This window comes from Crinia signifera, chromosome 4, assembly GCF_055691185.1.
Source record: "Crinia signifera chromosome 4, ASM5569118v1, whole genome shotgun sequence".
NCBI classification, from domain to species: domain Eukaryota; kingdom Metazoa; phylum Chordata; class Amphibia; order Anura; family Myobatrachidae; genus Crinia; species Crinia signifera.
The window spans coordinates 53,203,302-53,275,390 of NC_139220.1; the positions used below are offsets into that span (position 1 = coordinate 53,203,302).

At 45.4% G+C, this 72,089-nt stretch overlaps 1 protein-coding gene across 1 annotated transcript; it reads right to left on the reverse strand.

The window, feature by feature from the left end:
* Positions 1–6,493: 6,493 nt before the first annotated feature.
* Positions 6,494–58,516, reverse strand: GABRP (gamma-aminobutyric acid type A receptor subunit pi). The gene is made up of 9 exons (XM_083180114.1): positions 58,404–58,516; positions 45,211–45,308; positions 32,883–32,950; positions 25,194–25,411; positions 23,188–23,270; positions 15,624–15,761; positions 11,102–11,254; positions 10,764–10,960; positions 6,494–6,790 (listed from the first exon to the last, which is right to left on the reverse strand). The coding sequence occupies exons 1-9, from the start codon at positions 58,406–58,408 to the stop codon at positions 6,494–6,496; spliced, it is 1,257 nt and encodes a 418-aa protein (XP_083036240.1). The 5' UTR covers positions 58,409–58,516.
* Between the last annotated feature and the right edge of the window lie 13,573 nt (positions 58,517–72,089).

The window sequence follows — 72,089 nt, forward strand, 5'->3', positions numbered from 1 at the left end:
TCGAGAGAGTGTGTACGGTGGTACAATCTTTGCGATTGTTTGGACGGAAGTAGATCAAAAGTCACAAGTAAAATTGTATAGGTGTGTGCGCGCATATCAGCTGTGTTTGTGGACGGTTGATCGCGTGTATGGTCGATCGTACGCTCGAAAGAAAAAAGAGATTGTATAGATGTGTACCCAGCTTAAAATGTGAGTGGTGTTTACTAGGGACCCCTACAAGGAGATTTAGAATTTGCTACACCCTGCTGTGTTGTCACCACATTTCTTTAGAAGGGTTCTACTCAGGGGCAGGCTGGGCTGGGGGGCAGGATGCCACATGCCCCCCGGGCCGGTATGTAGTGGCTGGTTCTGGGCCGGCTGTGTGCATTGCCCTGCTGCCGCAGTCGTCTTCTGGTCCTGCTGCCGCACACAGGCCTCCATGTATGAAGGCGGCCCCTCCAAAAATGGCCGCCGCCTTGGAGGAGACAGACACTAGAGGTACTGCTGTACCTCTAGTGTCTGTCAGAGGATGACAGTGTGGCCAGCGTTACCCGGAAGTGCGGCTTTGGGTAGCACTGGCGCGCTGTTTAAAAGGAACCCCTAGGCAACGAGCATTTACCCAGGGCTGCTGAGAGGGGGGGGCGGGTACAGTTTGCCTGTGGAGGCCGCCGGCAGGAGCGCAGGTGGCCCTGCACCAGGCAGTTACCAGGAACTGTTACTGCCAGGGGAAGCCTGGGACCGGATCATGGATGTGCATGTAGTGAGGGGTCCCTGGAGCAGTAATGAACAAACAGTGGCACTCCACGGGTTAAAGCAGGCAAATATATGTTTATTGGGCATTACTGTGTGTGGCATTATGATTAATGGGCATTACGTTGTTGGCATTATGTATAATGGGCATTACGGTGTGTGGCAATATGTGTAATGGACATTGTGGTGTTGGCATTATGTGTAATGGCCATTGTTTAATTGGCATTACGGTGTGTGGCATTATGTTTAATTGGCATTACAGTGTGTGGCAATATGTGTAATGGGCATAGCAGTGTTGGCATTATGTGTAATGGACATTGTTTAATGGGCATTACGGTGTTGGTTTTATGTGGAATGGGCATTACGGTGTGTGGCATTATGTGTAATGGGCATTACAGTGTAAAATTTTGCAGCGCGCCCTCGGCACGCGCTGTCCCTATTTCGGGTGTGTGTGGTGGGGAATGATTGTTTATTACTGCATGTAGTATGGGGAGAGGGTAGGGTGGTGAAACAATGGTGATGGTGGTGGGCCACTTGCTTGGGTTGGCCCCAAGGCTGAAAGGTGCCAGCAAGCCCCTGGTTCTAATGAGGAGTGACCAGGTATCATGACCCTTTTTTCGATTGTGATAAACAATAGAAGCTCTTTGCCACTTTGTACATGGGCCACCTGGATTCCAATTAGACACATAGGGGGAAATTTACTAAAGGAAATTTGTAAAAAAAAATAGGTATATTTGTAACTTAGAAATACACTTATTTTTGACATTTTCTCATATTGGCCCTTATTCAGATCTGATTGCAGTTCAAATTTGTTCTCAAAATGGGCAAAACCATGTGCACTGCAGGTGGGGCAGATGTAACATGTATAGAGAGAGTTCGATTTGGGGGAGTTTTTTTGTTTCTGTGCAGGGTAAATACTGGCTGCATTATTTTTACACTGCAATTTAGATTTCAGTTTCAACACACCCCACCCACATTTTACTCTCTCTGCACATGTTACAGCTGCCCCACCTGCAGTGCAGCATGGTTTTGCCCATTTTGAGAACAAATTAGTACTGCGGTCAGATCTGAATAAGGGCCATTCTCCAATCTCTGACATCAAAATTAAGGGTACTTGTTTCCTAGCACGGCCACAACGATCATGATCGCGGTCATCGGGGGTAAAATCGGGGCCATCGCAGGCATCGCATGCACTAAAAAATCGGGTGCGATGGGCCAGACGCGATGCCCGCGATTTCCCCATAGAGAACAATGTTAAATGCCTCAATTTACCCGCGATGACCACAATTTCCCATAGGAAACAATGTGAAATGGATCAATTTACCCAAATTATCATAGGGAACAATGGTAAATGTCCCAAAAACACCCCTGAACATTAAAATGTCCCCCCAAAAGTACTATACGCCACCCCGCGATCAACGTGAACCTGAAGCGTGGCGAGCGCAGCGAGCCCGCGAGGGGCGGCGGTACGCGTCCTCCGACCTTTTCATAACCTCACTATCCACGTCGGCGTGGAGTTGAGAATAGAATAGTGTGGCGAGCGCAGCGAGCCACCGAGCCCGAAGCGTGGCGAGCGCAGCGAGCCCCGCGAGGGGGCGCGGATACCTTCACAGTTATACGCGTCCCCTCGCGGGCTTCCCAGGTGTCCATGGCGACGCGGACACCTGTGAAGGCCGCGAAGGGACGCGTTTACCTGTGAATCTATCCGCGTCCCCTCGCGGGGCACGCTGCGCTCGCCACGCTTCGGGCTCGGTGGCTCGCTGCGCTCGCCACACTATTCTATTCTCAACTCCATGCCGACGTGGATAGTGGGGGTATGAAAAGGTCGGAGGACGCGTACCGCCGCCCCTCGCGGGCTCGCTGCGCTCGCCACGCTTCGGGTTCACGTTGATCGCGGGGTGGCGTAAACTACTTTTGGGGGGACATTTCAGGGTTTTTTTGGGGGGTTTCTGGCCCATTTACCATTCTTCCCTATGATGATTTGGGTAGATTGACCCATTTAACATTGTTTCCTATGGGAAATCGCGGTCATCGCGGGTAAAGTTACCCATTTAACATTGTTCCCTATGGGGAAATCGCGGCCATCGCGTGTGGACCATTTAAGCATTTTTAGCCGCACATGACGCGACCGACCCGATTTTCACTGTTTTTAGTGCATTTCAATGGAAAAAATCGGGGGCATCGCGTCGGTCGCGTCGCAGGCCCCTAAAAATTACCCCCGATGGCCGCGATTGTGGCCGTGCTAGGAAACAAGTACCAAATTAAGTCTTGAAAGTTAATTGTTGCAGCACAATAATTCAATAATTTTCCCTGCCGTTTACTTTTCCCTTCCTTCCATTTGTTCAGAGAATGGAATTTTGTTCAGGCTTTGGAATTTGTGACTTAACGGGATACTGTCATTTCGTCATCAGCATGTTGGTCGACAGTCATTAGGTCGACACCATTAGGTCATGCATTTAGGTTGCCATGAGTCTAGGTCGACATGCAGGAAGGTCGACACGAGTCTAGGTCAACACAGGTTAAGTCGACATGCTCATTAGGTCGACATGGGTTAGGTCGGCAGTCAAAAGGTCGACATAGGTTTTTCACATTTTTTTGAGCCGAAATGTGCCGACCGGTGGTATTTTATGCCCTACCATCCACTTAGGCATGGGGGGGAGAATATAATAGTGTGCTGAGCGTAGTGCGGCACCGTGCCCGAAGCATGGCAAGCGCAGCATGCCATACGAGGGGACACAGTGCTACGTCCATATCAACTGTGTCAACATTCACGACAAAAAATGTGAAAAACCCCATGTAGACATTTTGACTGTTGACCCACCCATGTCGACCTAGACTAATGTCAACCTTCCTGAATGGTGACCTAGACTCATGTCAACCTTCCTGCATGGTGACCTAGACTCATGTCAACCTAAATGCATGTCGACCTAATGACTGTCGCCGAACATGCTGGTGACCTAATGATCCATACCTGATTTATCAAATGTTGGAGAGAAAAAGAAGTGGAGAAAGATAAAGAGGTACTTGTGTAGTTTCACGGAGCCAGTAAATCGCATAGGATTTGCATAGGATATCGCATTCGATTCGATGTGCGATGCGATTTATTACTTGTTCATACCCCCACTATCCACTACGGCATGGAGTTGATTTTATATAGGGGCGAGTGAAGCGTGCCCTCTTGAGGGGACATGGATTACTTGACATGTATTCACCGAGCCCAAAGCGTGGAGAGCGTAGCGAGCCCCGCAAGGGAACACGGATTACTTGACATGAATTCACTGAGTCCAAAGCATGGTGAGCGGCCGTGGAATACATGTCAATTAATCCGTGTCCGCTCGCCACGCTTTGGGCTCGGTGGCTCGCTGCGCTCGCCACACTATATAAAATCAACTCCATGCCGTAGTGGATAGTGGGGGTATGAACAGGTAATAAATGGCATCGCACATCGAATCGCATGCTATATCGCATGCGATTTACTGGCACCATGAAACTATACAAGTAGCGATAAAGAACTGTGAAGATCCGGTGTTCCAAATCACTCAGACACAGTGGTTTATTGAACAGAATGGGTGATAAGAGATCAGCATACTCCAATAACACAATCCAAACTGACATTTTCCAGAACAATGTCATAGCAGAATATCACTCCTTAAGGGCCCTACACACGGAGAGATTTGTGCCAGAGATTCATAACGGAGATTCAGAATGAGAGATTTCCCTTAAACTGAATCTCTCAGATAATGAGCCAACACAGAGCGATTTGTGCCAGAGATTCATAATAAGAGATTCAGCATGAGAGATTTCAAATCTCTCACAGAAATCTCTCACAGAAAGTTTTGGCGACTTCAGAGGAATAAAAAAAGTCTTCAAATTTAAATAATGGGTTGGAAAAGAGCCTGGTGGAGTGTCAATTTCTTTATCTATTATAGAAAAATAATTAAATAATGTAAAAAAAATGGCGTGGGGTCCCCCCCCCCCACAAGCATGACTGGCCCCGGGTTCTTGGAGTGGTCCTAGTTCCCAAAATACGGAGGACAAAGTGAGTGGGGGTCCCCCATATTTTGGGGACCAGCACCAGGCTCCACTAGCAAGGGGTGTAATGCCATAGCCAGGGGACGCGCTGGACTGGGTCCCGTGGCCAAACTATTACGCACCCTAACTAGTCAGCCCAGGCTGGGAGTTTTTGGGTAGGTGGGGACCCCCTCCAAATAAAGGGGTACCCCAGGCACCCGAGGCCTGGGCTGATGCCCGGGGCTATCCCCTGCACCCCTGGGAGGTGGGTGCAGGGTTGATAGCTTGTTTAAACAGTAATATTGTCTTTCACAGTAGAACTACAGGTCCCAGCAAGCCTGCCCCACATGCTGGTACTTGGGAGAACCACAGGTACCAGCAAGGGGACATTAAAGGCCTGCCGGTACCTATAGCCCCCCTGTAAAGGAAATATTCAAATAAAAGCACAAACACAGGTTTTTTAATATTTTATTAAACTGCATCTTGTCTTCACCCAGGGGTGAAGACAAGAGTCTTCGACCTGTCAGCAACCTTTTAAGCTCTTTTGCATGGCCACTGCTTCCCAGGGCTTCAGCCTCTTCGTCTGTGTTCTTCACCTGGGGGCGACAGCCTTTTCAGCTCTTAGGAAGTGCCGTGAGTGGGGGAGGGGGGGTCAGAAATTCTGCGAGAGGGGGAGGTGGGGTCCGGGTGCCGCGAGTGGGGGAGGAAGGGGGGTTGGAAGTTCCGCAAGTGGGGGAGTGGGGGTCGGAAGTGCAGCCAGTGGAGAAGGGGGCTCGGAATTGCTGCAAGTGGGGGAGGGCGGCCGGAATTGCTGCGAGTGGGGGTGCCACATCACCTGCTCAGAGGCCCTGCTCATATTACAAACATTATCACTTAGAAGGGCCAAAATGAGCGAAATTATTTAAAATATCGCTTAATGTGTATGGGGCTTAAGTCTCATGGTGGTTTTGGTCTTGCTACTAGGGCATGTATCACTTCCTATATACTGTATTGCACAGTCAGTGTTTGATATCCCACCAGGGACCCACGTTCTCTATATATTTTTTCAACTACTTTTTTGCAATAGCAACAGCATTGTCTCAACTTTGACCGGATCTTCATCTCTCTTAAGCTGATTCTGCTTAAAAAGATCAGGGTCCTTAGGAAGGGGTTCCATTAATGCCGGGTCACCCTTTACTCCAGGCTCCATAATGACAATGACCTATGCAATTGCAGAATTTCTGACACTGCAAGTACAAATTATTGATACACTTAAATGCAACAATTCTTATAGACAAATTAAACAGGATTATTATTATTATTATCATCATCATCATCATCATCATCATCATCATCATCATCATCACCAATATAATTATTTTTATAAACATAGCATTTTCTGAGGTTTATTGGAATTTACACCAGTCTTCAAACCTCAATTTAATTGCCTGCTTTATTGGAAAAGTTTGGTTAGAAGAAAAAATGTTGGGTTCGATATATTTGCATGCACTGTCTGTGTCTCAAATTAATTCCTAGCTTTTATACAAGTATCTTGAAGCAAAATTCAAGCAATCCTTCATGCTAAATAAAAATGCAAAATACAAATTATTTTCTTTTTTTTAAATTTATTTAAAAACCAAAATGTTTCTGTTAAATTAACATGTTAGTAGAAAAAAATACTTTGTATACTATAAAAATGAACATAGTTTAGTCCGTGTATCTGTAGAGACCTCATGATTTTCAAATATAGCAAACAAAAAAAAAAACAGGTTAATTAAAAGTAGAGGTAATAAACCCAGTAGAATAAATTAATGATCAGAAATATTAGAGGAAAAACAATTCTTGAATAACGGTCAATGTTTTCAGGATTTCTTACTGTAAATAAATCCACAAATTTGTCAAATTTTTCTCTAATTTTTAACCAAAATCTAAATTTGATGTTATTTGTTTTGAATGTTTGGTTATCAGTCTCTTCTACAAAGTTTTCTATTTGACTTTCTTTTCTGATCAGTTCTTTTGAAGCATCATTGATAGGGATTACAACATTTTCTTCTTGTACTTCAGGTAGATTCTAAAATAAAGCAAAAGGTTATATAAAATGACATATAATAGAGATGTGAGTTGGATACTTCAATCAGATAAACATAGCTTACTTAATTTACTAAATTAGTTTCATAGTTTTTCTCTGTCTAGGACTACAATAATAGCAAGTTTGAACCGACAAAAAATTAAGCAGTAAGCCTAAATGGGCAAATACAGCCCGAACTGCAAGAGGTGTGACCATATACAGTGAGGTGTCCATTACTCGAATATGGAACATACTGTAAGGTCATCTCAATGAATTTCGACATACATTGGGTCAACCACTGAAGATCGATAAGGCTTCAGTTGAACCCTGAAATAGGTGGACATGGCTAAGATCGACAGGGTCAGAAGGTCAACACAAGCATTAGGTCGACAACAGGAAGTTCAACAGTCAAAAAAGTCGACACAAGTTTTTCACGTTTATGTCCCGAATGACGACACTGTCACTGACTTTGCCATGCTTCAGGCACGGTGCCTCTCTGCACACCATTATATTCTCATACCACGCGGTACGGGATGGTAATGTATGAAAAACCGCCTATCGGCTGTGAATTATTATATGAAATATGTGTGCTTAACTACATATATTACAGTAGGCTCTTGTATTGTAAGTAGTAGTGAGTTGATTAATTAATTTCTCAATCCATTTTGAATACTAATAAACTCAGTAAATTTCCCCATTTTTTGCTTGGTTACAGTAAGACATTCACTGTCATGTGACTTTGCAATAACTATACATTTGTAAAAAAAAAAAATGTACTACACGTAGCACTCCTTGGCAGTGTGCCAATGTCCCAACACCATTACTAAAATGAAACTTCTGTATCATGTTTTTGACTACTATTTTGAAAATGTAACCTTCTGTATTATGGGGATGCAACCTGTAAAGCTCCTTGAGCCCTATTTGGAGAAAGAATATTATACAATATAAATAAATGTAATTACTATATTATTATTATTATTAATAATAATAATAATAATAATAATAATAATAATAATAATAATAATATTATTATTATTATATCAGTGTTGCTGTATTGAGCATGTTTAACTTATTATTTTATTTTTATTTTACACTCCTTTTCTCGTTAAGCAAACGATATGGAGAACAGATGGTTTATATGTAAGCACAGTACTGTATGTAGCATTTGGATTTAAAAGCCATATTTACATACTGTATAGGTGTGTTGCAATGCAGATCATAGGTGCCGATTCTTTGGTGCTCAAGGGCCCGAGCACCCACGGAAATTGATGAGCACCCACGGGCCTGAGTCGCGCTGCTGGGCCGCCATATTAACTTGCTAATTTGCAGCTGCAGCACCCGCATCGCCAGCCCTGCCGCCAGTATGCCGGGAAGAGTGTATTCCATCCACTCTTTAGTGACCCGGCGGCATTCCTGTGCATGGGGGTACTTACGGTTACCATAGAGAAACAGCTGCAGGTCTACAAGTTATGTGTAAAAATGGGAAGACTGTTGCCTTAATTTGAATATTGGAGACAACTGTGCTGCGTTCTGGTATAATTTTGTGGCCACGCCCCTTCCCCTTGAAGCCACTCCCCTATATTTTTGGCTTGAGCACCCACCAGCAAAAACATAAATCGGCACCTATGATGCAGATTCAATTCTGTAGGATAAAGTCTCTAAAGCTGGCCATACACTAGAACAACCTGCATATGACCTGAGCATATGCAAGTCATATTGAATAAGCGATCATACAGCTGTAGCACCGATCATCATTGCAGGGGCTGGCGGGGGATTGTCCACACGCTAGCCCCCACCAGCCATTAGAATGGGACATTCGTGCACGAGACTCGCATGCGTCTCCATACAGCGGAGCTGCCCCAGGTCCCTGCCGCCTCGCACCGTGTAGTACACACGCCAGAATGGGGCGTGTGCACTCCATTCTCAGCAATGGACACTCGAGCATATGAGACGCTCGCATGTCCATGTCTTGTCCTGGTCTGCCATATTGCCATCCAGAAACCTGCGGATGGCGGTCTGGCGGAAACAGTGAGAGCGGCCCCATCTGTAAAGTCCATTAAGTATCAGAAGTAAAATGGGTATACCTGTACATGACACAAATGTAAAGTGGAATAGGGCTGAGCTGTATGTATGTCAAGATGTGTTCATCTGTGCAGCACATGCGTTTGCTTATTACTAGTTGATCACTGTATAATTGCACCTGCCCTTTACTGGGTCCAAAATCTACACCTCCTATTAGAGAAATCTATACATTTTCCTGCTGTATTTATGACATACTGTACAGATGGAGCAGCTCTCATTTGAGCTGCTCCTGGCAATAGAATCGCCATCCGCTGCCGTTGGCCATCCGACAGAAGGGGGCGCGCACAGGAGATGCTTGCATGCCCCGTTCTGTCATAGCCCGCCGCCATTTATAGTGTGATCAGCACAGCTTCAGTGTTTCCAATGTTCTTTATTTACTATAACAAAGGAGGAAACACAGAAATCCGTCATTATCAGCTTCTTTCCCGAGCCATTCCAACTGCTTGGCCTGTGGATGTATGTAGGACATTGTGTGCTTGTGATTGTATCACTTTCCCAATGTATGGTAAGGGTCCCTCAAGGGCCCTAACTTGTGCTATAATCAGGTAATATTACAAATGTCAATAGTTTTAAACTATGTTCATTCTCCTGAAACTTCTATGAGACCTCAAAGTTTAGGGGATAGTCTTGTACCTCCTAGGAAGGTGGGGAAACTCCACCGCATGCTGCCAGCCAACCACATGTGGCCGGAACATGGATAATGATGATGATGTGATTCGCTATGTATCATAGCGGCCCTGGTACCAGTGTCACGAGGCTGGTGGCACAATCAAAGGTGATGCAGCAATGATGCAAATCCATCCAACACAAGTGGTAAGGGTTTGTGTTATGTGTGTATTTTATACTAGGCATTATTTTGTGCCAGTTAGATTCATTAGGGTAAATTTACTTAGATGGGAGTTCTATTGTGTTGCCCATAGCAACTAATCAGATTATGGGCCAGATTCACTAAGCTTCAAAAGTTATAAAATGGAGAGTGATAAACAGCCAGCCAATCAGCTCCTACCTGCCATGTCACAGACTGTTTGAAAAATGTCAGACAGGAGCTGATTGGCTGGCTGATTAACACTCTCCATGTTATCACTTTTGAAGCTTAGAGAATCTGGCCCTATATCTTTTATATTCAAGAAGGAGCTAAATAAATAAGTAAGTAGAATCTGATTGGTTGCAAGGTTCAACATCCATCTTCAATAGAACTCCCATTTTAGCAAATTGACCCCCTTATGTGACTTGAGTAGCATTTATGCAGTACACTAAAACTTCAATGTTGCCCTCACATAGAAGAAATTGAACTTACAGTACATGGTAAAGGTACATACTTCAGCTAAATTGTGCTACTAGTCTACAAAGGTTGAGGGCCAGATGCACTAAGCTTCAAAAGTGATAAAATGGAGAGTGATAACCAACCAACCAATCAGCTCCTACCTCACATTTTTCAAATGCAGTCTGTGACATGTCAGGTAGGAGCTGATTGGCTGGCTGTTTATCAATCTCCATGTTATTGCTCCATGTTGAAGCTTAGTGCATCTGGCCCTGAGTCTACATGTCCAAAAAAACAATATCTGAAATACAGTAATCTGAAAACCCAAAAAGTAAACCTTTGATGGCTCAATGTACACATATTTTATTTTGTTTACAAACTAATTAAAAATGTTGGCTATGTGTGTATGGGGGATTTATAACATAACTGCATTTTCTTTTTTAGATCTAGCTCCCTTCAAAGATATCTCATTGCAAGAAAAAATTCAAAAATATGGAAACATTCAACATACTGTATTTCTGGTCCCAATCGGATGTGTGAGATTTATCCTGTAGTACATCATATATTTCTACTGCAGCTACCATTAATATATGTGACTAGATTATCTACAATGTAAGTCCACCTTTATCTTACCTTTTTTACACTTGCGTTTCTAATGCTGTGTTGTTCAGTGCAATAATGAGAAATTGCATATTCCAATAATGCGCCAAAAATAAAACTGAAGCAGATTCCAAGGTAAACATCAATGGCTTTTATAATACAGTTGGCTGTAGGAAAACTTGACCGAGAACCCATCAAAATTGTGGTCATGGCTAGAACAGTTGTGACTCCTGTATTGAAATAGCAAAGATGCGTGCTCAATAATGAAAGATATTTTTGAATGTTGAAGCATGATATGTTTAATGTAAGACGTACTGAAATAGATGCACAGAGTTATAATATGTTGACATGCACTGTGATTTTAGACTTACCAAAGCATGTCCTGGCAGGAACAGAAGTTCTGGAAATCCAAAAAGATATCCAAGATAGGACAACCAATAATGACGATGGAATATAGGTTTCCAAAATGAAGTAGATAATGTTTCTTTTGAGCACAAAGTATAAAATAAGCCTTGGGTAAATACCTTAGGAAAGAAAACTTTGTTGGTCATAAATGGTTTACATCTTTGACACAAGTGTGACGTAAGTGTGGCGTTTGCCCACCAGGTGTGTACAGTATGTATGCTATGCTACTGTTGAGTAGTCAAACACGATTTTCCCCAATTTGCTAAAATCTCCAGCCGGCCCCCAAATCACATACAGAAATGTATCTTATAGTGAAGCCATCACTCAATACGAAATCACATTATGATATACTATAATGTATGTTAAAATGCTTAAACTTTTAATACTTTTAATCAACATGAAATTTCAGCATGCAATATTCACTATATAACTTTTTAAAACTTACGGATTGTTACAAGTGCATTTTATTGGGGAGAATTGGCAGTGTAATGGTTAGCATTATTGTCTCACAGCGCTGAAGTCATGGGTCGATTCCCACCATGGCCCTAACTGTGCGGAGTTTGTATATTCTCCCCGTGCTTGGGCGAGTTTCCTCTGGGTACTCTGACTTCCTCTCACAATCCAAAAATGGGTGTAGATTGTTAGATAGACAGTGTCTAGATAGACAGTCAATTGGTTGACCCCAAAAGGTTGACATGCAATAGGTCGACAGGGTGAAAGTGTTGACAGAATCAAAAGTCTGTCGTTGAAAAGGTGAAAGGGTCAAAAGGTCAACATGAAAAAGGTAGACACGTGCAAGGATCAACATGAGTTTTTACATTTGTTAGGTGTCAATATTGACAACTGTCGACATGGACCTCCAATTAGTGTCATGCATGCCCTCACATGGGGCCTTATTTTGGTTCATTCTTTCTGACAAAATCCTTCTTAGATGGACAAAACCATGTGCACTGCAGGGGGGGCAGATGTAACATGTGCAGAGATAATTAGATTTGGGTGAGTAATTTTGTTTCTGTGCAGGGAAAATACTGACTGCTTTATTTTTACACTGCAATATAGATCTCACTTTGAAGTAAAACCCCACCCAAATCTAACTCTCTCTGCACATGTTACATCTGCCCCACCTGCAGTGCACATGGTTTTGCCCATCTAAGAAGGATTTTGTCAGAAAGAATGAACCAAAATAAGGCCCATGGTGCACTTTGCTCACCTTGCTCAACTATGCCGACATAGATGGTGAAGTAAGAACAAGCCATTTAAAAAAATAAATCATGAAAAACACTTGTTGACCTTGTAAAGTTTCTACTTTTTCATATTGATTTTTGACCCTGTCGACTTTTTGCCCATGTCGACATATTGTATGTCAACCTTTTTCATATCAACCTGTTTACCTTGTCAACCTTTTGACCATGTCGTTGCATGTCGACCTTTTGGGGTACACCTATTGTCTGCCTATCTAGACATTGTGGGCGAAATTTAATAGGGGTCAATTTTTTTTTTGCGATTTTTTTCGCAAAAACTGCCGTTTTCGGACATTTTCCGAAAATCGCATATTTTCTAGGGTGCGATTTTCGGGAAAAAAATCGCATTTTTTCCCGCTATTTCGCACATTATAAAGGTGAGATTTTTAGGTAAACTAAAAATCGCATCCAGATGTTTTCCCATTAAAAAGTATACAAATCATCTATTTAATGGGATGCGAGTTTTAGTAAAGGTTACTAAAACTCGCAATAAATAGACCAAGTTCTGACTGGCGAATTTGTCAGAAACATGCACAGATTATTGAGATCTGTGCATAGTTCTGGTGTAAAAAAAGAGATAAAACCAAAAAGTGAAAAAAAAAAAACAGCGTGGGGTCCCCCCTCCAGAGCATAACCAGCCCCGGGCTCAAAGAGCCGGTCCTGGTTTCATAAAATCACGGGGCAGAACAAATAGAGTTCCCCTGGATTTTACAAAACCAGCACCAGGCTCAAGGGCTGGTCCTGGTTCCCAAAATACGGGGGACAAAATGAGTAGGGGTCCACCGTATTTCAAGAACCAGCACCGGGCCCAACCAGCCAGCAGGGTAATGCCACAGCCAGGGGGAGACTTTTTTATACAAGTCTCCCCGGCCAAAGCATTCATCCCCCTGACCGGTCAGCATGGGTAGGGGTCCTGGGGAAGTGGGGACACACCAAAGAAGGGGTCCCCCCCCCTCCAGAACTTACCTGCCCATGCTGAAGCCCAGGGCTGTCCTCGATGCCCCTGGATGGTGGGCATCGAGCTGATATTTGGTGTAAAAAATAGATTAAAAACTATTGTCTTATACCGTGGAACTATGAGTCCCAGCAAGCCTCCCCCGCGTGCTGGGACTTGGAGAACCACAAGTCCCAGCATGCGGGGCATTAAAGGGCCCGCTGGCACTTGTAGTTCCACAGTAAAAGAAATAGTTAAATAAACACACTGACACCCAGTAAAAATAAAACTTTAATACATACAAAGCCCACACATACTGATACTTACCTATCTTGAGCCCGTCCGTAGGTCCCTGGGTCCGGTCCAGGGGCTTGGTTCCGGGGCTGGTCCGGGGCTCCAGGGCTGAAGAGTCCAGGGTCCTGGATCCGAAGAAATCCATAGGCGACCTGTGGAGGGAAATCCTACTCACCCAGTTTCTCTGGAGAACATCCCGGCATCTTCTCCATCTTCTTCATCTTCTCCGTCTCCGCCGCTGGTACCCGATGGACTTTGAGAGGCGCAGAGATGTTTCATCTTCAGCGCCTCTCATCTGAATGATTCTATTGGCGGCCAATAGAATAATTTGGATGAGAGGCGCTGAAGATGAAACATCTCCGCGCCTTTCATTCCAAGTGTGTACCGGCGGCGGAGACGGCGGAGACGGAGAAGAAGAAGAAAATGGAGAAGATGTCTGGATGTTCTCCAGAGGACCTTGGTGAGTAGGATTTCCCTCCACAGGTCCCCCATGGATTTCTTCGGATCCAGGACCCCAGACTCTTCAGCCCTGGAGCCCCGGACCAGCCCCAGAACCAAGCCCCCGGACCGGACCCAGGGACCTACCGAAGGGCTCAACATAGGTAAGTATCAGTATGTCTTTTTTATATGTAATAAAGTTTTATTTTTACTGGGTGTCAGTGTGTTTATTTAACTATTTATTTTACTGTGGAACTACAAGTGCCAGCGGGCCCTTTAATGCCACCGCAAGCTGGGACTTGTGGTTCTCCAAGTCCCAGCATGTGGGGGAGGCTTGCTGGGACTCAAAGTTCCACGGTATAAGACAATAGTTTTTCATCTATTTTTTACACCAAATATCAGCTCGATGCGCACCGCCCAGGGGCATCGAGGACAGCCCCGGGCTTCAGCATGGGCATTTAAGTTCTGGAGGGAGGGACCCCTTCTTTGGGGGGTCCCCACTTCCCCAGGACCCCTGCCCCTGCTGACCGGCCAGGGGGATGAATGCTTTGTCCTGGGGGACTTGTATAAAAAGTCTCCCCCCGGCTGTGGCATTACCCTGCTGGCTGGTTGGGCCCGGTGCTGGTTCTTGAAATACGGGGGACCCCTACTCATTTTGTCCCGCGTATTTTGGGAACCAGGACCGGCCCTTGAGCCTGGTGCTGGTTTTGTAAAATCCAGGGGAACTCTATTTGTTCTGCCCCGTGATTTTATGAAACCACGACCGCTCTTTGTGCCCGGGGCTGGTTATGATCTGGAGGGGGGACCCCACGCAGTTTTTTTCACTTTTTGGTTAAACCAAAATCGCACATTTCTGAAAATGTGCCGATTTTCATGACTGAAAATCGCACATTTTCATGACTTAAAAATTGCTCTATATCGCATTTTATAGCACTATTTTGCCGCAAATTCGCATCTCATTAAATATGCGAAAATCGGCCCAATAATGCGATTTTAAAAAATGCGATTTTGAGCGATTTTTAAACATGCCTAAAAATCGCCCCCTATTAAATTTCACCCTGTAGACCTATCATCCTGAACCATCCAAAAATATACTGGTAGGTTAATTGGCTCCCAACAAAATTAAGCCTAGCGTGAATATGTGTGTGTATGTACATGTGGTAGGGAAAATAGATGGCAAGCTCCACTGGGTCAAGAACTGATGTGAATGGGCAAATACTCTCTGTAAAGCAATGCAAAATATAATAATAATAATAATAATAATAATAATAATAATTAAAAAATAATTTAACTGTATGTAATAATATAAAGTCTATGAGGAAGATGAAAAATGTATTGTAAGGTGAACGATGTGCTGCACGCTTTCCATTTTCCTGCTATGAAGCAGCATTTCATCTCTTGCTCAATTCTATTTCATTAGTTGGGATATGTCTCCACCTGCTGTCCTTATTCTTTTGTTAAACTGCATGTACTTTATGCATTGTCTCACACAATGATAATATTATATGCATTAGACCTATAAACTTAATATGATGTATATGTAATATGTAAATAACAAAAGATACAGTTAATCAGCATTACCAGTTTCATCCATTCCAGTGGTGACTGTAGTATAATATTTCTCAACTGTGTATTGAGCAAGTTGCAAAGTATTGATGCCACGTACTGAATCATTTCCTCTCATCCAGGTATATCTGAGATCCCTAGCAGTATAGCCCCCTAGAAAAAAAAAAAGTGTTGCATCATGATTATATGCAGTATACTATAATATATATATATATATATATTTATTTATATAGCAAGGTGCGTGTTAAACTGGCACTCCCCCAGCTGGTCAGGGACCCAGGTGCCTTCCGGAACAGTTGTGCAGGAGTAGGCAAAGAAGCAGACAGCGGCACTCTGGGAATTTTCAAAAACGTATATTAGTGCAAAAATAGCATACCAACGTTTCGGGGCATAAGGTACCCCTTTGTCAAGGTGTTCACCTTGACAAAGGAGTACCTTATGCCCCGAAACGTTGGTATGCTATTTTTGCACTGATATACGTTTTTGATAATTCCCAGAGTGCCGCTGTCTGCTTCTTTGCCTACTCCTATATATATATATATATATATATATATATATATATATATATATATATATATATATATACAGTTACTATGCAGATAACTTACAGGTCCGGACAAGCACTATAATAGAACGGAAGTGTTAAGAGGCATACACACTGAGCAATTCTGGCTATGGACTATGCAATTTCCCCTTAAAGTTCAGAGATGATTTTAGCAAAATTAAATTGCGATTTTGACTAAGGGGCCAACTTTTTGCAGCCCAGAGATCAATTAGCCCCCTTTCCGACAGAGTCAAATCTCTACCCTGTCCACAGCTGCGAATGGCATCACAGTCGTGTGAAGAGGGGGAAATGCTTTCAAAATCATTTACCATCGAATGAATCTCCCCCCCGGCTGAAGTGCCAAGTAAGGCAAGACTAAAGCTGGCCATACATCTACAGATCGATTGTCAGATTGGGCTGGTTAGAACAAAAACCGGGTAATGGATGAGAGTAAATGACAGTTGACCATTTGCCTTGAAATGCTGGAAAACTGCCATTACCAGGTTTTTGTTCCAACCAGCCTAATCTGACAATCGATCTGTAGATGTATGGCCACCTTAAAGCTGGCCATACATCTACAGATTTATTGTCAGATCTGGCTGGTTGGAACTAAAACCTGGCAATAGCTAAATGACAATTTGTCAGTTTCAAACATTTTTAAGCAAATGGTCAGCTGCCATTTGCTCTCATCCATTACCAGGTTTTTGTTCCAACCAGCCAGATCGGACAATAAATCTGTAGATGTATGCTGTCGGGAGATCGGGCCGTTCGTCACTGTCTCTCCCTCCAAAATGCCGGTATCTGCTTGAGTACAAACGGCAGCAGCCTGTCAATCATCTTGTGAACATTACTGGCTTTGTTTGTAGGTGTCTTTGCGCATGCACACTGTGTACCAAATACATTACAAATGACATAGTCAAAATTACCTTTTCTGCAAAGTTCATTTTACCTTGAGATTCCAACCTCATGGAGCCAACAGAGCCGAATTTCCCATTAGGCACGTGAGGCACCGGCCTAGGGGCGGCACATGTTTGGGGGCGGCACTTGGATGCCTGTGATGGTACTGTCTGCCCAAAATGTACCAATAACTGCAAAATATCCACTGTACTGTACTATATTCCATCTTAAATAGAGTGTAAATGGATAGGGCATGCAGATACTGCCCCTATAAACTGTCCTACTTAGTAAACATTATTGTTGTGCCTAGGGGCGCCCTCATCCCTAAATCCGCCCCTGGGAGCCAAGCAGGGGAAATCGCAAGCAGGAATCGCAAGCAGGGGAAAAACTGTGAGATTTTGTCTAACTTTTCAATCATGGAAAAGAGAAAACTATCTCTAGGCACTGTCTAAGATGCTGCTCTAGAGGGGAGTGTGTGAAGAAACAAAACAAGAAATTGTGGGAGAGCAGCGCTGGGTTTCACTGAAAACATGAAACTTACGCAAATATATTATAAACATATTTAATGTATAAAAAATATACATAAATAATTTTAGCTCAAATAGACACATATAAAATTACATAAAAAAATTGGGATGCGGTTAATTTCCCGGCGGTCGGGATCCCGGCGGTCGGAATCCCGACACTGGAATCCCGACCGCCGAAATCCCGAAACTTTCTCCCTCCGTGGGTGTCCACGACACCCATAGAGGGAGAATAAAATAGCGTGCCGAGCGTAGCGAGGCACCGGGCCCGCTGCGTGGCGAGCGCAGCGAGCCCGCAAGGGGGGGCGATCCATGTCCCCTCCTTGTCGGGATTTCGGCGATCGGGATTCCAGTGTCGGGATTCCGACCGCCGGGATCCCGACCGCCGGGATCCCGACCGCCGGGAAATCGTATCGGATCCAAAAAAATTATGCAAGGTCAATATTGGTTCTAGTAGTGTATCCACTACACTTGTAGTTATCCCTATGGAGAAATGGAGCACAATCTCATTAAAGACCAGAATGTCACTGCTCCTTTGTTCTGGACCAGCAGCTACACCATTGTGGACCTGGACCCTGCCATCTCTGTTGTCTGCCTTGCGAATTGCTATTTGCTTGCACACAGATTATTCCAGATGGATTTGAAAATGACCTTCAGGGTAACTATTACACCCCAAGCTGGGCATTATACCGGAACTGTTTTGTTCACCAAGCACATGCATATTATTTATTATTATTTATTAACAGTTTCTTATATAGCGCAGCAGATTCCATTGCCCTTTACAATAGGAGACAGTGATACCACAAACTGGCTATTTACAGACAGTCAAAGGTATGAGGGCCCTGCTCACAAGCTTACAATCTATAGGGAAATGTGCATTGATACACAAGGACAGATATTCTTTATTGCATGAATTCCACCAGAATGCAAAGGTTCCTGGTGTGCTGTATGATACAGTGACCCAGCAGATTGGCCAGGGATCAGGAGGATGGAAAATGTGAAAAAGAAAGAGAGAGGATATGTGTGGCCTGCATAGTGGGGATGTGATTGGATAGGAATGGTGTATAAAGGTAAGTGATTGGTTCTGGAATTTGATAAGCTTGCCTGAAGAGATGAGTTTTTAGAGAACGCTTATAGGTTTGGAGACTGGAGGAGAGTCTTATTGTGCTTGGGATGGCATTCCACAGGGGTGGGTGCAGCCCGAAGAAAATCCTGCAATCGGGAATGGGAGCAAGTAATGAGTGTGGATGACAGACATATATCTTGTAAAGAGCGTGGAGGTTGGGTTGGATGATATTTTAGGATAAGAGAAGAGATATATGTTGGTGTAGTTTGGTTTATGGCTTTGTGTGTAAGTAAAAGCATTTTATATTGAATATGGTATAATACAGGTAACCAAAGCATATGTGTCTATCTTGATTCATCATTATTTTGGCCTTAAATAAGACTGTGCTCCATTTCTCCATGTAAAAGACACATCAGAACTAATATTGAACATTTGTTTTATGTCATTTTATATATGTCTATTGGAGCTCGAATAATTTATGTATATTTTTTATACATTAAATATTGTTTATAATATATGTGTAAGTTTAACCCCTTCCCGACGAGGCCTTTTTTGTTAATTTTTTTTTTTTCCTCCTAGCGTTCAAATAAGCGTAACTTTTTTAATTTTCCGGCTATATAGACACATGAGGGCTTTTTTTTTGCGGGACAAGTTGTACTTTTTAATGGTACCATTTACTATACCGTATAATATTCTGGGGAATCAGGAAATAATTCAATGTGGGGTAAAAAAGAAAAAAAACGCAATTCCACAATTTTGCGCTGGTTACGGTTTTTTTGGAGTTCATAGTTCGTTTAAAATGATGGGTTATCTTTATTCTATGGGTCGTTACGATTCCGGTGATACCAAACTTATATAGTTTTCGTTATGTTTTACCACTAAAAAAAAAATAGAAACTTTTACGGTTTTTCTAATTTGCGTCGCGTCGCCATGTTCTGCGGCTTATAACTTTTTTATTTTTCCACCTACGGACCTGGGTGAGGGCTCATTTTTTGCGGGCTGAAGTGTACTTTTTAATTAATACCATTATGGGATATGGGCGACTTTCTGATCTCTTTTAGTTATTTTTTTTTGGGTAGGCGATGCGACCAAAAAACTTTTACGCCTTTAACCGTGCGGGATAACTAATGTTATATTTTAATAGATCGGACTTTTAGGAACGCGGCGATACCAAATATGTTTATTTTTTTTATTTTTTATTTATTTTTATTTGTGAAATGGGGAAAGGGCGGTGATTTGAACTTTTAATATTTTTTTATTTTTTTTTATTTTTAAACTTATTTTTTTTTTTTTTTTTACTTTTACTACAAGGCCCCCTAGTGTACTTGACCACTAGGGGGTGCGATCGCCTGTACTAGGTTCAGCCATAGAGCTCTATGGCTGAACATAGTGATTTTCAGCACTTCCTATTACATCCTGCCTCAGGCAGGATGTAATAGGAATGCTGACACGGCCAGCACAGGGGTCTACATTAGACCCCTGGCTGCCATGGCAACCGATCGGCACCCTCCGATCTCGCCGCGGGGGGCCCCGATCGGCGCCGGAGGGGGGCGCCCCCCCTCCGATCAGCTATTTAAGCACTGCGGGCGCTTTGCCCGCGGTGCTTAAAGGGTTAAACGGCCACGATCGGCGAACTCGCCGCTCGTGGCCATGAGAGCAGGTACCTGGCTGTAATATACAGCCATTACCTGCTCTCTTTCAAACCAGCTCACTCCGTGAGCTGGCTTGATTCCCCCGCAACCGACATATGACGTAAATGTACGTCATATGTCGGGAAGGGGTTAATGTTTTCAGTGAAACCCAGCGCTGCTCTCCCCCAATTTCTAACTTTACATTTCAAAATGACTTGTCAAAATTGTTAGCCAAAATCTCACCATGTGTAGGCACCGTAAGAAGTCTATGTAGTAGGTTCCAATTATAAGGAACCAACATATTTTTGGTGAGTTTGTCACTAAATTTGAAGTGGCAATATGTTATAAATCTGGTTTTGGCTTATCATTTCTGGAAATCCAAATCCACATGTATTTTGTGGATCTGATTTGAACCAAAATGAAGTCTGGATCTTCCAAGGAGATCCAATCTGAACCAAGTCTTGGTTTGAACCTTTCTGCGGCTAGGAATTCAGATTTTAAATCTAAATTTCATGTGTTTATAGTTTTTTTTTTTTTTTTACTGAACCAAAACCTAAATCCAAACCAAAACACTTAAGGGTGGTTTTGTCAAAATACAATGATGAATTAGAAACAATACCAAAACACATGGGTCTGCCACATTTCAACTAATTGCATTAGTGGCAAACTTGCTGAAAAAAACACATTGGTTCCTTAAAATTGTAATTTATTACATAACCCAGTAGAAGGATGGGACTTGTACAATCGGATCAAAATTGTGCTTTGAATCTCTTGGTTTTTTCCCCCAGATGATATATTATAGTATATAGTATATAGCCATATTGCATTGTTTAGTATACAAATGATTGGTTATACTGTATAGTTAACATATGTTTAATACTCAAAGTGATACACTACCAAATCAGAGGCAACTTTTAAAACTTTTTTGTACTAATGTAATCTGTTCTTCAAACAAAAGAACAGGAAAATAAATCTTAAAAATGTCTTCCTGTCATTAATATACTGTAGTCTTTAAAATGCTTGCAGTTTCAAACAACCACCTGAGCCTTCTCTTTCCTTCTTCTCTATTAAGGTCCACCAATCCATATTTCTGACATCATGTCACTGTCTCCTACAAGACCCCTGACAAAACTTCTCACTGACTAGATAACTTGCCTCACTTTCTCTACCCTGACCTTCCATCCTTTATACCTAAGGATCCTTTAATACTTGAATATATCAATTGACAATCCCACACCTGCTGCCCTGAGACTACTCTTTTTGTTGGACCTTCTCTACCTCCCACCTCTCTCCCATACCAACAATCAAATCATGGATCTAGTTCGCTCCCATCTCTCTCTGACTTAATTGTCTGACTTAATTACCTCTGCTGCTCTCTGCCCATCATTTTCTTTACTTTAGCCTTTCTTCCACCAATCCATCCCTCTCTCAAGGTGCAACCTTGATGCCATTAAACCTGCTTTTTTTCTCCACCTCATTGGACTCTTCCCTTTCTCCAATTTCCACCATCTGCTCACCAGTCCAGGATGTGCCCATCTACTACCTCTACCATTCAATCCATGGACCTTGCTGTTTCCCTCAGTCTATAAGTTACTTCAGAAATAGGTATGCAGTTAGAATGTCACTGATAAGAATGTCAATGTTAGAAGGGTCATATTCATGATGTCGACATGGTTAAATGTTGACATCATTAATATTGAAACCTGACAGAATTTAGACATAGGAAATGTCAACATTTGAAAACAATGGCATTGGTATTTCCATCATGGTAAGGGTCGGGATTAGGGTTACAGATAGGGTTAGTGTTAGGGTTACCATTAAGGTTAGGGATAGAATAAAATAAAAAAATAGATTGTCTTTTTGTTCTTTCTTGACACTCAACGTCAGCCTCTTCCCTCTGCAACCTGCTTCACTGACTCCTTATACCTCTTATAGTCCAGATCAAACTTCTCACCTTTATATACTGTATAAAACAATAACTCTCCTATTACTAAATATCCATCTAATTTTTGTCCACATTCACTGTTCATCAGCTAATTTCCACCCTGGTTACCTCTTCTCACACCTGCCTCCAAGACTTCTCCAGCTGTAGATTTAACTCTGTCACAAGTCAGATTTTACACCAGTCTCAATAGCTTTGAATGGGTACTCAAAACACACATTTGCATTACAACCTACTTATCTCCTAATATCCACTTGATTCTCTGTTCTTGACCCTCTCTTCTCCTTAGTTGACCTGCCAACACTTCACCCTTACTCCCCTTGTATGTAACCTATCAGAGGCAGGGAATTCTGTCCTCTTGTTCTTCCCTTAGCACTATCTATGCTACTTGTGATCTTTGTTTTTTGTCTTCATGTGCATTTAATTAATCTAATATTCACCCTCACCCTGCGTTCAGGCTCATTGAGTGGCCAACATATTTCCCTCTGTGTGACTTATGCTGGCCATACATCAGAAAGATCGATCTTAAGATCGATTGCGCTCATGATTGTTTCCAATTTCCCTTCAATACCCTGGCAGTCCTTGGTGGTTTTTGGACACACAATGTGCACACAATCTGCATACAATCCATCTTACAATCAATTGAGATTGTATGATTGGGTGCAATATCTTTCTGATGTATGGCCACCTTTACTACCATTTGCTCTACAAGATTATGAGTTATCTTACCCTCTCTACATGTCCTTATCCTACCTGTACTGTATGTTATTCCTAAATATATCAGTTTATACTATATGTCTTTTTTTTTTCTTCTGTAAAGTGATAATGGGCCCAGCTATTGTGGTGTTTCTTTTAAAAAACAATGATTCATTTGGTAATAGGAATAAGTTTCTCTTAAATATTTCAAATTTCCCCTTGATCTATACAGTAGCTCTGTAATAACGTAATAGCACATACATTGAATTATTTACTTACAGCTCTCAAACTGTAGTTTGCAGGTCTGTCTGTCCATGGGATACTTTGTCAGATCCATATTGCAAGCCACTGTGGTAGTGATTCTAAACAGAAGATGTATATTCATTTGTAGTATGAGAATTAGTGATGAAGTAAGTAATGTGACTGTGGGAACAACTGCTAGTAATGCTATGATAGCATGAGCCTAGCCAGAACATTATGGCCCCCATAAAAACATTGGATGGCCCATAGCAGTGCTCCAGTTCATTTTATAAATGATAGTGGTTCCCTAGTTTATGTTGTGTCCTATTTTTTGATTATACCATAAAGTGAACCCAGTTTATTGTATGCCATATTATAGTTCCCCAAGTAAACAATGTCACATTGTACTGCTGCCAGTACACATGCTATACAGTGCTTAGCGTGCAATTAAGGGGACCTAGTAGACAACTTTATGCCCTTGTTGCACTTGAATCAGATGCTAAAGGCCCCTAAGCCTCTGAGCCCCATAGCTCCTTATTCATATTACACCACATTATATTGCCCCTTATTCACAATTCGACATCCATAAGTGTACTTTATACATGCCCCACTGCACTTTAGTTCTCCTTATCACATAATGCCACACACTGGTGCTCCCAATGCTGCTGTCTTAGTTGTATGAGCTGCATGCCCCAGCAATTCTAAATGCCCTAGGCATTTGCCTAGTTTGCCTATACCTAGGGCTGGCTCTGACCTGTACCAATCCTCACTGTAAAACTATACACATGAACTACACATGCATGGACAGGCAGGTATGTCATTCCTACAAGGCACTGCCCCTTTTTCAGGTGCATGCAAACATCCTGACCCAACTTCATGAAAATCAAGATCAAGTGAGTATTTAGCTGATATCTCTGATACTTGCTTTACTCTCTCTATTTAAGATTGCCAAGGTAGTCCCTGTAGAATCTACGGGACTGATCTGGCCAATTCATTAACTTTTTAGAACCTGACTCCAGATAGATAATATCAAGTCTTGATGATATTAGCCACGGTAGTCTGTAAATAACAATATCACTGTTTTATTTTTGGAGAGGAATCATTTGGACCCCTCTCCCATAATGGCCACTTGCACAGTAGCGCTTCCGGGTCAGATCCTGGAAAAAAAGATAATTTTACTCTTTACAGATGGAGTGTCTCTCATTCAGCGCCAGAGATCTGCTGGCGATGGCCCTCAGAAAGGCGCTCCATCTGACTGGGAAACGCAAGCGTTTCACATGTATGTGCATCCCAGTTTTTCGACGACGGGGGAAGAATCCCTGCCTGTCTCTGCTTCAGGGAGATGGGCAGTGTTAGAGGGGGAGCGGGGGCTGTGGACACCAATGGGGGAGTGGCGCAGAGGCAGCGAAGGTGGCAGTGGGCTCCGTCGGGAGGAGATGTGCAAGCATCAGGCGGTTGGCGATCCGACCGCCAAACCCCTTCTGGATGACGCCGGCTACATCTGTATATTTAAATCAATAAGAAGTGCTTGTTACAGTAGCAGTTTTTTTTTGTGAGCATTGACAAGTATGCCTGTGCGACATCATTTGCTCAACCATACCCATCTTATTAGTCTAAACCAATGGTTCCCAAAATTTTTCAATAACGGCACCCTTAAGTATCAGAATATTTTTCACGGCACCCCTAGGCCAAAAGTTGGTTACTAATTTCATGAAAAAATATTAAGTAAGTTGTGATTTAAATGTTTTCCTTAGGTCCAGTTATGTGGTGAGAAACATGATTCACTTCTGTTTACCCACATATTCTTAATTGGAAGCCACAAGCACTGATTTTGCCTTTTTCATTGGCCATAAATAATTTGAATTGGTTCTAGACCACCAACCTGAGGCACCCCTGCAAGTGCTCCGAGGCACCCCAGGGAGCCTAGGCGCACAGTTTGGGAACCACTGGTCTAAACAAATAATGTGATCCATAAAAAGTTAAATAATGTTTGCATATCCTTGGAAGAATAAGTCTCCATATTTTAATATTTCTGTTTATGATACCTGAGGGCATACAGTACGGTTCCGTTGGAATATAGACGAACAAGTCGGTTGTCCACGGTGACATCATGTAAGAAGGATCTCTTGGAATCCACAATGTATGTGTCTGGGACCCACAACAATTGTACAAGCCTGGGATCCAATGTAATGCTTTTATTGCCTACAAACATCAGGCGTTCATCTATCCAGCGCTGGCGCAAAAATATGGTGGCTGTGTAATCCTGTTAATAGAAATAATAAACGGCTTTGTTGATATTAAAGATCATTGAGACATTACATTTTTCTCTAGACTATGGAAATAGCATGACATTGTCCATTACAATTCGAGTGTGGTATGAATTGTTGATTTCAAGATACTGGCATTTATTATGACATCTGTCATTGTTGACATTGTGAATATACTGATGTGTCCTTTTCTGTTGTTGATGCGCTGCATATGCATTGTGGTAACACTATATCGCAGAATCCAGTGCTAAGTCTGTGTCTACTACATGTAAATGGAATTTATAGTGGATACATGCGTGTGCTCACTAGAGCTGTACCGCGACACATATGCCGAGATGGCAACAACAGAAGAGGACACATCTATATACCTTGTGTACACATATCTTAATTTTGAGTGAATAAAAGAAAGATAAAGTATAACCAAGGGAAACAGCTATTGCAGGCTGACTCATACATAGATTCAACTATTTTGGGGAGATGTTTCAAGCCTTGGAAAGAGATAAAATGGAGATTTTTTTCCCCTCCTAAAAAATCAGCCTCTAATTGTCATCTACAGTATCTAGCAGTGTGCGGTCAATGCACTAAGGGGCAGATTTATCAAGCTTGGAGAACAGATAAACTGGAGATAAAGTGGAGAAAAGGTAAAAGGAGATAAAGCACAGCCAATCAGCTGTGTTTGAAAAAGGCAGTTGGGAGTTGATTGGCTGGTGCTTTATCTCCTTTTACTTTTTCTCTGCTTTAGCTCCAGTTTATCTCTTCTCCAAGCTTGATAAATCTGCCCCTCTGACTTAAAGGGAGGTAAAATGGATGGACAAAAATGTCAGGAGTCGGCTGGTACTTTATCTTTGTCCACTTTATCTGTCAGAAATGTTTAAGCTGATTACACACTGGAGCAATATGTTCTGGGCCAATATGTCAGCCCAACGGGTCGCCAATTCAGAACCCAGGTACACATGTAACGTTGTAATGAAGCAGAGGCATATCTATTCGTAGGCCCCATAGCAAAAGTTTGTAAGGGCCCCCTATTTAGCAACTGATAAATGTATCTAAAACATATTACTTAGACAGCAAACATAGGCCCCCTTCAGTTCTAGGCCCCATAGCAGTTGCACCCCTTTCACCTACGGTAGTTACGCCCTTGTAATGAAGGTAGAACTAACATATTGCTCCTTCCTTCATTACAATGCCGTGGTTGCTAGTGTTATCTCTAGGTTGGGTGTGCAGCACATCCAACTTAGCAGTGTTTCTATAGATCACAGACACCCACAAATTATTGGTACACACTGAGTGATCAGGTCAATATGTCATTTCGAATCTGGCCAAAATTACTTTTTGGTCCACTATCACACTAGTCTGCACCCGACATTAATACGGTACATAGATCCTGCAGTCTTTGAAATGACAGTGGCTCATTTCTTGACTCAGTATGGCACTTGGTGAGATAACAGCTAGTAGATGACACACTGTTAAGGCCCCCATACATTAGGCCGACTTGTCCTAGGGACAAGTCGGACCCAATTTACCTGCGAGCCGCCCGGCAGCTCCCCGGGAGGCTCACATACAATTTGGCACTTGATGTGCTATTTTTACATGGGATAAATCGCATGCGATTTATCCCATGTAAAAAAAACCCCGGGGAGCTGCAGGGCGGTGAGCAGTAGTGGGGGCGGGCAGCGGCAGTAGTGGGGACGGGCAGCAGTGGTGGGGGCGGGCAGCGGCGGTAGTGGGGGGCGGGCAGCGGCGGCGGTGGGGGGGGGTGGTCAGCGGCAGCGGGGACGGGCGGCGTTTGCGGTGAGCGCAGTGTACTTACACATTGGCTGAGAGCTCTCCGGCCAATCAGAGAGCGGCCGGTCATTTGACAAGTATTTTAAAAATATAATAGCCGCCACTGCGCGTCCCGTCCCCGCCGCTGCTGCTATGTGTAAGTACACTGCACACGCCGCCCGTCCCCACCGCCGCTGCCCGCCCCCACCACCGCTGCCGCTGGCCGCCCCCACTACTCCCCCGGTGTCTGTATGCATATGCCTGTCAGGTGGCAGGCATATGCATACAGGGAGGTCGGACGTGATCGTATGTACAGACCGTCCGACCTCCCTGATCCGGTCCGATGCGCACGGGACCGCGCATCGGTTCGGATCAAATGTCACATACCTACGATTTTGGGCCGATTTCATCCGATTATCGGCACAAAGTGCCGAAATCGGATGAAATCGTCCCAAAATCGCATAGTGTATGGGGGCCTTTAGTTTTTCCTCACACACCAATGTTTACATTAGTTAACTCGTTTAAGAACATGTATGAATATAATTATAATCTGAATCTGCTCACAATAAAAATGCCTGCTTCACATGGAGGGCTGCGCATGCCCAGCAGCAGCTCCTCCTCCCATGGTCCTTTGCAGAGTCAGCCGGACTCCAGGCACCACATTAAGGGTCTTATTCTAGTTCACTCTTAGAGGAAAATTCCTTCTCAGACAAAAACATGTGCACTGCAGGTGGGGCAGATATAACATGTGCAGAGAGAGTTAGATTTGTTTGGGGTTTTTCTTCAAAGTGAGATCTATATTGCAGTGTAAAAATAAAGCAGCCAGTATTTTCCCTGCACAGAAACAAAATAACTCACCCAAATCTAATTATATCTGCACCTGTTACATCTGCCCCCCTGCAGTGCACATGGTTTTGTCCATCTGAGAAGGAAATTACCTCTAAGACTGAACTAAAATAAGGCCTTAAGTCACCCGACTTACCCCACTCCTCCCACTCCAGTGCAAAAGTTTATGGACGAATGGAGGCGATAATTTTTATAGTAAGTAAAGGACACAGCATACTGTACATGTATTTTGTAGACATATTTGAATGTTATATACAAGAGAACTTTGTATATGTAAGTGTGTGTGTGTGTGTGTGTGTGTGTGTGTGTGTGTGTGTGTGTGTGTGTATTAGAGATGGGCGCCAGGGCCAAAGATTTGGATTTGGATTCCTCGCTGGGATTTAAATTTGGCTTTGTGAAGCGGCGGTGAAAAGCTTTGGATTTGGATTCTTTTCAAAAATGGTCAAAAAACGCCCAAATCAATTTTTTTGGTCCCTAGAGTAATATTAACCTTAATAACATTAATTGCCAGCCCTTTCCAGACAATTTTGACCACTGTAATGCTCACATTGTTGTTTTCATTCAATTTAGGCTAAGAGGTACAGCAAGCTGGCTGTTTATAAATATTAGAGCCTCAGCACAAACAGATGGTAGTTTTTTTGGTACTTATGTAGTATCTGGGCGCCCGATTTAGAAATCGGGTCGGATCGGGCACATCGCATCGCATTGCATGCGACCAAATCGGATGCGATGCGATGCGATGCGATGAGATTCGATGGACCCGATTTTTCCATAGGATTTAATGTTAAAATGGTCTGAGTCCATTTTAACATAGAATTCAATGGGAAAAAGGGGTCCTTTTCATACCCCTACTATCCAAGTGGGCATGGAGTTGGAAATAAACCTGTGGCGAGCGTAGCGAGCCACCGAGCCCGAAGCGTGGCGAGCGTAGCGAGCCCCGCGCGGGGACACAGAATACCGTCCCCTCGCGGGGCTCGCTTCGCTCGCCACGCTTCGGGCTCGCCACAGGTTTATATCCAACTCCATGCCCACTTGGATAGTAGGGGTATGAAAAGGACCCCTTTTTCCCATTGAATTCTATGTTAAAATGGACTTAGACCATTTTAACATTGAATCCTATGGAAAAATCGGGTCATCGCATCGCATCGAATGAATGGTGATGCAAGATGGAATTGTCCCTGGATACACCCACCCACCCTTAGCATGCACATTGCACACAAACCAGTCATTTCAGTCAGAGGGACTTCCAAATCTGTGACTGAAATTACAGGTTTGTTTGGGTCCGCACATTAAAAGAAGCAATGCTCAAAATAGCATATAATAATAAGAATCTCAGGAAATGGCTTTCTGCTGTTCTTCCATCCGCGGAAGCATATACAGAGTGGAATTCCTGTTTCCTCCTGTTTCAGTTGATGTAAGGGCAGATTAAAGTCCTCTTGCAGCTGCTGCATTCTCCTGAACGCTGTTGCGGAATGCCGGAAATGCCGCAAAATTTTTCGTGCAAAACACAGCATCTCTTGCACGCACTTGCCTGAACGACTAAGTTTATCATGTGAGCAAAACAGGGGATGTGTTGGAATTCACCCAGCTGTAATGCTTTCATGATATTACTGGCATTATCAGAAATGACAAATCCTGAGGAGAGTCCAAGTGGGTTAAGCCACTATGACATCTCTGTTTTTACAGTGGGTTCTCTTAGTAAAGCCAGTGATACATAGAGTAGCCTGCCTATGAATGAGCTGGTGATGGTTGCTAGATCCTACTGCTGCTGCTGCTGCTGAAGGTGATTCAACCACCCAATGGGCTGTCACAGTTATATAATCCTTAGTCTGTCCACTGCCGCTTGTCTACATATCCATGGTTAAGTGGACACTGGCTACAATACCACTTTTCAGGCTATGGATTACTTTTGACTTAATGTCCTGGTACAGCTCAGGAATGGCTTTTCGACTGAAATAGAACAGAGATTGAATCTGGTACTGGGGACACGCAGCCTCCGTTAATTGTGTAAAACCCACAGATTTGATGGCAGATAATGGATGCACATCCAATACTTTCATGGCAGTCATGGCTTCAGTGATCCGCTGTGCCACTGGGTGAGAACTGATATACTTGTTTTTCCTCACCAAGCACTGCTGAACAGTCAGTTGTTTTTTCAGAGTAGTATAATGGGTTTTCTTGGGCCACTTCTGGATGGAAGAACTACCCCCAGCAGCAGCAGCAGCAGCAACAGAAGACCTTGTAATCAAGGATTCTTCTGCAGAATCCTGGAAAGGGGAGGACTCATCTAGCATTACAATAGTAGAATCAGAAGAACCATCCCTGGACATTACTGAGGATACTAAGCTGGACTGCTTCTTGATGTTAATTTTTGAACAGCAATTTTGGAACCCTTCCTATATTTCCCATGAGCTCACTGCAGTTGATGTAATAGAGTGGATGTTCCGAGATGCTTAATGTCCTTACCTCTACTTATTTTGTTTCTAAAAAGGCTACAGATGGCTTGGCAAATGTTTTCTGAATTAGTGTAAAAATAATTCCATACATAAGACACGCCTTTGTTGATCCTATGACCAGGCATAACAATGGCAGTCTTATCATCCCCAACAGATGCTTCTGCAGGGCCGGCGCTACCCACTCATCAGCTCCTGCAAAGCAGGGAGGCGCCATGCTGAAAAGGCGCAGTCTCCCTCCCTGCTCTGCTAAAGCTGCCTCAGCCCTCACTGTCACTGCCTCCTGCACGCCACTCGCAGCGCCTGTCTGTCAGCGGGAGGGCGGCAGTATAAACAGCTGCTTCCTGCACCGCCTAGTGCACACAGCCTGCACGCTGCCTGCAGTGCCTGTCTGACAGCAGGCGGCAGTATAGAGAAGCTGAGCAGCTCCCTGCACCGCGCACACACTGTCCTCCTCCTGCGACCTCCCCCCCTCTTAGTCACAGACACTTGCGATGAGGCATGTAGCACTTGTCTGTTTTAATAATTTTAGATTTTTTTTTTATTAATTTAGATACTTTTTAAATAATGGGCTGGGTTATGTGCCTAAAGGTGGCCATACATGCTGCAATAGCAGCATGCGATGCGATGTGCACTCCCGCGGGCATCCCATCGTACAAAAAGTATGTGCTGCACATACTTTTTGTACTGCTTTCGGATCGCATCGCACACACATTGCATGCATGCCGTGCGATGTGACCTAGCCCATAAGATATGTAATTCTCGCAGCGTGTATGGGCACCTTTAGTGCCTGCAACATTGTGCGGACACAGCACTGAGATGGTGTATGTATACATGTACATGCATCCAAGATCCTCCATAGGATCGCATGTTGCATACGCTCCCACAATCGGGCTGCAGCTTGTTGCAATGGCAATGTGAAAGGGCGCAAACTTTATGGTTTGCAGGAGGGCGCCGGACACCCTAGCACCGGCCCTGTGCTTCTGTGTGTCCCTAACTTACACACAAAATCCTTATCCTCAATTTCCGATTCCTCAGTAGTGCCATCATCTGCTACACAAGTATCCCCCTCATCCTCTTGCTGTAACTGGACGGGAGCATCTTCAATCCCTATGTTACCAGCAATACTAATGCTGCTCATCCCCACATATGCAGAGTGAGTGGTAATGGTGGAAGGCGGCTTCTCTGAGAAATTAGGATCACATGTAGGACACAAGGACACAATTGGACTCCCCTCAGTGGTTTGTGACATTTCTGTTCCTAGATGCACAGTTTGTTTTGCAGACTTAGGGGTTTGGGCTGTTTTCTAACTTAGGAAAGTGGAATGACAAGGTCTTTCATTGTCAGACGCATGAGACACATGAGATGCCTCACTGACAGCTGCAGATTTCCAAGTCTGACTCAGAAATAGAGGGCAAGGCCAGAGTCTTTCCTTGCCACTGCATGATGATGTGAATGGCATTCTGGCAATTTTAAGTATTTCAGCAACAGGAGGAATTAACTTTCTTTTTATACCTGTTTGAGGTAATTTTTAAACACTTTTTTTGTAACTTTCCTTGCCTGGTTTGAGCATCAGCAATGGCGTTAGTAGATAACATTGAATCGTCACCATAAATGATGGCAGCAGCTGGAGCGGGAATACTTGGTCCTTTAAACTGTTTGTTATCCCTTTTTAAATTATAAGCTTGTCCAACACTGCATAGAGGCAGAAGAATCACACACATAACTTCTGGTGGTATTTCAACTCAGAGGTGAAGAGTATTTATACTTTTATATGTACAGTATAGATAGCAGCAGTCGCAGGTCAACATATACATAAATTATAGCAACTACAGTATCTGACCAAGTAAATTGAGCCACTCACCTGGCTCAAATTTATAGTCTATCTTTTGGTGGGGAGTTATTATTCATTGGGTGATACATGTCAAACCATGGAAAGAGTTAGAGTGGAGAAAGATAAAGTACCATCCAATCAACTCCTAACTGTCAACCACTGGCTGTGGTTGAAAAATGACAATAGCTGGTTGTTAGGCACTTTGAGGGGTATTCAATATGTGATTCCGACTGTTGGAACATCCTAACAGTCGGAATCCCGGGTCGTTTTCATTTCATCGTTGCATCTGACAGTAACACTAGAATCGGAAGTCAATGTTCCGGCTGTCGAGTGTCAGAATGTCTGCCTACTGTCAGAAATTCAACAATCCTTGGCCATCCCCAACAAAACCACAGCATTGAATTGGTGAGTGGCAAAATTTACCCTGTCTGGAAATACCGGCACATATTGAATACCCCATTTATCTCTCTCCACATTATCACTCTCCATGCTTTGGTAAAACTCGCCTGAAAAATTCTGTGGAGAAAACTAAAGGAAAAAAGGACTGATAGAAAACAATTCATTACTTACCATATTTTCTTCGGAAACAGAAGCAATGCTTGCAACTTCAAGAGTTACTGCAATTTCAACTGGCTTTGCTGCAGAAAGTAAAATAAATGTTGATTACATACTGTACTGTACCTTACTGTAGTATAAAGTCATCGGAATGTCTAGTGAAAGAGTGATAGTTTTGAAAACAATAATTTTATCTACACAAAATGCTGAGTGCTTTAAAGGTGTCCTCTAAACAGTGCTGCTTAGTAATAAAAAACAAATATTTTCCTATGTCTTGGATGTTTTGCGCACAATTCTACGGACTATGGGCAGGTGCAAGGCACCGGAGCGCCCCAGGCGAGTCGGGGTGGGGGGGGGCACCCCGGTGCCGGGGGTGGGGGCGGGGTTACCTGTTGCGCCGTCTGGGGAGCGGGCAAGGGGGTCCATGCAGGGCCGGTGCTAATGGGTTCGGCGCCCTCCTGCAAACTATAAATTTGCGCCCACCCAAGCTTTACAAAGGGACAGCGCACACCGAAAGAAAAACGTTTGATCTCACAAGGAAGGGGAAAGGGCACACAATAGTACTTTCACTCCAAATTGCACCACATAGTAGCACAATTTTAGTGCCATGAGTTAAAAAAGAGGGAGAGTTCAAAAATGTAGGAGCATGGCTTCATGAGGAAGGGGCTTGGTCACATAAAAGTAAAAATTACACCGTAATCCCCCATAACACATTATGCTTCACACCTCAATGCCCATTGCCACACACAGTAATGCAAATTATACATTATGCCACACATCATAATGCCCCTTACATAATATGCAGCACACCATAATGCCCATTACACATTATGCCACACACCATAATTACCCTTACAAAATATGCCGTGCACCATAATGCCCATATGACATTGACACACATTATGCTACACATAATGCCCCGAGAACTCCTGCATATGCCCATTTTTGAAAGGTTGCTTATTCATAATGCCCACACCAGTTGCCAAAAGTAGTTGCTCTGCTTATACATAGTGCTCACACCAGTTGCCAACATTAGTAACACTGTGTAACCATACGACCACACCAGTTGCCGACAGTAGTAACACTGCTTATACACGTGCTCACACCAGTTGCCGACAGTAGTAACACTGCTTATACACGTGCTCACACCAGTTGCCGACAGCAGTAGCGCTGCCTATACACGTGCCCACACAAGTTGCCGACATTAGTAGTGCTGCCTATACACGTGCCCACACCAGTTGCCAACAGCAGTAGAGCTGCCTATACACATGCCCACACCAGTTGCCGACATTAGTAGTGCTGCGTAATTATATGCCAACACCAGTTGCCGACATTAGTAGCACTGCCTATTCAAATATGCCCACACCAGTTGCCGACATTAGTAGTGCTGCGTAACCAGAAGCCAACACCAGTTGCCGACATTATTAGCACTGCCTATTCAATATATGCCCACACCAGTTGTCGACAGCAGTAGCACTGCCTATACACGTGCCCACACCAGTTGCCGACAGTAGTATACAAGTGCCAACACTAGTTGCTGACATTAGTAGCACTGTCTATACAAATATGCCCACACCAGTTGACAACAGTAGCAGCACTGCCTATACACATGCCCAAACCAGTTGTCGACAGCAGTAGCACTGTCTAACCATATGCCCACACCAGCTGCCGACAGTAGTAGCACTGCTTATACACATGCTCTCACCAGTTGCCGACAGTAGTATCGCTGTCTATATATAAACGTGCCCACAATAGTTGCTGACATTAGTAGCGCTGTCTACACACATGCTCACACCAGTTGCCGACATTAGTAGTGCTGCTTATACACGTGCCCACACCAGTTGCCGACATTAGTAGCGCTGACTATACACGTGCCCACAATAGTTTCCGACATTAGTAGCTTTGACTATACACGTGCCCACAATAGTTGCAGACATTAGTAGTGCTGCCTATAGACGTGCCCACACCAGTTGCAGACATTAGTAGCGCTGACTATACACGTGCCCACAATAGTTGCCGACATTAGTAGCGCTGACTATACACGTGCCCACAATAGTTGCTGACATTAGTGGTGCTGCCTATAGACGTGCCCACACCAGTTGCTGACATAAGTAGCACTACACTCACACTTTACTCTCCTGGCAGCTGCTCATCCTCTCTTTTGTCTTCAATCTTGCTCCCTCTTAGTTCCGCCCCTTCTGTTCCATTTTGCCCCGCCCCCACCACCCCAGAGACAGACAGCAGAGGATGCAGAACAGGACAGCGCCTCTCCTGCCCTGCGCCTACCTGCTTTGCATCCTCTGCTGAGCGGGTAGCGCCGGCCCTGGGTCCATGCTGGCGTCTGACAGGAGCCTGCAGTGGTGTCCTTGCCACGCGGGTACCTGCGGCGCTGTATATAAAGCTGGTGGCGACGGGGGGTCCTTGCAGTGAATAAGAAATAACTAGCGCTATGCGGCGGCGTTCGAAGCGCTTCTGTTTTGAAAACACTGGCCGCACGCTGATTGGCTGAATCTCAGCCAATCAGCGTGTGGCCAGTGTTTTCAAACCCGGCAGTGCTTCCCGCGCCGCTGCATAGCCCGGCAGATAGCGCTAGTTATTGCTTATTCACTGCAGGGACCCCCACCATCGCCAGCTTTATTCACAGCGCCACAGGTACCTGCGCAGCAAGGACACCACTGCAGGCTCCTGTCAGAAGCCGGCATGGACGCCCCTGCCCGCTCCCCAGACGGCGCAGCATATACCCCCTTTGCACGGGGGACGAGTGGCGAACTGCTGCTCTCCAGTGGCCGGCACCCTAGGCAAATGCCTAGACCTGCCTAGTGATGGCGCCGGCCCTGACTATGGGGGTTATTCTGGTTGATGCGCAAGGCTGGGAATCCACCAAACCCCAACTTGCGAATGGTGGCCTGGCCTCCACCCATTCGCAAGGGTGATTCCCTTGCAGTGCCTGCGAATGGATGTTACACATTAACATCCATTCGCAGCCTAGGGTCATCCACCCACATCATTCAATGATCAGCGACCATCGAATGATGGCTAAGGTGCACACATATAAAAGTGACTCTCAAGTCATTTACATATGCGTGGACATTTGGGAGGAATTGGGCGGGCAGCTGACATCCGGTAATGTCAGCTGGCCACCCTCCGCACCATCGGGGCATTTGCATGAGAATGCCCAGCGTTCTCATGGGAATGCCCATGGAACGCAGGGCGTTCCCATATTCAACTGGCCATCCCACCTCCCTATGCCCTCCACACCCCCCGTCTGCACACTTGGGTGTATGCGTCCGGCGAACGCCCTGTTTGCCATGGCCGCGTGCACCCTGCGTCTGTTCATGTGCAGACACAAACATCGCTATACAAACCAGAATAACCACCTATGTACATAGTGACGTAGCAGGCATTACATTTGCACCTGGTATGTCACACTGCCAGTCTCATGGGCACCAAACCTGTTATGCAGATTATGCAGTATCATAATCTCACTCTGGGAAAGGGTGGGGGAGCGAGGGTGCAGCAAGTCACCTGTGTGTCCCAAATACCATATGTGATAATATTTATTTATTTATGTATTTACAGTTTCTTATATAGTGAAGAGATATATGTTGGTGGAGCTTGGTTAATATATGTGAGTAGAAGTATTACATATGGAATGCGGTAGAACATGAGTAACCAATGGAGGGACTGCAAGAGTGGATCAGCAGATGATGAAAGCCTTGCTGGGAGCAGGGCAGCCGAGAGGAATGCCGGGTCCCGGTAAAATGTTGGGGGCGTGGCCTAAGTGTGTGTTGTGGGAACCTCCCAGACTTAGGCCACGCCCCCAAAATGTTTAGAGGAGGGTGAAAGAAAACTCTAAAAACTGTAATCTCAGAAGCAGCACACACCTACAGCATGTGCTGTGCTGACTGCAGGCTCAGCATGACCTCTCACGCTGTCAGTGAGACACTCCTGCTGAGCCTGCTGTCAGCACAGCACATGCTGTAGAAGTGTGTGCTACTGTTGCTGCCCGGGATGGATGGAGGGGAAAGGGAGGGGTCAGACCAGGGCCCCTGCGGGGCCCCTTCAGCAAGCCTGGGCCCGGGTAATTAGTACCCTCTCCCCCCCTCTCTCGGCTCCCCTGGCTGGGAAGATTAGCCTCGCAGCTGCATTCAGATGGATTGTAGTGGTGATAGTCTTTTATTGGGAAGACCGGTAAGGAGACTATTGTACTAATCAACTTGGGAGATGATGAGCGCATGGATTAGCGTTTTAGCCCTGTCTTGTGTAAGCTATGCAGGGCTGGATTTGTCACTAGGCCTGTGAGGCACGGGCCTAGGGGTGGCACCAATTATGGGTGGCAGTCTGAGTCTCTGAGTATTTTATTATGTGCATTGCTGGGTGGGCAGCGGCGAGTGACGAGCAGCACTGTCGATGACAGATGACCAGAGGCAGAACTCTGGGAGGCAATGGAGTCATCTGCCGCCGAGCTCCTGCTCCCAAGGGGGCACCTCTCCTTCCCCTGGAAGTTTAAATCAGTTATTTAAAAGCCAACAATATTGCTTCTGTGGCTGAGTTCTGAAATATATATGTGTTCTCTATCTATCTATCTATCTATCTATCTAAACAGAAATATATATTTTATATAAGGTTATATAGGGTTGTATGTGTGTGTGTGTGTGTGTGTGTGTGTGTGGGGGGGGGGGGGGGGGCACCAATATATATCTTGCCTGCGAGCAACTGAAACAAACTTACGCTACTGCAGATGACGGTCCGGGAGACATACACTGAGCTGAGCCACTGCCTCCCATTCGATATACTATGCACACTGCCTCTTGGCTGCTGTGTATAGAATGGGCATGCAGAGGCAGGGACAGCTGAACCAAGCTGCCGAGCAGTGCACCCGAGCACAGTGTGTTTTTGTCCCTCCTTCTCTCTGGGTTTAGTCCGGACTAATGCGTATGATGTCATCATGCCACATGCACCGGCGTATGATATCTCCCACTTTTAGAGATGCCAGAGAGGATCGGCAGAAGTCTAGTGGAGTGGAGCGTGTGCTGGAATGAATTAGAATTTATAATTTAATAATAAATATGTTAATATAGTGAGGCGGCCAAAAATGTTGTTCCTGGGGGAAGCCTGACCCCTAAATCCGCCCCTGTCATATCCAAGATGAAATGGCATAATTCATTTAATGACATGAAAAAAGAGGAGAGGTAGTAGAGTAAGAGGATGATAAGAGTGTTGATCCTTCATCTTTATTTGTGGGATCAAATGAATAGGAGGTGGCAGAGGGTGCACACAGGGAATTAAGCGGGTCACTGGCTGAGTTAGAGCATACAATTTAATCTCAAATTGATTAATCTTGTCCTTGAAGTAGGAATTCTTGTGTACTCATAGTAGCTTGTGTGTGGAGGGGCAGTGGCGTAGCTATGTTTTGGGCGCCCCCCCCCCCCCCCCCCCGCCGTCGCCACCCCGCCAAGCACCCCTACCCCGCCGCCCATGCAAAACCCCCCTCAATCCCCCCCACCTATCGCGCTGGTCCTGGCTGCTCCGTTCTTCTGCTGAGGACCACCAGAAAATGGCCGCCCCCATACAGCAGACAGTTTCAGAGAACTGTGTGCTATATGGGGGCGGCCATTTTGTGGTGGTCCTCAGCAGAAGAACGGAGCCGCCAGGACCAGCGCGATAGGTAAGTCTGCGGGGGATTGAGGGGGGGGTTTAACTATAGCACCGCAGCCCCCGGCGCCCCCACATGCACAGCGCCCCCCGGTGGCGGGGGCTGCGGTGCTATAGTTACGCCGCTGGGGGGGGGTGTAAAATAAGTGATGTGAATGTATAAAACAGTCACTAGGGGTTGGTGGCATGAGAACAGTTGAGAGATTGAAAGTAAGTTTTTTTGGCAGTGTCAAGGGCATTATAATAAGAATGGTAGATGGTCTTATATGTGAGAAAGTCACTTGGATTCTTAGATTTGCACTACTGATGTTCTGCTTTACATGACAGTTTTTGAAGGTGTCTTACTGATTTTGTGTGCCATGATTGGCATCTAAGCCTATGGGGAGTGTAAGAATTTATAATTTAATAATAAATATGTTAATATAGTGAGGCGGCCAAAAATGTTGTTCCTGGGGGAAGCCTGACCCCTAAATCCGCCCCTGTCATATCCAAGATGAAATGGCATAATTCATTTAATGACATGAAAAAAGAGGAGAGGTAGTAGAGTAAGAGGATGATAAGAGTGTTGATCCTTCATCTTCATTTGTGGGATCAAATGAATAGGAGGTGTCAGAGGGTGCACACAGGGAATTAAGCGGGTCACTGGCTGAGTTAGAGCATACAATTTAATCTCAAATTGATTAATCTTGTCCTTGAAGTAGGAATTCTTGTGTACTCATAGTAGCTTATGTGTGGAGGGGCAGTGGCGTAGCTATGTTTTGGGCGCCCCCCCCCCCCCCCCCCGCCGTCGCCACCCCGCCAAGCACCCCTACCCCGCCGCCCATGCAAACCCCCCTCAATCCCCCCCACCTATCGCGCTGGTCCTGGCTGCTCCGTTCTTCTGCTGAGGACCACCAGAAAATGGCCGCCCCCATACAGCAGACAGTTTCAGAGAACTGTGTGCTATATGGGGGCGGCCATTTTGTGGTGGTCCTCAGCAGAAGAACGGAGCCGCCGGGACCAGCGCGATAGGTAAGTCTGCGGGGGATTGAGGGGGGGTTTAACTATAGCACCGCAGCCCCTGGCGCCCCCACATGCACAGCGCCCCCCGGTGGCGGGGGCTGCAGTGCTATAGTTACGCCGCTGGGGGGGGTGTAAAATAAGTGATGTGAATGTATAAAACAGTCACTAGGGGTTGTTGGCATGAGAACAGTTGAGAGATTGAAAGTAAGTTTTTTGGCAGTGTCCAGGGCATTATAATAAGAATGGTAGATGGTCTTATATGTGAGAAAGTCACTTGGATTCTTAGATTTGCACTACTGATGTTCTGCTTTACATGACAGTTTTTGAAGGTGTCTTACTGATTTTGTGTGCCATGATTGGCATCAAAGCCTATGGGGAGTGTAAGGGGTAGCCCGAGCCAGTTTGTCAAGTACTCTCTCTAAAGTCTGGGCTAGGTGGGATACAGCAGTCTCTGGAGAGGTAAATGTAGCAATTGGTATTGTATATATAGTGTGGAGAGCCCGAAGCGTGGCGAGGGGATGCGGATTACATTACATGTATTCCGCATCCCCTTGCGGGGCTTGCTGCGCTCGCAATGCTTCGGGGTGGCGTGGATGGGGGGGGGGGGCTAAATCCCATTGCATCGCATGGAAATGTAAAGTAAATGGCATCTCAAGCTTTAAAATCGCATGCAATCGCATTCGATTTTGCACGTGGTGCGATCGCATGCGATGTGATGCGATCGCATTGCACCCTCGGGGCAGAGAGACGTGAATAAATTACATAGGAAAATCGCATGCGATCGCATCGCACGCAAAAAAACCGCATTTTCCTACGGTGCCGTATGTATGCAAATTGGGCAACGTGCTATTACACAAGTACCGGCCTTCCTAATGTGTAGAGGAGTCAGACCATTGGGTGAGGCCAAGAGAGAAGGTTACAGGGAGGAGTTTTGAGGCAAGAAGAGATTTTGGGCTGTCAAGAGCCATATTGAAATCACCCATGATGATGGTGGAGATGTCAGAGGGAGCCAGGCAGAAAAAAATATTCCAGAAAATGTTGTTTGGGTTGCCCATGTGGGCGATAGATAGCTGCAACATGCAGAGAGAAGGGAGTGAAAATTCTGATAGAGTGAATGTCAAATCATGTGAATGTGAGTGAAGGAACTGGTGGTAGAATTGTGTATGTGAAGGATTGGGACACTAATATTCCAACCCCACCTCCTTTAATATTACCAGGGTGTGAGTGATGTGGAAACCACGGTGTGACAGTGCGCAAGGGAGGCCGTGTATGATTGTGCGAGCCATGTTTCTGTTAAAGCTCCGCACCAAAAATAAAAACAAATCCGCTTATCCAGTGATAACACTTGTTACATCACAAGAAGACACTTCCAAATATTCAATTTCTCTCCAAAGAGATGGAGAGTTTGCAGCGCTGAGTATTTCGGGAGTCAGTAACGACCAGGTGCATTGACTTAGCACTATTTTATCTGCAGTACCCAGCTCTATAGCTTATGGTGTGATCAGATCGCATGGGGACTCGCATCTCACGGCATGCCAGAGGGGCACAATTTACACTATATAGTGCAGATCTGCACTATATAGTCTTGCCTGCCCTCTCTATCTGGCTGCCGATACGCGCTCACACGGGAGCGCGTATCGGCAGCGCAGCGGGCTCGGAAGCCTTAAAAAAGCATGCGATTTGGCTTCCGATGTTCCCTATATCGGGAACATCGGAAGCCAAATCTTACCGTGAGTACACACCATGACTCATTACAATAGAGACCAATGTGACCTTATCTTAGGCTTGTGTCCGATGGGCCCCCGGCTTTATAATAACGGTTTTACAGTTTTGTTGGATAAAATAATGTTTGAGCTGTGTTTTGCAGTGTTCCCCTTTGGATTTATATTGGGTTACATGGCAGTATACATATTAATGACTGGAACAGCAGGGTTTTTGAATGCCAATGACCGTAGGTGTTTTTATTATTAAAGTTTTAGCTTAAGTTATTATTTGGTGCAAAATTTAACTTCATAAACAATGCAAATCTCTATCTATCTAGTATGCAACATCTCCTACTTCTGTCATCATAATATGACTCCATTACACATATGTCATTTCTATCACATTGCTACAGTACTGTATATAATCTACTTGATAGAAACAGCTTATTACTGTACAGTATGTCACCCAGAGATGCCACAAGATGGAGCCATTTGTCTGATGTAAACAATACAACAGTGTTCTTCATTGTTGAACGCAGGTGATCAAATCATCTTGACAGATTCAGAAATTCTAAACAATGTCAGTCAGACTGCTTGGAATGTAATGAAGCCATTTAACAAGGATTAAGAAAGGTCACATGTTTGTCAATAGGCTTATACAATGATCTTACAGCTCCCCTGGGGGCTTGGCATCCATTTATCCTAGGTTGTTCTAGGGCAGGAGAGCTGCGGCCAGGCAACATCTGGAACTCCAGCTGCTGTGGAGTTTTAGCATGCGCTAACAGGAAAACAAGGGCAGGGCATGCTGAGACATGTAGTTCCACAGAAGCTGCAGTGCCACATGTTGCCTGACCATACCAATGGAACATAATGTATCTGTTAATCCTGCGCTTTGGAATTATGATTTGTGATGTTAGCTGTGACTTGGCTTCTAGGAATTATGATGATGTTAATACTGATACTCTTTTGCATACTCCTGGTAAGATGAATAAGACATTTACCCATTAAGGTATCAGCCTGAATCATCTAGGGGCAAAACATGTAAAAATTATTATTATTATTATTATTATTATTATTATTATTATTATTATTATTATTATTTATAATGGCGTTACAAGGTTTCTGCAGTGCCTTCCCGCAGTGTAGACTGAGCCGGCGTTTGGAGATGATATTATCTCCAAGCGCCATCCCCCCACTAGAACTGCTGATCGCTGCACTAGGGGCAAGCCCGGCACCAAGGTAAGCTGCTGGGCTGCCCCCAGGGCCCGTGCACCCCCCAGCCCCTGTCTGCAAGGTGAATGGTTGCCGCACACAGGCATCCATTCATTCACCACCTCCCTGCTGTCGCTGCTGTGTAAAAGGGGTATTATTTATCCTGCTTTGTTGTCCATGCTGATGTTGTGAGAGATGACAGTTGAGACTGGGGCTAGAGTTGTATCTGATGACAAATGTAAAGGGCAATGTGCAAGTTAAGCAACTGTCCAATCAGTCACCTGTAACAAGATAGTTAGGAGCTGATTGGCTATTTGAAGCTTAGTGCATCTGGCCCAGGATCTCTTAATATTTGTAATCATTTTATTGGATAATTCCAAACTCATCACGTCTATCCCTATCAACTGTCACTGCTACAAATATTAGACAGAGAGCACCATAATATCTATGTAGCCAAATAATAGCTTTAGAAATTATGGGGAGATATATCAAACCTTGGAGGAAGATAGAGTACCTACTAGTCACCTTCTGTAATATTTCATACACTGTACACTGTAGGAGATGAATAGTTGGTACTTTACCTCTTGCTACTATATCTCTCTCCAATGTTTGATACATCTCCTTATATGTCTTTCAAGCTTGCTAGGAATACAGTCATTCGGTCTACCGCAAGATAATCGTCAGGTGTTGGGTCGACACCGTTAGGTCGACATGGTGATATGTCGAAATGGTTCTAGATCGACATGGGTCAATGTCGACATCAGTCTTGGCATGGTGGGAGAATAAAATAGTGTGCCCGAAGCTTCAGGAGCGAAGCGAGCGATGCGAGGGTATGCAGTGCATTGGAAACTGTGTCCATGTCGACATTCAGGTAAATAAGCAGTGAAAAACCCAGTCAACCTTTTCACTGTCGACCTAGACCCTGTCGACCTATTGCTTGTGTCGACCTATTGACCTAAACCCATGTCGACCTAGACCCATGTCGACCTAACTGTGTTGACCTAACGCTTGTCGACCATCTTGGCGCAGACCATAGGATCCCAACCCGTCCAAAATGCTTAGAACCAGAAGCATTTTGGATAATGGATTATTCTGTATTTTGGAATATTTTTGTATTTGAATGAGGAATCTTGCATTTATGTTATGTATTATTATTATGTAATGGATTATTCTGTATTTTGGAATATTTTTGTATTTGAATGAGGAATCTTGCATTTATGTTATGTAAACACATCAAATAGATGAAATACACACAAATATATTTGATTTGTGCATGAAACCAATGTTTTAAAACATGAAACAAAGATTGTGTACAGTCTCAGGCACTGAATTTGAATGCCAAGCAATCATTTTCTAGCAAATATCTATTGCCTGTTACATATCATGCCCCCAGTAGTGCCAGATACAGATGCCCCCAGTAGTGCCAGTCACATATCATTTCCCCAGTAGTACTTTACAGATGTCACCAATTTGGACATCTGTCCAAATTTCCAAACTATGGTTTTTGGAAGTATTTGGATAACGGATAATTGATAAAGGCTACTCAGCCTGTATATATACATAGTGTACAGACAGGATATTTCCTGGAAAAATAATGTTTAGGTACTTGTTTCCTAGCACTGCCACAACGATTAGGATCTCGGGCATCGCAGGTAAAAAAATTGCGTCGGTCGCATCGCATGCGGCCATAAAAATCGCATGCGATGCGACCGACGCGATGACCGCGATTTCCTATAGGGAACAATGAAAAATGCCTCAATTTACCCAAATCAACATAAGGAACAATGTTAAATGGCCCAGAGACACCAAAAAAAAACCCTGAACAGTGAAATGGCCCCCCAAAAATTGTTAACGCCACCCCACGATCAACGTGAACCCGAAGCGTGGCTAGCGCAGCGAGCCCGCGAGGGGCGGCGGTACGCATCCTCCGACCTTTTCATACCCCCACTATCCACGTCGGCGTGGAGTTGAGAATAGAAAGTGTGGCGAGCGCAGCGAGCCACCGAGCCCGAAGCGTGGCGAGCGCAGCGAGCCCCGCGAGGGGACGAGGACACCTTCACCGGTATCCGCGTCCCCTCGCGGGCTTCACAGGTATCCGCGTCCCCTCGCGGGGCGCGCTGCGCTCGCCACGCTTCGGGCTCGGTGGCTCGCTGCGCTCGCCACACTATTTTATTCTCAACTCCACGCCGACGTGGATAGTGGGGGTATGAAAAGGTCGGAGGACGCGTACCTCCGCCGCTCGCCACGCTTCGGGTTCACGTTGATCGTGGGGTGGCGTTAACAATTTTTGGGGGGCCATTTCACTGTTCAGGGGGGTATTTTGGGGTCTCTGGGCCATTTAACATTGTTCCCTATGTTGATTTGGGTAAATTGAGGCATTTTACATTGTTCCCTATGGGAAATCGCGGCCATCGCATGCTTTTTTTGGCCGCATGCGATGCGACCGACGCGATTTTGACTTTTTCAATGCATTTCAATAGGAAATCAAGGGCATCGCGATGGTCGCATCGCAGACCATTAAAAATGACCCGCGATGCCCGCGATTGTGGCCGTGCTAGGAAACAAGTACCAATGTTTATATACAGTACGCAGGGAAAGAACGAAAATGCACAAAGATACTGTACAAAACCATTATTCTATGTGCCCAATGCAGGAGACTGTCCATATGTATCTGTAAACAATTCTAAAAGAGGTAATTGTAAAAGAAACAATAACAGGGAAAAATACGTCCATAGAGATTTAGTAAAATAAGGGGAAACTATCATTCTTACCATTAAACTGTGGCCGTAGGTATTTGTTATAGTCTTTTGTGATATTTTGAAATCCTGGGACATCCTCTGTCTGATCTGCTTCTAAAGAGGTCATATGACTAGGAATACATTAAAATACATTGTGATTAGATACACATTTAAAGCAGATTCATGGCTTGGCAGGTAAACAGTTTCAGTTGATACATATTTCACAATTATAGTCTCAAGCAAGCTTTAAAGGGACATCATATTAAATAATGTATCTTTTTTTTTTGTTTACAGTTGCAATGTGTATGAAACAAAATGAAGATAGTAAATGTCCAATGCTTTTAAGGCTTGTTATTAACAAAACTTGTTGTGTTTGATAAACGGTGGTGCAGCCAATCAACCCCCAACTGTAATTTCTCAAACATGTGGCAGTTAGAAGCTTTGTGACTGGAGCACCATTTATCATATTAACCACTTGAGTGGTATACCTGGAAACTTTCTGGGCTCAGGTGCGCTGCCGCAGTGGGCTGTCCCGGAAAATGTCATATACCACTAAGATGAAGGGGTGCGCCAGTGGTGCCTGCAGCTGTGTACCACTGGCGTACACCTTCACCTGTCCGGGCACCCCCCCCCCCCCCCAGTGGCCGCTCTCCTCTCCCCTGCCCTCTCATCAATCCACCTCACTTCTCCACTCCGGCGGTTGTATGCTGGAGCTCCCCCACCACCATTAGTTCTAGTAAGCAGGTAGCAGGCGGCAGGCTTGGGCATGTTCGGCGTGGCTCGGGGGGACTCGGGATTTTGGGGCACCCGAGACCTCCCAAGCCACCATGAACATCCCCTGAGCCTGCCACCTGCTATGATGGGCAGCTGGGGCAGTGGCAGGGCCTAGGAGCTCCGGTGTACAATCGCCGGAGCAGAGATGAGAGGGAGGGGGAGTGACAGTAGGGGAGAGAGACGAAGGGGGGGGGGGGGGCAGAGGTTGTGGCCCACCACTTAAGGTGTTAAACAAATTTTAAAAACTAAAACTTGTTGATAAATGGGCCCCAAACTCAAATGTACTATATGGAACTTTTGGAGAGATAAAGTGTTAAGAGTACCAAACATTCCCCATACACATGGGACGATTTCTGCTAGCCTGCATACTGAGCCCCGCAGGCTAGGGAAATCACCCTTGTGCTTCCCAGAGGATAGATAGCGATGTGTGTATGGGTGGTCTGTGCTAACCAGTGTTCTCTGGTTAGAACAATAGTGATCTGACTGGATCCTAACTACATGCAATCAAAATCTAGTCAGGCGATGGTGATGCACGGGAATGCGCATCACATTGCTATGGGCCATACACAAGGAGTGATCCGTGTTTAAAGTCTAAGCGATCTAGACAGATTGCTTAGAAATAGGGCTAAAATTGTCTCATGTGTATGCCCCCAACTGTCATTTTAGAGGCTGTTTGAAAAAAAAATAACAGTTACTATAGATAGAAGCTTACTGGTTTGTACAATACTTTATTCAACTTCACCTTGTCTCTCTCCAAAGTTTGATACATCTCTCCCTCAGTCTTAATATGGATAACTTTATTTAAGTTTCCCTCAAGTCATTTTTTTTGTTTTATCACCATAGCACATAGGCCCCATCTATACACTTCAGCATAAGGCCCAATGTTAGGAATATATAAAAAAACACCTACATTTTTTAATAATTCTTCTCTTTTACAGTGTGGCATCTAAAAGCATCTATGGGCATACACTAGGGCGATATACTGTACATGCGATTTGTTCACCATCCATAGCGCATGCATTTGACATAAGCTCCAATGTGATGCACGGTACTGTGTGTATCGCATCGGAGCCTGAGGATCGCACGGGCTGGTGAAGAAATGTGCTGCATCACAGCCAGGCCAGACAGGCTTGGCTGGGAACACATACGATACATTGTATGCAAGAAGGACTGCTTACGATGTATTGTATGTGATTCTGCCACCCGGGAAGCTACCTGATTTCAAATTATAAGGCACCACATATAAGAACCCCAAAAAGTATCAAAATAATATGATATAATAAAACAACAAAATAGTGAATAGGTATCAATAAATAGGAAAAATGCAATTTTGTTTGTATTAAGCTAGTAACACTTATTAATCGTATTTATACTTGTATACATACATGCGCCAAATCCAAATGCTGAGAAACGGTAATAACATGCACAGACAGTGCTGCTGTCCATAAAGTTTGTATTAAAGTAATTAATTACTTTAATTAATTAAAGTAAAATGAAAGTTTGTTACAGCGGGATACAGTCATTGGGTCACTAGCATTTTGATTGACAGTCATTAAGTCAACATGCATTTAGGTCGACATGCAGGAAGGTGGACATGGGTTAGGTCGACAGTGTCATTAGGTCGACATGGTTAGCAATTTATCTCTCTCCACTGTATCTCTCTCTCCATGATTTGCTAAATCTTGCCATTGGAACGCTTTTTTGTTTACTATAAAAGTAAAACTAAAAAAAAAGAAAAACCTGGTTCTCCCTAATATACAGTACACCAATATTTTTCTTCTAGTATTTCTAGCATGCACATACATGTATGCAACGGGTCTGATTCAGTACCGCCTACCAAGCAGCGGGCATTTCCTGCTTACTGAGCTGCTTAACACCCATAAAATGCTGACTGTTCTCCTGCTCCGGCCCCTGCTGGCCCCCTCCCTCCTACCTGAGGGAACACCTCAGCGAGTGTGATACTCACCAAAGGTGTTTGCACAGGGGGTCAGCACATGCGCAGACTTTCCACCATCAGAATGGAGCCGAATTTGGCCCCTTCTGATCCTTACTGAATAAACCCGAAAATGTAGAGAATACTTGAGGTTATAATAGTGAGAATTTTAACTGTCAATTACAATTTGTTACATTATATATACAATTTGATACATTATATCTATGCATCAGCAGTAAGGGCTGAACTCACCATTGTTATGTAGCAGGGAACTAAGCAAAGCAATCAGAAAGGTAATCATTTCTGGTTTAAGTAGATACTCTTTGGGGAAAATTGACTAAGATGGCAGTTCTATTTTACATGGTTTGTTGCTATGGGCAACCAATCAGACACTATCTATTATCTTCTGGAAGGTGCTAAATAAATAAGTCGTTTCTGATTGGTTGCCAATAGCAACATCCCATTTGAAATAAAACTCCCATCTTAGTAAATTTCCCCCTTCATGTGGTTGTAACCTGTTATATTGAGCAGTCAGGAATCAAATAAGGACATTCCATTATGGCCATCATTCAAAATAAGACAGCTGGTGGCAGAAAGTGACAAATGTAACAGCCAACATCATAGCAACAACAGATAAAGCAGTATAAAAATAGTACATTCCTGATGTATAATCTAAATATATATCTAGATGGTCGACATGCACAAAATTAAAGTTTGGTACAAGCAAAATGTTGACAGTGGAAAGGTTGACACATCAAAAGGTTGACATGAGTTTTGGGATTTTTTTTGTGTGTCAGTGTCGACACCTGAACATGTGGACCCCCCAATTAGTGCTCCTTTGTGGATAGTAAAAAAAAATAAAAAATACATTTAAAAAAATTCCCAAAAACTCATGTCTGTATTTTCACGTGTCAACCAAAGTTACTGTATGCTGACCTTTTGTTTGTGTCAACAGTTTGACCATATTGTAAAAACAGTATGTATGTCGATCATATTGGTGTCAACACAGAGATTGTCTGTCAGCCATCCGAATCCCAATTGAAAGAGCTAAATATAACTTTTCTGCTTCTAATGAACTTACAAATATTAATTATAGTAGTATCACACTGTTATAAAGATAAGCAAAGCATGAAATCTTATCTGTATGCTATGTTACATATAAATATTACAGTCCACCTACCTGTGAAATAGAAAAGTCCACAAGACAAGCATGTGACAAGATCTGAAGTACATTTTGAACAGAGTGGTAAGATGAGAGATGTACTTAGATAGAAGGTGATGAAATGTTCAGGATGTAAGTGGCCTGATAGGCATTGTATTCTGCGGACAGCTTTACATAGATCTGGTTATAAATATATAACAAGGTGGAGACACTCTTTGTGGACCCACCCAGTTAATGAATATGTAATGAGGCCTTCCCATTTTAGTCTTGACACACACATAATCTGTTACTGTACTGTCATGTTCCCTGACTGAGATCAACATTTCTTGGAAGGTGTGATTGAATATTTCATGCTTTATTTCTCCATGTGCGCCCTAAGGCTCCCATACACTATGCGCCTTGTCCGAGAGGACAAGTCGCATCCAATACACCTGTGAGCTGCCCGACATGCTTCCCGGGAGGGCTCACATGCGATTTGGCACTTGATGTGCCATTGTTTACATGCGATAAATGGACTCATGGGGAGCTGCAGCAGCGGTGGGTGCCAGGAGAGTTAAAAAAAAATGTAAATGAACGGGCAGCTACTGATTGGCTGAGAGAGCTCTCTCAGCCAATCAGCGGCCACCCATTCTTTTGAATGTTTTTTTTTTTTTTTCAAATCTCCTGCCCTCTAAATCATGGGACTGATTTAGCCCGATTTCTTTTAAAAACAGCCTGTAAATGGACAGTTAGACCAGGGTTGCCAACCCTCCCGGAATTTCCGGGAGTCTCCCGAAAATCGGGGCTCCCTCTCGGCCCCCCGGAAGGGTGGGCATCCCTCCCGGATTAAGGGGGGACCCCCGCTGTCCCCCGGATCGCGGCATTAAAATGCCGCAATCCTCGGGTCTCAGAGGAGGGGGCGGAGCTAAAATGACACAATCGCGTCATTTTAGCCCCGCCCCCTCCACGGAGATCACCGAATTTGCTGGTTTACCAGCATGGGGGCGGGGCTTAGTGATGGCACGCTTAAGCCCCGCCCCCTGAGCGGCTACAGAATATCTCCTCTCCAGGCTTCTCCCGGAGAGGAGAATAAGAAAGTCGGCAACCCTGAGTTAGACAATGGTTGATTGGTACTTTGGGGTCTATATACTAAGCCTTAGAGAGAGATAAAGTGGGATTGGTAGTGCATCTACTGTAGTATTGGGCTGGGACCTGTAATGCGGACCACAGGCGGACGCAGTGCACTGCAGTAGCACTAGCCACGGGAAGTCAAGTGATTTGAGGCGGACTGCGGACACGCCGGACAGTGAAGGGACCACCACGGACGATTCCAAGAAGCGGAGTACTGTTGGCAGCATCCCAGACTGAGCAGGACGTGAGGAATGACCAGAGGCAGTGTTTGATCTCCAGACCTATAACCCGGGACCGGACTGGTGAATATTTGACTGAGCGCTTTGAACTGATTAACACCCAGTTCTGATCTACCTCTTGGTAATTTGTACCTATACTCCCTGCAAGCCTGGATTTATGTTTCTTGATTTTAACTGGATTTTACTGTATTTTATGATTGTTTTTGTGCATTGTATATGTAATAAAATAGGCTCGACTATTATAAGCCCTTTTCTCTTTACATGTACTGGAACACTATACCCCTCAGGGGAATTCATTGATTGTTGATGGAACATCATTTTATGGAAGTATAAGTTTATGGTCCTTTTCAACTTTACACTTTATTATACCCACTAACTCTGGGTTCACTGGGCGCCGTTTGGAATTGGTACACCCCTTTTTTCCACTATGGGACCTGTAATGCATCTGGTACAAGGCTGGGACCAGCAATTGCTACCAGGCTGAGAAGGGGCACTTAACAGAGAAGGGGGCCCTTGTGCAGACTCCGGATGGTCCCCCTCCTCTCCACTGTACTGTAGACTCTGGCATTGTGACAGAGTCTACTGCGCATGCGTAAGTCTCCGGAAACATGTTCCAGGGCCAAAATTCAGTAGGCCATTGTGATGGTGATTTTTGCCGCGATTGCAGTGCCCCGTACGGGTGGTGGTTAGAGCTTGTGCGATGTGGGCTGCAGCCTAATCAGCCTATCAGTTAATCAGACAATGTGTGGGCAAGACAAAGAGTGGGTGCAATGTGCGCTGTACATAAGAAGAGAATGTGGCACTTGTCAAGGAAGTTATGTCAGGTGCCATTACCAATACCTAAGTTGTCGCCACTCCTTCAGAACTAGTTGCCGCAAAAAATCTACTCTGTGGTTACAGATCATGCATGAGGTTAACTGCTCCAGTAAATTAAAGCGCATAGTGGAGGTGACCAAAAGCCCTTCAACGGAGTGGCACTAACTCTCTTTTCCAGAAGGAAAGATTGGAGTATGAAGCCACTGTGGACAAAATTACCACCAGAGGTGGTTCAGGGACTTCATGTTCAGAACAGAGATGCCCCACAAAAGAAAGGAGAGTGATTTGCTAATGCTAAACTTTATAAATACAATGGAATTAGGCATCATAAATCACACAATAAACTTAGTATTAGACAGCCCTTGCTTTGTAATAAAGAGAGCAACGCAAACTCTCAGGGAAATCTGTACATATGGTTTTGACCAAGCAGTATAGGTGCTTCACACCAAGAAGATATAAATATACAGTATATTGTGAAGCGCCTATACCACCTTCCAATGCTGTCATTCAACTTGCGTTCGGCCAGTGCTAAGAAAAAGTAGCAGGATTTTATCACAGGATGACCTCACGCATGTATACTATGGACAGTATGCATGCGCAGTCTACCCATATTCGCCTGGCCTGGGAACTTGCAGCCATGAGATCAGGTCTGAATTAAGCCCAAAGGCTTATGGCTTGCAGGTAGGCTATAAGACAAGTAGGGATGTGCACCGGACACTTTTCAGGTTTTGAGATTTGGCTTTGGATCTGGATCCACGTTAATGTTTTGGATCTGTGTTTTGTTTTTTTAGATATCATAAAAAATGTTAAAATGAGTCATGACAGAATTAGTATTTAGATTTTTTGTTTTTGTTCCTACAGTATTATTAACCTCAATAACATTAATTTCCAAACATATCCTGAACACCTGAACATATTGTTTTTAGGCCAAAAGGTTGCACCAAGGTAGCTGGATGACAATGCTAAGTGACACAAGTGCGTGGCGCAAACACGTGACCCATCTAGGAGTGGCACTGCAGCAGCAGACAGGATGGCAGTTTAAAAAAGTAGGCGCCAAAGCGCCCATAATGCAAAGACAAGAGGTGCAAGATGGAATTGTCAACCTCCATATCTGATGACTTTTTACATTATGAGAAGAGGCAAGAGGGCGAGGACTTTTGGCAGCACCCCTGCAGTAAAAAACAAACAAACCCCACAGCCCTAACTGCATGTCCTCGATGTCTGAAATCCCAGCCAGAATTAAAATGACACCAATCACCAGGACTGGAGGTGCGGGTCTCACGAGAATCCGACAGCGGAAAAATGTCATTTGGCCTCGTCCTGGATCCATAAAATGGCGCGAAGGAACGAGCCATCCAGGAGCTTGCCTCGGATCAGGTAAGTTCTGGGGGTGAAAGGGGGGGGGGGTTTCTGCTATGGGTCATATGTAATAACCTTCGATGTTTAGGCATGAGCATGATTTTGGTGAGCTAGCCCATATTTATAAAGACATGAGTTAACCCACAGCAATCGATCCTATGTCTGCAGATCACAGACTTTTACATCAGTGGCTTAGCTACATACCTGGAAAACCCAGCGGTGGCTTGGATGAGCGGCACCAGCGGTGGGGGGGGGCGCTGGCTGGAATGAACTGACAGGTGACCTAGGCAGCAGTGAGTGCTGAGCTAGTCCTGCCCTGTACATATCTAATGAGCGGGGACCCAGTGCAGTGAATATTGAATGAGCGGGTTCCTGCCCCGTGCATATGTAATGAGTGGGTCCCGGGTGGGGACGAACTCATTTAGCGGGCTGGGGGGGGGGGGCGCAGAATTTTTTTGTTGGCAGGGGGAGAACAATTTCTAGCTACGCCACTGTTTTACATACAGCCATATATAGTATCTCAACTATTTCAGTGTATAGGGTGTATGGATTCCACTCTTGTATAATGTTAACGTTATTGAAATTATAGGAAAAGTGTAATTATCCAGCAATGACATGTTATTAGTATCAGGGGCGGATTGGCCATTGAAGTCACCGGGACTTTTCCCGGGAGGCCGTCCGACCCTGAGGCCGAAAGCTGCTGGACACTGGTGACACTGAAATTGAATCAAGGGGCCGGCCACCGCGGAGTTATGGGTAGCAGTGGCCGTGCCCGGAAGTGATTCACTGTCTCCAGCTTTGTCCCGCGTTTGTACAGATGAGGCCAGCGGCAGCAAACACCAGCAGCTCAGGTGGTGGAGCTGCGGCTGGGAAGACAGCGGGGCCGGGGTGCCAGTCAGAAGCATATGGAGCAGAGAACCCCCTCCCCCTGTGCTGCTGCAGCTTCTGCTGCTGCTCCGGCTCTCAGTGCGGCTTCTGCTGCTGCCTGTCACACTGCAGGCAGCAGCGCCAGCAACATGAAGCCCAGCCGGCTAAGCTCCTTCCCAGCTCCCATATTATCCTCAGGCTCCAAGCCTCCAACCCCCCTACTGTACATCAGTGACTGTCAGCACTGGACAGGGGGCGGAGCTACACGGAATGGATGGGCGGAGCCACACGGGGTTAGGGGCGGAGCTACACTGGAGCACAGCAGGGCTGATGAAAGCAGAGGAAGAGCTGCCACACAGGCTTTAAGGTAAAAAAAAAAGTGTGAGAGAGAAAGCAGTACTGTCAGCAAACTATGTCCAGGTGGAGCCATCCTCATTGTATCTGTCCCCCGCACACCAATCGCCACGGTGCACTGGGGATTCTGGCATGTGTGCATCTCCGATGCTTGCCTGCCCCATTCCCAGCAATGGACATGGGAGCGTCCTGTCCGTTTATGCTGGCGGGCCACCCGCCAGATCGGAGCATCTGGCGCACCAGCGACAACAATGAGGCTGGCTCCATCTGTAAAAGCAGTACTGTCGGCAACTGATGTGGATGTTATGTACAGAATAAGCAGCGCTACTACTGATGACAACTGGTGTGGGCGTTACATGTAGGCAGCGCTACTACTGTCGGCAGCTGGTGTGGGCGTTACATATAGGCAGCGATACTACTGACGGCACTATCTGTGCTCTCCTCGTCTCTCTCTCTGTGCTCACCTCGTCTCTCTCTCTCTTCTCTCTCTGCGCTCTCCTCGTCGCTCTCTCTCTCTGCGCTCTCCTCGTCTCTCTCTCTGCGCTCTCCTCGTCTCTCTCTCTCTCTGTGCTCTCCTCGTCTCTCTCTCGGTGCTCTCCTCGTCTCTCTCTCTGTGCTCTCCTCGTCTCTCTCTCGGCGCTCTCCTCATCTCTCTCTGTACTCTGCTTGTCTCTCTCTCTCTGTGCTCTCCTTTTCTCTCTCTCTGCGCTCTCCTTGTCTCACTCTCTGCACTTTCCTTGTCTCGCTCTCTCTGTGCTCTCCTTGTCTCTCTCTCTCTCTGTGCTCTCCTTGTCTCTCTCTCTCTGCGCTCTCCTTGCCTCTCTCTCTCTGCGCTCTCCTTGCCTCTCTCTCTCTGTGCTGTCCTTGTCTCTCTCTCTCTCTCTGCGCTCTCCTTGCCTCTCTCTCTCTGCGCTCTCCTTGCCTCTTCCTCTCTCTCTGCGCTCTCCTTGCCTCTCTCTCTCTCTGCGCTCTCCTTGCCTCTTCCTCTCTCTCTGCGCTCTCCTTGCCTCTCTCTCTCTCTGCGCTCTCCTTGCCTCTCTCTCTGCATTCTCCTTGTCTCTCTCTCTCTCTCTCTCTCTCTCTGCGCTCTCCTTGCCTCTCTCTCTCTGTGCTGTCCTTGTCTCTCTCTCTCTCTCTGCGCTCTCCTTGCCTCTCTCTCTCTGCGCTCTCCTTGCCTCTTCCTCTCTCTCTGCGCTCTCCTTGCCTCTTCCTCTCTCTCTGCGCTCTCCTTGCCTCTCTCTCTCTCTGCGCTCTCCTTGCCTCTCTCTCTGCATTCTCCTTGTCTCTCTCTCTCTCTCTCTCTCTCTCTGCGCTTTCCATGTCTTTCCTAGCCCTCTTCTTGTCTCTCTCTCTCTCTGTTCTCTCCTTCTATCTCTCACTGGACTCGCGGCCTCATCTTCCATGGTCTTCTCCACATGACCCACTGCTGCCCGATCTCCCTCCACACAGTACCTGCTGCCTCTGCCTGCCTCTTCCACGGGACCTGCCGCCTCTGCTTCCTCTACGGGACCTGCCGCCTCTGCCTCCATCAATGGACTCGCCTCCTCTATGGTACCCGCTGTTGCCCCCCTGACCAGGTACACTATTTGCCTTATAAATTGAGTGAAGAAGGAAGGGGGGGGGGAGACACATACCATTTTCAACTCTCTCCTCTCCCTTTCCCCCACTCTTCCCTCTCTTTTTTTTTTCTCCCTCTCTGCTCTATCTCCTCCCCTCTTCTTTTTCTCACTTTGTTCTCCTCTCTCTCTCCTATCCTTGCCTCTCTCTCTCTCTGCGCTCTCCTTGTCCCTCCCTGTGCTCTCCTCGTCTCTCTCTCTCTCTTCGCTCTCCTCGTCTCTCTCTCTTCGCTCTCCTCATCTCTCTCTCTCTCTCTCTGCGCTCTCCTTGTCTCTCTCTCTCTCTCTCTCTGTGCTCTCCTTGTCTCTCTGTCTCTGCGCTCTCCTCATCTTTCTCACTGTGCTTTCCTCGTCTCTGTCTCTGTGCTCTCTGCGCTCTCCTTGCCTCTCTCTCTGCATTCTCCTTGTCTCTCTCTCTCTCTCTCTCTCTGCGCTTTCCATGTCTTTCCTAGCCCTCTTCTTGTCTCTCTCTCTCTCTGTTCTCTCCTTCTATCTCTCACTGGACTCGCGGCCTCATCTTCCATGGTCTTCTCCACATGACCCACTGCTGCCCGATCTCCCTCCACACAGTACCTGCTGCCTCTGCCTGCCTCTTCCACGGGACCTGCCGCCTCTGCTTCCTCTACGGGACCTGCCGCCTCTGCCTCCATCAATGGACTCGCCTCCTCTATGGTACCCGCTGTTGCCCCCCTGACCAGGTACACTATTTGCCTTATAAATTGAGTGAAGAAGGAAGGGGGGGGGGAGACACATACCATTTTCAACTCTCTCCTCTCCCTTTCCCCCACTCTTCCCTCTCTTTTTTTTTTCTCCCTCTCTGCTCTATCTCCTCCCCTCTTCTTTTTCTCACTTTGTTCTCCTCTCTCTCTCCTATCCTTGCCTCTCTCTCTCTCTGCGCTCTCCTTGTCCCTCCCTGTGCTCTCCTCGTCTCTCTCTCTCTCTTCGCTCTCCTCGTCTCTCTCTCTTCGCTCTCCTCATCTCTCTCTCTCTCTCTCTGCGCTCTCCTTGTCTCTCTCTCTCTCTCTCTCTCTCTCTCTCTGTGCTCTCCTTGTCTCTCTGTCTCTGCGCTCTCCTCATCTTTCTCACTGTGCTTTCCTCGTCTCTGTCTCTGTGCTCTCTGCGCTCTCCTTGCCTCTCTACAGGATCTCCCACAAAACAGTAAGTTGCTTTGTGGGCTAGCATTAAAATCATAGGTAACCCTAACAACGGTTCTTGTATGACACTAGCCATAGTGCCGTAGTGTAGTCGTTAGTTGGGGGGGCCGGGGGCCCGGCACCAGCAAGCCTGGCAGACCATCGTTGCATGTGGTATACTATGTAATGGGTGTGTGACACGTAATAGGCGTTACGGTGTGGATTTTTGGCGCGCGCCTGCGGCGCGCACTATACCTGTTGTCCGTATTTTACGAAAATGTGGCATTAGTTTTGCCTGTCAACGATGTATCTAAGTATAGTGATGTAATAATCCTGCTACTGTAATGCTGGCTCCGCCCTTTATTGATTTGTTGCCACCCACATGAGGCCACTTTCAGAAATTTTCCAGGGCCACTTTTAGTCCCCAATCCGCCCCTGATTAGTATTATATGCTACATTTGGCTTATTAATGGACATTATTGCAAACATGACGTATTACATGTGCTGCTGGAAAATGACAGTGAATGATTGCTCCTTCAGGTATATTACTAGTCATTACTATTTCTGGTGGCATATTTTTGAGCAATTTATTCTACTGGTAAGATAGCAATGGATGTTGGAATATATGTGTACAGGTGGTGGTGGCATGGCAGTATACAGTAATGAGTGTATGCTCTGAGACAAACAAACAAAAAAAACAGCCTGGGGTGGAGATTCTCTAAGCTAAAAATGCGCTAAAACCCCCGTTATCTGGGTTTTTACCGCATTTTGGGATGCGCTAAGCATCCCCCGCCTGGTTACCGCGGGGGGGGGGGGGCATCGCCAGAGAAATCTGGCGATGCCCCATAGAAGCCTATGGGCTTCTACCGCATCCCACCGCCGCCCCGCAACGACCCTCCGCCGCCCCGCACGGACCCCAGACGCCCCGAATCGCCCCCTCTCCCCTCACCTGTGTCCGGGCAGCACAGAGCTGTGCTACCCGGACCTGTGACCTCCTCCCTGCACTGATCCTCTTCCGGGTGCAGGGAGGAGGAGAGCCCGGCGCAGGAGCAGCAGCGCCGGGTGTGGGAGGGAGGGGGAGCCGCCGGGACCTGCTGGGACCCGGCGACTCTCACCGCAAAGGACAGCTCTTAACGCAAGAGCTGTCCTTTGCTATAAGTATCGCATATGTTAGAACATATGCGATAATTATAATTACGATGGGCGGCAAAGGGGGGCGGAGATTCTTAGAGAATCTCCCCCTGTATCTTGGTTGTGGAAAGGAGGCAAGCAGTACCAAGCTATCTATGGTGGCTCTCTGTAGCAGTACTTTCAGTGATGGCAGGGTCTATCCTGGAGCTAAATGTAAAACGTCTTTCTCTCACACGTCTTTAACAGATTGCACAGTAGTAGATTTGGTGGCCATTTTGGTTAGTGGATGAAACCTCCCTTTAGTATTTGTAATATGCATAGTAGCACTCTCCTACTCCAACAGTGGACTTGAGTATGACTCCGTATTACTGTTATTTATTACATGTATTAATGCTTCTGACATACTCAATATGGTGGATTTGTACAGTTGCTCTTAAGCAATCTAGTGTAAATCCGCAGTGGGGCCTCATAGTAAATTGTAGTCTCAAACATTTCAGTGAAAGCCCTAATCATTTACAGGTTAAGTATAAATGAATAGCTTTATTGTATTTTGTTCTTGTTGATTTAATGTGTAAGAGATCCAAAATGTAACAGGTTGCTCCCTACTTTTCATTAGAATGTGTTTCGATCAGAATGAGATTACGTTAAAACATGATTACATTTTATGAGAAGTGATTTACTTTCTACTTAGTGATCGCTCTGATGCACAAGAAATAATAAATCATGAATCACCTCATTACGATTCAGGTTTACAGTATGTAGAAATCATACTTGTAGGTGTCAGCACAACTCCTGCAGGCTTGTTCAGGAAATGGTTTTGCTTCATGTACAAGATGTTCTACCTGTAATATAAAAGGTGTAAGCTAATTGTTCTAAGTCTGCACTGGAAAACATACTTTGCAATTGAAGTGTTTGCTATAATAATATAAAATAAGTTTTCTAACGTCCTGCTAATGTTGAGGATGAGTTGTGATCTAAACATCAGAATATCTGGAAGGGTAAGATGTTCTAGTTACAAGAAATACACAAAGATCTACAGTATCTTTACTGCTGATTTTATTTTATGGTTTTGCCCGCAGGATTTGAAATAGCAATAATAATATTACATGCAAAATTTGTCCATTTTATGTTTTTGATGTTTAAATTGCACAATTATCATTGTAGGTTGATAGAAAAAAAAGTCTGAGAAGAACATCTTGTTATTTCTGTCCTGAAATAGTACAGGGCTATAGAGCATATCGGCTAATTGCGTGTGCAACCTGATGGTACATTGTACACCTGATGCACTACAATAACCAGCAACCTCTCAATGGTCCAGTCTGCCACACTCAAATACCGTCAGTGTGTTAACCCCTGCATTACCTGTATTAAACCTGTACCTGTTGCTACCAATACCACAGTACCCTGGTTAAGGACTTTCTTTGTGGCAAAAAGTGATTTGCACACCCGCTGTGCACATATCCTGATCATCATCCCAATACAGTGGCAGATTACGGTCTGTGGGGGCCCTGGACAACAAAATTGTGACGGCCCCCACAGACCCCCCTAAAAGGCTGTATCTGCACCCCCCCCCCTAAGGGCCGGGGTCCCTGCAGCATATGAGAAGTCAGCGACGGGGTCCCTGCAGCAGATGGAAACTAGTAGCGGCAGTGGCGTAACTATACATTTTGCTCCCCCTGCCAAAAAAGTTTGTGCTCCCCCCCCACCCTGGCTTCTCTCCAATGTGTTTCCCCAGCGTGTGATGTGATGATGTCACACGCATAACAGAGAAGCTGAAGCAGGATAGTGGAAGAGAGACCAACAGACACTGCTGCTTCCCTTGTCTCCGATGCATCCCAGGACACCCTAGCACGTCCATCCGCCCGCCCATCCCGTACACAGTAGCCAATAGCCGGCTCTGTGTACAGTCAATTAAATAAGTGGGGGGATTTGGCGTCTCTGCCATGGCTGCACCCGCGCTGCGGCTGACTCGCCTCCGGTGCTCAGCCAGTGGGCAGCAGCAGGCTGCAGCATGTCAGTGCGTCGAGCAGGTGCCGGTGCCCACACAGACCCCGCTGCCGCTTGCTCAACCAAGCGGCAGCTGGGGCTGCCTTACAGTAGATACGCCACTGAGTAGCGGTATTGGCTAGTTCCCATCCACCACAGGGACCCCGCTGCTGACTTCCTATCCGTGGCAGGGACCACGGCCCTCACTGCCGAAACTGCTGCAGGGACCCACTGCCCGTCTGCGCGGCCTGACCCCGCTGCCCGAAAAGCAGTGCCGGTGTGGGCCATCCCTGTTGCCCCGTGCTTAATCCGCCTCTGTCCCATTAGGCTACAAATATGTCAACAGTTCCCTTGAACCATTCATCCTCAGACACCCAGTCACACCTGAGTCTCATAAAATTAAGGGACTATGAGGACAAGAAAAGTGATAAAATGGAGAGTGAGCTCCTACCTGTCATTTTTCAAACACAACATGTGACATGGCAGATAGGAGCTGATTGGCTGGTGGTTTATCACTCTCCATTTGATCATTTTTCAAGCTTAGTACATCGGGCCCTGAGAGAGGAATCCTGGTTGAACTCAAAGCAAATGGCAGGTGTTAAGCTTTTAAGATGGCACCTCCACACGTTCATCTGAGGTTCTGGAAAGTTGGCATGGAAGTGTGGGTGGCAGCATGGAAAAATTTAACAGTTTTGTCCACATGCATAAATAATGCAATCCATCAATATGTACAATGATTCTGTACAAAAGTTTGTCCTTGAGCCAATTTGTCTAATGCTACAACAAGGCCCAAACCAATATGCTCACAAATTAACTGCACAATAGGTAGGGGCAATGGCGGCTCCTAGCAGGGTGGAGAAAGGGTGGCTGCTGTTGGTTGTACTGCCTGGACCCTGCTGATGGATGGGTCCCGACACCAGCATGATGGAGCTGACAGGTGCCGGGACTGGTGCATGTGCACAAAAAGAGGCAGGATTGCACAGGCACAAACTCCAGCTTCTATGGACTGCATCAGCTGTAGCACATAGAACCCTGGCGGTCCAGGAGGGAGGAAACATCCCTAGTGGGAAGTCACTGCCAGTCACAGTGTATCCAGTGCAGTTACAGACCGCATTTGTCTCCCTGACATGAGCTGAGTGGTGAACTTCACTTTTGGGGATGCAGTCCACCAGCCCATAGCAGTGGCGTAAGTTTGTCCCCCCCCCCCCTCCACATAAACACACCACCTTATATAAAATATGTATGTATGTAATTGTACGTCTGTATGTATGTATGTCTGTATGTATGTTAAGTATATTATGTTTAAAATTCAGAAAGTAGGATGTCTATTTTCCTACTAGGAAGAGAGTCAGCCGCAGAAGCGGTATTGATAGCTTTCAATCAACTGATTCAAACTTGCAGGTGAGGAGAGGTGCCCCCTTGGGAGCAAGAGCCCGGTGGCAGATGACTCCATTGCCTCCCAGAGTTACGCCTCTGGCCCATAGGTATAATCCATCACTGCCTATTAAGGGGATTTATAAGCATGTCTAGGGCAGGTTATCTGACAGATCGGAAAACACGGTAACTAGTAGCTACAGTATGAGATGGTTTCCAGGCCACTATTAGCTACACAAGTCATTAGGGGTCATTAGTTGTTCCTGTGCAAACTTTTTATAAGTTTGAGGATGTCAAAATGAATTACCAGCTGTCATTTCAATATATATGGGATATGGTCAACACACATCAGGTTGATGGTGCTTAGGTGGACACATGAAATAGGTCAACACAGGCATTAGGTCGACAATGGGAAGGTCAACAGTCAGAAGGTCAACATGAGCTTTTCACTTTTTTTCATATCCTACCATCCACTAGGGTGTGGAGGGAGAATAGGAAGTGCAGCCACGCGAGGGGACGCGGTACACTGATACGGTGTCCATGGTGACTTGTCAACATAGACACGAAGGTGAAAAAATCACGTCAACCTTCTGACTGTTGACCTTCCCGTTGTCAACCTAATGCTTGTGTTGACCTTCCGACCCTGTCAACCTATTTTATGTGTCCTCCTGGGATCTGACGACCTTTAGTGGTCAACCTTCATACTGTCAACCCTATGACCCATAACCATACATATACTTGTCAAACATTTAAAAAAAATAAGATGGGTTATAGCAGCGGTTCTCAAACTCTGGGTCCTGACACCAAAGTGGGTCCCGACCACCTCAGCATGGGGGTCACAACTCTATGTTGCTGATCTCAAGGCTAATGTGTCTGTGGGGGGGGGGGACAGGGTATAACTCATTAAGTAAACACCCACTGCTTCCTACTTCCATCCCTGTCACCCCCCTTATTACCTACTGCCGCCCAATCACAATAGCGGTCACTTCACTTCACTGACCACACATGTGGCGGCCATTCAGTAGTAACTTGATGGGGTCCTGTAATCATTTTTATTGTCTGACGGGGTTCCAGAGCAAAATAGTTTGATCACCCCTGGGTTATAGTATAGTGACCGTTCAGTCAACAAAAGGTTAGAAATATTCATTCTCAAAACTGAAAGTGGATAAATCAATAAAGCCAGATGGGATACATCCAAGGATACTAAAAGAGCTTAAAGGGGAGCTGGTAAAACCAATAACAGAATTATTCAACCAGTCACTAGCTACTGGAGTAATCCCAGAGGACTGGAAAACAGCGAATGTAGTCCCACTGCACAAAAGTGGAAGCAAGGAAGAGGTAAGCAACTATCGACCAGTGAGCCTTACATCAGTAGTAGGGAAATTGATGGAAACACTCTTAAAACAAAGAGTTGTAGAATATCTCAAAACCAGCAATTTACAGGATCCAAAACAGCATGGGTTAACTGGGGGAAGACCATGTCAAACATATCTTATTGACTTTTTTGACTGGGTGACTAAAGTAATAGATCAAGGTAGGGCTGTAGATGTAGCTTATCTAGACTTTAGTAAAGCTTTTGACACTGTCCCACATCGCAGACTGTTAAATAAACTTGAAAGCTTGGGATTGGATTCTAAGATAGTTGAATGTATAAGAGCGTGGTTACAGGACAGAAAACAGAGTTGTAGTAAACGGAGTACAGTCAAAGGAGGGAAAGGTTACAAGTGGAGTACCCCAGGGATCTGTACTTGGACCGGTGCTTTTTAATATCTTTATTGGTGATATTGCAAATGGAATTGAGGGTAAAATGTGCCTTTTTGCAGATGACACAAAGGTATGCAACAGGGTAGACACACCAGGAGGGGTAAAACAAATGATTGAGGATCTAGGTAGATTAGAGAAATGGTCAAGAGAATGGCAACTACAGTTTAATGCTAAAAAATGCAAAATCATGCACTTGGGTCTCAGAAATCCAAAGACTCAATATAGTATAAATGGCACTATAATGGAAACTACTGAGGAAGAGAGGGATCTAGGTGTCACTATTTCAGGGGACTTAAAAGCAGGTAGGCAATGTAACAAAGCAATGAAGAAGGCAAGTCAGATGCTTGGTTGCATAGGGAGAGGCATCAGCAGTAGAAAGAAAGAAGTAATAATGCCACTGTATAGGTCATTGGTGCAACCTCACCTAGAGTATTGTGTTCAGTTCTGGAGGCCATATCTCCAGAAGGATATATAAATACATTAGAGACTGTACAAAGAAGAGCAACTAAAATGGTGCATGGCCTACATCACAAAACGTACCAGGAAAGACTAAAAGATCTTAATATGTATACTTTAGAGCAGAGAAGGGAAAGGGGGGACATGATAGAAACTTTCAAATATATCAAGGGTTTTAACAAGGTACAGGTGGGAGACAGTCTTCACAGGAAGAGGAGTAACAGAACACGAGGACATGCACTGAAACTAGAGGGAGGAAGATTCAGGGGAAATGTGAGGAAGAATTTTTTCGCAGAAAGAGTAGTAGATAAGTGGAATAGCCAACCATCAGAGGTGGTAGACGCAAATACAGTAGTACAATTTAAACATGCTTGGGATAAGCATATTGATATTGATACAAAAAAATAAGGATCAAATATGGTTTGAGGTAACTGGGGAAATTTACTAATACCTAGTTTTTCGTATTAATATTTCCCCTACGACTGCATACGACTGTTTCAGTCGTATGCAAAGTCGTGTTCCGGAGGGGAATTTACAAAGCAGTTATATACGACTGCTTTGTAACCCTCCGATGGTGTATTCATTCGTATTAGCTGGCCATATATACGGCCGCTAATACGAATTTTTCAGGCAGTATGCACGGATCAGTCAGATCCGTGCAGGCTGCAAGGTGTAAAAAAAATAGAAAAATAAATAATTTAAAAAAAAACAGCGTGGGGTCCCCCCCACAGCTGTAACCAGCACCAGGCTGAAAGAGCCGGGGCCGGTAATTAAAAATCAGGAAACCTGACAAATAGGGGTTCCCTGATTTTTAACAACCAGCCCCAGGCTCCAGGTCCGGGGCTGGTTCCCAAAATACGGGGGACAAAATGAGTAGGGGTCCCCCGTATTTTAAGAACCAGCCCCAGGCCAAACCAGCCAGCAGGGTAATGTCACAGCCGGGGGACACTTATTATATAAGGTCCCGCGGCCAAAACATTAACCCTACCGACCAGTCAGCCTGGCCAGGGGCCCTGGGGGAGTGGGGACCCCCCCAATAAAGGGGTCCCCCTCCTCCAGGACTTACCTGACCAGGCTGAAGCCTGGTGCTGTCCCCGGTGGCCCTGTGCGGTGGCCACCGGGCTGATTCTGTGTAAAATAATAGATGAAAAGCTATTGTTTAAAACTGTGGAACTATGAGTCCCAGCGAGCCTCCCCCGCAAGCTGGGACTTGGAGAACCACAAGTCCCAGCCTGCGGGGCATTAAAGGGCCCGCTGGCACTTGTAGTTCCACAGTTATAAAAATAGTACAATAAACACACACTGACACAATGAAAATAAAAGTTTAATACATCCATTACACACATACTGATACTTACCTATCTTGATCCCGTAGGTAGCCCTCTGTCCTGGTGTCCGGTGTCCCGTGTCGTCCTCCAGGTCCATGTCGGCGGTACTTGTCGTCCTCCAGGTCCATGGCGGTGTCCGGGTCCGAAGAAATCTATGTTGGAGCTGTGGAAGGAAATCCTACTCACCTGGTCCTGTGCTGAAGATGTCTTGTCTTGGTCCGACGTAGTCCAGGTAATCTTCAAGCTGTCGCCGGTCCCCGCACTGTCCGCATCGCACTGAGGAGAGATGCAGAAATATTTCATACTCGGACCTCTCCTCAGAATGATTCCATTGGCCGCCTAGCGGCCAATCAGGAGCCGACTTTCAAATATCTCTGCATCTCTCCTCAGTGCGATGTGGACAGTGCGGGGACCGGCGACAGCTTGAAGATTACCTGGACTACGTCGGACCAAGACAAGACATCTTCAGCACAGGACCAGGTGAGTAGGATATCCTTCCACAGCTCCAACATGGATTTCTTCGGACCCGGACACCGCCATGGACCTGGAGGACGACACGGACCGCCGACATGGACCTGGAGGTTGACACGGGACACCGGACACCAGGACAGAGGGCTACCTACGGGATCAAGATAGGTAAGTATCAGTATGTGTGTAATGGATGTATAAAACTTTTATTTTCATTGTGTCAGTGTGTGTTTATTGTACTATTTTTATTACTGTGGAACTACAAGTGCCAGCGGGCCCTTTAATGCCCCGCAGGCTGGGACTTGTGGTTCTTCAAGTCCCAGCTTGCGGGGGAGGCTTGCTGGGACTCATAGTTCCACAGTTTTAAACAATAGCTTTTCATCTATTCTTTTACACAAAATCAGCCCGGTGGCCACTGCACAGGGCCACCAGCAGTGGCGTAGCTACAGGGGTCGCAGCGGTCGCACCTGCGACCGGGCCCCTGAGCCAGGGGGGCCCAGCCCCCGCCACTGTCCGGCCGCCTCTGCTCCTCTCTCACTGATCATCAGCACTTCTATCTGCAAATGTGGCACCCCCATCGGTGATGCCCCAGGAGCAGGGACAGTGTATGCTGGGTTGCTAGGCAACCGCAGCACCAGAGGAAACCCCGATGCAGCACCTAAGGGGTTAATAATAGAGGCAGCGGAGCGCGCGAAAAAGAACCCCCCTTTCTGATAACAGAAGCGGGGGACCCAATGGGGAGAAGGCGGGGAGGCGGAGCTAGAGGTCAGAGGTGCCGGAGGAGAAGAGGCACCTGACCAGGAGTGAGGAGACAGCGTGGCGCCCGACAGAGGAGAGCAGAGGGCGGCCAGACGCAGTTCAGCCAGGCAAGGGGACGGAAGACCAGCCGGGAGACAGCCAGCGCCGCAGCAGCACTCAGAAGACGCCGCAAGGTGAGAGAGGAGCGGCGAGAGTCACGGAGGAGAGCCCAGCAGAGCGGGAGCGTGCGGCTGAGTGTGGCAACGCTGCAGTAGCAGCGCCCACACTAGCAGCCCTCCTGCAAGAAGAGGACCGGCGCCAGTCGACTCATATACAAGGGGACCCGATCGCGATGGGCAGGAGCCTGCACCTTGCTCCTGACGCCAGGTACCCCCGTGCTGATTACCCCCTGGCCTGTCTCCCTGTGTCCACTCCCTGCCCCCAATGTAGGGGGGCCCCAAGCTGACCTTTCGCACCAGGGCCCATGAACCCTTAGCTACGCCCCTGGCCACCAGGGACAGCACTAGGCTTCAGCCTGGTCAGGTAAGTCCTGGAGGGGGGGACCCCTTTATTGGGGGGGTCCCCACTCCCCCAGGGCCCCTGGCCAGGCTGACTGGTCGGTAGGGTTAATGTTTTGGCCGCGGGACCTTATATAATAAGTGTCCCCCGGCTGTGACATTACCCTGCTGGCTGGTTTGGCCTGGGGCTGGTTCTTAAAATACGGGGGACCCCTACTCATTTTGTCCCCCGTATTTTGGGAACCAGCCCCGGACCTGGAGCCTGGGGCTGGTTGTTAAAAATCAGGGAACCCCTATTTGTCGGGTTCCCTGATTTTTAATTACCGGCCCCGGCTCTTTCAGCCTGGTGCTGGTTACAGCTGTGGGGGGGACCCCACGCTGTTTTTTTTTAATTATTTATTTATTTTTCTATTTTTTTTACACTAAAGCCTGCACAGATCTGACTGATCCGTGCAGGCTTCTGCCAAATATGACAGGACAATCAAGGTGTATTTTCCTGTCGTATTTTCGTGCCTGTTTTACACCAATTAGCAGCCGTATTATCAATACGGCTGCTCAGTAAATCAGGAACCACCATTCTTTTGAATGGTGATTCCTGTCGTATCCTATCGATGGTGTAGACATTCGTATTTGTAAATAAAAATACGAATGTCCCATCATTAGGAATACGAATTGTTGTATTTTCGGGATTGTAAATCCCGAAAATACAAATGTGTAAAAAAAAGGTGTATTTCTGCCTATGAATACACCTATTTTTTTACGAATCCATATTGGTAAATTTCCCCCAACATGTTTAAAAAAAAGGGACAGACTAGATGGGCCAAGTGGTTCTTATCTGCCGTCAAATTCTATGTTTCTATGTTTCTATATTGTATCAATACTCACCAGGTTTTGGTCCGCACATGTACAGTACCTCAGCCATTGGTTCCTAAATTGCATGCCTTGGCACTCTGGTGTGCCTTGGGGGGCTTGCAGGGGTGCCCTGGATCAGTTCTCCATGACCAAGTCAAGGCAAATTGTGAACAGACAGAAGTAAAGTAAATCCTGTCCATTACCAAATAACTGACACTAAGGATGAGATAAAAACTCAATTTACTAAAATTAAATATTTGTTTTTTATTTTATTCATGAAAACTTTTGCCCTGAAACAAATTCTGATATTCACATGATTCAACATTTTTTGGAACCACCGACCTAAGCAAAGGCCTCTTTGTTAGAGAATGCCACAGAATGAATCTATAGAAATAACATGACAGTGTTGTGTATGGCATGCAGATTGTTATTACATGTTATTAGTAACAGCATGGCTATTAGTATTACGCACGGCAGAAACAACAAAATTGCTGTCAAATCATTTTTGGAAGCCTCCTTGTGGTATTTACCCTGATTATTGACTTGTGCTTTATACAGTCTGATAACGTCAGCGCTGTGACCACAAATCCTGGAATGTACGGTAGCTGACATTCTGCAAGTGATGAATCGGAATTGCTCCATAGAACGACTCAGTTCAGGTATTATAATGTGTGTGACAGAATTAGTTCTGGAGTTTGTCTGGGGGGAAATATTTTTTGCTTTCAACATCTAAAAGGGCAAACACACGGAGCAATTGTGTGCTCTTTTCTAATCTAGTGAGATTGCTTAGAAAGTAAGCACAGATCTCTCCGTGCGTATGCCCATAAAGGGGTGTACACACAGAGCAAATTTGTGCTATTTTCTAAGCAATCTGACTAGATTGCTTAGAAAGTAAGCACTAATCTCTCCGTGTGTATGCTCCGAGAGATTAAATATCTCTTGCTAACTAAATCAGTGCATGCAGTCACAATCTAGTCAGATTGCTTAGCAAATGACTGCAAATATCTCTGTGTGTACAGAATGAGAGATACTGATCGCAATCTCTCATTCTGAACAACTACCCGGCCTTTTTTTGCTTAAGCAAAATTGCTTAGCAAAATTCCTTAGCACAAATCTCTGCGCCTGTATGTGCTCTCCATGGGAGATCTTGACACCAGAAAAATTGCTTAGCAAAATTACTTAGCATAGATCTCTACGGCAGTCAAAATCGACTCAAATTGCTTAGCAAGTGACTGCAAATCTCTGTGTGTGTGTACAGAGCAATAGTGATCGAGATCTCTCATCCTGAACCACTACCCAGCCTTTTTTTTTTGCTTAAGCAAAATTGCTTAGCACAAATCACTGCATGAGCTCCCCATGGGCGATCTGGACAAGGGGAAATCACCTACCCTAAACAGCTTAGCAAAATAGTTTAGCACACATCTCTACATGTGTATGCCCCTTAATCCAAACTGTACTTTCTCATACAAATATCAAGCATGGACTGACTTTCTTTGCTATTACTATTATTATGAATAGAATTTTGACATTTCTACACTTCAGTTTTAATCCATTTTTTCTGTTCTATTACTGGTGTCTTCCTGCTGTTGCTGTATTACCATTATAACAGTTTGTATATTACAGTATATGCAGTATGCTTTAGTGGGTTTCTGAATGGAGGATCGACAATGTCTAGACAGCCAATAGGTAGACAGGAGAAGGTTGACGTGATGCATTACAGATGAAGTCGAGCTCATCTGTGCTCCCCTCATGCCGCAGAGAACCGCCTCGGCGTGCCATTTGCAGAGAATGGGACGAGCGTGAGTGTGAGACACTCGTGAGCCTATTGCTGCTTTTCCAGCATATGTGGTCAGGGACAGATTCAGCGGAGGGGTGCCCCGGTTGAAGGTGGGGGGTTATATTAGATTGTGCATATCTCCCAAATTGACTCATTCCAGGAGGGACAAATACTACCTGGCGTTCACTCATAATATATGGCATGCTATGTTTCATGGATAAGAAAGGTGTTTTAGCACAGGTGATTGCAATCATAGCTTATGAAGAAAGTTCAGGTAGAGAGCATTTTACCCCTCCTGGAATATGTCATGTTGGGCTGCATGAATTGTGTGTATTAAAATCAAAGCTATGTTGTATATTAGATTTAAACCAATAGTTTAATAATTCCCAGATAAGCAGTTGTGATGGGAGGAGGAAATGCTGAGATCCCCCTGTGTCACTTGCAGCAGGTACTGTAGGTATGGGCACAGTATGCTCTGCACCCCCCTTAATCTGGCTCTGTATATGGTCCAAGCAGGATATATGCACATGCAAAACATTCAGTATAAAAAGTCTTCCTGGTGCTGCAAGAGATGGGACAAAGCAAGGTCTTGTGAGATCCCCCCTGGAACTGTGGGAACAGCGGTGCCTGCTGGTATTGCCAGCCTCACCGAGGCAGGGACACTGGGAAGAGGAGGCTTTGATTGATGCCTGGGCCTCCGTTGCCAGCACTGCTAAGGCGTTAATAATAATGATAATAATAATAATGATATTTATATAGCACTTTTCTCCCAATAGGACTCAACGTGCTTTACCATTGTCTTTACAGCTCAAAATACAAAACAAGCTTAACAGTGGATGTCAGTAAAATGCTTGAGTAAATAGATACGTTTTTAGTCTATGTTTAAAGGATTCTGCAGAGTTGGAGCAACAAAGTTGAAAGCTCGACTCCCAGATGAATTCAGGGAAATTCTGACAATCTCGGTAAGTGGCAATATGAATAGTGCTGAGGTCCGAGCCTCAGCAAGATTTTTAGCTGAATAAGAAAGAAAGAAAAAAGTTGGTGGGGGGAGCAGCCACTTCTGTACTAGCCCAGGGCATCTGGTACCCTTAATCAGGCCCTGAACAGGTCATGCTTTGTGGAGCTCCAGTCCTCAAGGTCATGCTTTGTGGATGTATTTAATCATGCACAAGTGAGTTCATATATGTTGCTGGATCAGTAATTATCCCGCCTGCTTCCACAGATAGAAATTTTCAAGACATGACCTATTGGGAAAGCGTGAAGGTTGAGTTTGACAACTTCTGCTGTACTGGTTGCAGGTCAGTAGACGATGCAGTGTCCTTGTGTGTATCTGTTGCCAGTCATGTGTCTGCAAGTGTATGTAAATACAGAGCCCTTCCCTAATGTACAACACATGCTGACATGCTGAGATACTCTCTGTGAGCATCTTCAGATGCTGAAATACCACTTGGAGCATCTGTAGACGCAACCATTGGGTTCACCAATCGACATTTGCACCAACGCCAGGTGCAGGTCTTCATCAGAGCATGACATCCATTGTGATTATTTGTCTGAGTTTGAATCCACGCCCATAACACGACCATCACAGACAGTCGGTATAGCTGCTTGCCAGTCACCGTGAAGGAACGCCCAGTACATTTCTAATACATTTCTGATGCTGTGGGGTTTATTTACTAAAATTGGTGTTTTATTGAAGATTTGATGTTGCCTATGGCAATCAATTAGAATATACTTCTTATTTAGTTAGCGCCTTCTAAAAGCTAATAGATAGAATCTGATTGGTTGCCCATAGCAACATCCCATGTTTGTACAGTACACACCTTGGGATACATGCACTACTGTATGTGTCTTTTTATGGACTTAAGGCCCCATACACTAGTGTGATTTGTCCCTATTTCACCCAATTCCAACAGATCGGGCCAAGAAATCTTGTAAAATCAGGCCAAATAGCATGTGTTTAACATTCACGCCGACTCGATGAGCAGTCCCGTGTGCATTTATTTAGAGGTCGGTTGTGCTGCACATAAGGTAAATCGTATATACAGCCACCAGTGGTACATTTTGGGTGCCTTTTAGCAGCTGGCTGCAAAGTATCACATACAACTTCCCTTGAAATACCCCCTTCCCCCGCCAACACCGCTGCCGCCGCTCCTGGGGATCCTTTTACATGAGATAAATCCCCAAAACAAATTGATTTTAGTTATTTGGATTTAATCACAAAAACTATGTGATTTTAGTAATCTTTATCAATTTTTATCTATTATTTACCAGACTAAAAATCGAATCCAAACCAAAACACTTGAGGGTGGTTCTGCAAAACTAAAACCAAAACTAAAATACGGGATCTGGCACATCTCTATTACATAAAAGTAGCAATCACTAAGCTCTGTGAACCTCAACATTGCATGAGACTTAAAAATCAGGTGCTTAAGCTGGGTACTCACTAGACAATATGTTGTCTGATCCGGCAGATGGTCCACCGACACATCGGACACATCGTCTAGAGCAGGGGTGGCCAACCGGTCAGAGGTAAAGAGCCGAAAAATATCGGTAGTCAAGTTAAAGAGCCGGCATCATGCGCGCGCCGAAGGCGCATGCGCCAAAAAAAGGGGCGTAGTTTATTTTGACCCCTTGGGTGGGTGTGATACAAATATGCCCCCAATAGTGCCAGATACTGTACACATATGCCCCCCACGGTGCCAGGTATGCACCACACGGTGCCGGGTATGCCCCTATGGTGCCAGAAAGCTGCTATGCCCCCACAGTGCCACAAACTGCTATGCCCCCACAGTGCAAATTTCCCAGCAGCAGCACTCACCGTTGTTGCTGCTGCTGCCAGGCGGGAAGAGGACAGTCTGGTGTCCCCCTGCAGTCCTCCTGTCATGTCACTGATGGGAGGAGAGCACAGCACACCACGCGTCTCCTTCTCCCTCACTTCCCTGTGACTGGGCTGTCCACCAATCAAAGTTTACTGGCCGGCTCCTGATTGGCTGCTGGCCCGAGAGCTCTGATTGGCGGACGGCCCAGTCACAAGGATGCACAGTAAGGGGTAGGAGTGATGCGTGCTCTCCTCCCCTCAGAAGGAGAAGGGATTCAGGGAACCGGCAGCAGGGGGGACTGGGACAGACAGTGGACGGCGGGCAGCAGTGGGAGCAGG

Bases quoted from the DNA above. Each gene is read 5' to 3' on its own strand.
- GABRP (XM_083180114.1), bottom strand. The intron at 32,951-45,210 runs GTAAGAATGATA...TACTTTCTGCAG, and splicing joins CCTACGGCCACAGTTTAATG to CAAAGCCAGTTGAAATTGCA. The intron at 25,412-32,882 runs GTAAGTAATGAA...TTCTATTAACAG, and splicing joins CTGTTTCCGAAGAAAATATG to GATTACACAGCCACCATATT.